Source organism: Xenopus tropicalis, chromosome 2 (assembly GCF_000004195.4).
Source record: "Xenopus tropicalis strain Nigerian chromosome 2, UCB_Xtro_10.0, whole genome shotgun sequence".
NCBI classification, from domain to species: Eukaryota; Metazoa; Chordata; class Amphibia; order Anura; family Pipidae; genus Xenopus; species Xenopus tropicalis.
This window is the reverse complement of record NC_030678.2, coordinates 34,322,491-34,394,579: the sequence shown is the minus strand read 5'-3', so window position 1 is coordinate 34,394,579 and position 72,089 is coordinate 34,322,491. Positions and strand designations below refer to the sequence as shown.

At 41.7% G+C, this 72,089-nt stretch overlaps 3 protein-coding genes across 5 annotated transcripts; 2 read left to right on the top strand and 1 right to left on the bottom strand.

Annotated features, from left to right (window-relative positions):
- Nucleotides 1-12,788: 12,788 nt before the first annotated feature.
- Nucleotides 12,789-25,325, top strand: LOC100145149 (uncharacterized loc100145149). 3 transcript variants are annotated; one of them, XM_031895678.1, is made up of 6 exons: nt 12,789-13,158; nt 20,193-20,338; nt 21,217-21,310; nt 21,681-21,827; nt 22,760-22,855; nt 23,831-25,320. In XM_031895678.1, the coding sequence occupies exons 2-6, from the start codon at nt 20,270-20,272 to the stop codon at nt 23,989-23,991; spliced, it is 567 nt and encodes a 188-aa protein (XP_031751538.1). In that variant the 5' UTR covers nt 12,789-13,158; nt 20,193-20,269; the 3' UTR covers nt 23,992-25,320.
- Nucleotides 25,326-25,908: 583 nt separating this feature from the next.
- On the bottom strand, nt 25,909-47,725 carry rab34 (RAB34, member RAS oncogene family; the record flags this gene model as incomplete). Its single annotated transcript, NM_001006768.1, is given in 12 exon segments — nt 25,909-26,950; nt 28,308-28,707; nt 30,863-30,970; nt 31,546-31,636; nt 31,915-31,996; nt 33,052-33,103; nt 33,325-33,389; nt 35,374-35,475; nt 36,414-36,479; nt 38,486-38,577; nt 41,773-41,855; nt 47,557-47,725. Coding segments are annotated over 10 exon segments (780 nt in total). The 3' UTR covers nt 25,909-26,950; nt 28,308-28,639.
- A 17,323-nt stretch (nt 47,726-65,048) lies between these two features.
- Nucleotides 65,049-70,136, top strand: timm22 (translocase of inner mitochondrial membrane 22 homolog). The gene is made up of 4 exons (NM_001011397.1): nt 65,049-65,305; nt 66,276-66,472; nt 67,684-67,756; nt 69,526-70,136. The coding sequence occupies exons 1-4, from the start codon at nt 65,092-65,094 to the stop codon at nt 69,600-69,602; spliced, it is 561 nt and encodes a 186-aa protein (NP_001011397.1). The 5' UTR covers nt 65,049-65,091; the 3' UTR covers nt 69,603-70,136.
- Nucleotides 70,137-72,089: the final 1,953 nt, after the last annotated feature.

Genomic DNA, 72,089 nt, shown 5'->3' with positions numbered 1-72,089 from the left:
AACAAGCAATAACAATGTTCAATAATATTCTGATTGGTTACAGGCAACAGAATCACATTTCTATTGCATGATTGAGATTGCTATTAAAATAGGCTGTGACCTAGAAAGCATGTTCTTGTTGACAAACACAGAAAAGGCTTGGGAAGAAGGGAAAGGGTAAATCAGAGGAACATGACAGCATTACTCATTACAATCTCCTAATACCAGGATATGATAATGAAATAGAGTAGCTTTATGGTTTCTATAGGGCAGTGATCCCCAACCAGTGGCTCAGGGGCAACATGTTTCTCACCAATCCCTTGGATGTTGCTCTCAGTGCCCCCAAACCAGGTAGTTATATTTGAATTCCTGACTTTTGGTTGAATAAAAACAAGGTTTACTACGAAATAAAGCCTCCTGTAAGCTGATAATGTGCATAGAGGCTCCCTAATAGCCAATCTTAGCCCTTATTTGGCACCTCCATGAACTTCTATGGTGCTTGTGTTGCTCTCCAAGTCTTTTTACATTTGACTGTGGCTCATGAGTAAGAAAGGTTGGGGACCCCTGCAATAGGGTGTGGACTATGGTTAGTGAAAGAGAGCTCCAGTCAAGGTCTAGATGGGCTTGCTTGTTGAGAGAATGGCATTATATGTACTTTTGGGTTGATTGGAAAATGATCCAGGCTGACCAAACTTTTGTAAACATGTTTTGTGATGAAACAGTACATAAAAGTACTGAAGAAGCTTGTTGAACTGAAGAATGGATGAGTAGTGAAATGTCTTCAATGATTACTTAACCAATCCAGTTGCTTTAGATTTATTTATACTAGATAGTACATAAGAGTATTTCCTCCATCCCTCTTATCTGATTTAATTCTGTTGCCCAGTTGCCAATGGTGGGGACCATGGCGCTTTTCCAGTATTTGGGTATTACCCAAAAAAAGCGAGGTAACATTTTGTTTAACTGTTATTGACAATGCCAATATCGGATCTGGGGGGAGATGTATACACAACACTTTAGAGATAGTTTGGAATACTGCAAGCCAGAAAGGCTATAATTGGTTGCATTCCCACCATATATGTTTCATGTCTCCTTTCTGGGATTTGTCTGAGGTAGTGGGGAACATGGCATGTAAAGTAGAGGGAACTTTATACCATTTAGAAATTATTTTATAGTTGCTCATTTTAAATAAATACACAATATAGCAGTTCCACACATAAAACATTTATTTGGTGCATATAAATGAATCCAAAATTTAACATCATATATACCCTAGCAAACAGCAGGGGGTGTCTCAGATCTCAATGAGCTCTTAGCTTCCACCTTGTTATTAAGGGAAATTCTAGCTCTAATTTCTACCTAACCCCTATGATATGTTGGCATGACTGCATGTTACTTCTGCTTTAGCAATTTTAGACATAGATAATTTACAGTGTTGCAGACTATTCCTCTGTTAACTAGTTTTCTAGAATGTACTCAATTATTGTGTGCCTCTTTAAGACAGATATGTATTTAGGATTGCTACCCATCCTGCTGTCTGGTTCAAAGACTCCTGTCCTGTTTAGGGCTAAAAAACCTGGACAAAATTCCACCCAGTCATAGGCACTTAAAGTCATAGTCCCTTCTACAACATCACAGGCCTTGAACGTCATCAGCTCACCTACTAGTGTCATGGTCCTGTCCCCCAATGTTACCAGCCCGCCCCCCCCAATATCATCACCCCACCCTCCTTGCCTGTCTTTTGCTGCCAGCAATGGGGGCAGCTGTACATGTATGCATATAATTTGCATTGCCACAGATATTTTTGTGCATGCGATGGTATATACATATCTACATTTATACATAATTGTATAAATGTGTGTTGTTGTTGTTATTAGGTTTTTAGAATTTATTATTTGCACTGTACTTTACCTATGAAGTAGGGTATTATGTCAAGATATACATATATATATATATATATACATTTAACAATGATGGTTCTTAATACAGGTAAATACTGCAAGAGAACCTGTTTCTGGCTGCAGGAAACAGAAGATCAGGTGAATGTTCATGTTTCAGCTGCACAATGATCCCAAACACACGAGCAGCGTAACAATGGAGTGGCTCCAGAACAGAAAGGTGAATGTCCTATAATGGCCCAAGCACAGCCTTGATCTCAATCCTGCTGAGAATCTGTGGCGCTTTTAGAAAAGTGCACAAGCTTAGTCCAACAATCATAAATAATATATTTGGTGGTGTTTTGAAATAAAATTTATCGCAGAGAATATAATTTCAGTGTAGAAACTGTATTTTAGTAAAAACAGAGCACTGAGGAGGATGAAGGACTGGAATGTGCCTAGGGCGCAGTTAGGGGGCTACAGTTCCAGACAAGGTTGGAGCCCAGTAGACAGGGCAAATGACCAGAAGGGCAGTGAGGGAGTGTAGATTTGGAAGGGTGCAGGTTGGATATGAGCTGGCAGGGCCAGGCCAGCAAGTGCAGGCCAAGCAGTATTGCACATATTACAACTAAGCCCTGACTGCCTACATCAGGGATCCCCAACCTTTTATACCCGTGAGTGACATTCAAATGGAAAAAGTGTTGGGGAGCAACACAATCATGGAAAAAGTTCCTGGGGGTGCAAATAAGAGCTATAATTGGCTACTTGGTAGCCCCTATGTGTACTGGCAGCCTATAGGAGACTGTTTGGCTTTACACTGGGTTTTATGCAATCAAAACTTGCCTCCAAGCCAGGAATTCAAAAAATAAGCCCCTACTATGAGGCCACTGGGAGCAACATCCAAGGGGTTGGGGAGCAACATGTTGCTCACGGACCACTGGTTGGGGATCACTGGCCTACATCAACAGTCTTACGTTTTGCAGATAAGAGTACCATACCTGTCCCTGATTTTACCTTTCCTTCTCCTTTAAACGGGACTCCTGTATTTTGGACCTTTCTGGATAATGGGTTTCAGGATAACAGATCTGGGGTATTTCAATTTTGTTAACTTTTAGTATGTTATAGAATGGCCTGTTTTAGCAACTTTTCATTTGGTCTTTATTAAATATTTTGTATAGTTCATTATTTGCCTTCCTCCTCTGCCTATTTTCAGCTTTCAAATGGGGGTCACTGACCCCAGGCTATAATTTTATTGTTATTGTTATTAATTCTAATAAAATTATAGCCTTATTTTTCTATTCATACTTTCCTATTCAGGTCCTCTCATAGCGACCAGATAACTGCTGAAATTTCAAACTGCTGCTAAACAAAAAGTGAGATAATTAAATAAATACAAATAATAAAAAACAAATTGTCTTAGAAAATAACTTTCTACATCATAATAAAAGTTAGCTCATTTGTGAACAGTCGTTACCTTTTATTTTATGCCATAGAATACATATTATTTCCATGCTGGTTGCCCCTGATTTACAGACCTTGTGGTGCCATTTCAGGCTGTGTGCTGCAGATTTATAGCCATGAACATGCTCATATACTGCGCTGTTTTGTCTCTAAGACTTTACAACAGCATATTCAATTCAAAGCCTCTATACCCTGGTGAGAAAAAGCAGCCCGGAAATTGCCCTTTGCCTTGTGCAGCCATGGGAAGCTACAGAGATCTTGACCTTGGCAGTAAATAAAAGAAACTATGGAGCAGTGTCCATAGTGTTTCCCAAGGGTATGTGCCTTTATGTGTATATATATATACATACATTGATTATATATATGTGTATGTATTTTAAATGTATTTATAAAGATTATATATCATTTACTGCATCAGTCCCTGCCAATGGAGCTTCCAATCTAAGGTCCCTATCACATTCACACTGTAGTCCAGGGATCTCCAACCTTTTTTATCCGGGAGCCACATTCAAATGTAAAAAGAGTTGGGGAGCAACACAAGCATCATAAATGTGTCTGGGGGTTATTATTGGCTATTTGGTAGCCCTTGTGTGGACTGGCAGCCTATAGGAGGCTCTGTTTGGCAGTACACCTGGTTTTCATGCAACCAAAATGTACCACTAAGTCAGGAATACAAAAATAAGCACCTGCTTTGAGGCCACTGGGAGCAACATCCAAGGAGTTGGGGAGCAACATGTTGCCCCCGAGTCACAGGTTGGGGATCACTGCTGTAGTCAATGCAACATTTTTGTGATACTCACAATGCATGCACATAGAGGGTAGATGACAATATGCAAAGGAGGGTACACACCGGTTTATCCCACCTCTTGGTAGAGTCTGGGCAGGGTAAATGCACCTGTCAGCTGAAAACCCCTTTGGAGATAGGCTGGATAGATACCTTATTCCTCAGGTTGATAACCCCTAGCGTGAGAGTCCTCCGTGTGAGTAGGGATCAGGGTTTATTCTAACCTGTCTCCTATCTCTACTCCGTGGCCCTATTGCTCAGGCAACATTGCCGGATGGAAGGGTACTTCCAGAACACTAATTATCCTTTGATGGGGCTATTAGGCTGCCCTTGCTTGCTAGATGCTAACTATCTCACTTCTCCTAGAGAGTGCTATTACAAGAATCTACTATGTCCCCGACTTCTCCAGAGAGTATGGTGGTGTCTGGGGTAAAATGGCTTTACTGGGGCCTGTTTCTGTACCCAGGCTCAATGGAGCTGTTCTCAGGTAGTGGACAGGCAGCCTCCTGCTAGACGTTATATCAGTCTGCAGGGGGCGTGTTCAACCAGAATAACCAATAAGGTATAATGCATAGTGCAAACTAGATACATGGGACTAACAGTAATAGAAAGAACTTGTAGGGGATTAAAGCCATAGGAGTGCTAAATCCTATGGGTCCCTACATTACTTTTTTTTTCCATATCTTTCTATTCAGTCCCTCTCCTATTCATATGTCTCTCATTCAAACCATATCTGGTTGCTAAGGTAAACAAGGTCCTAGCAACTAGATAGCTGCAGAATAAAGAGCTAAATAACTAAAAAACCAAAAAAATAAAAAGTGAAAACCAATTGCAGATTATCTCAGAATATCAATGTCTATGTCATGCTAAAAGTTAATTTGAAGGTGAAAAGCATTGGAAAGCCAAAGTTGTCAGATTATGCAATTTGTTGTCTTAATGATTCCATAGATGGTAATTATGCAATTCTAACATTTAACAATAAGACAATAATAATCAGCTCTCCAGTCAAAATTCCAGATCCCACAGTTCCTTGAAGGCAGGACCCACTTCTCCTACCCCTGTTGCAACTCCCCTCCCCCCCCAGGTATGCCCAGCCACCCAATGCATCACCCACCCGCCCAATGTACTGTCCGTACCTTGGACTTTTCCCTTTATTCTAAAAACTTGGTCTTGGTGAGGAGTTAGTCTGGGTAGGACTCACTGGGGCCCGTCGGGAATAGAAAGAGACGGACAGAAACTGTTTTCAGTAGCCCCCCCCCCCCTGCCAGTAAAGATGACTTTCCTTGTCCTCGTATATTGGAAAGTTGCTGAGAATTACCTTGTTCAATTATTATGCAAAAATTTGTCAATTTTCATTCATTTGGTTGGACATCCCCTTTAGGCTCTCTGGGAGGGAAAAAAGCAAAATAACCTTTTTCTTGCTGTATGCTGAGAGGGTCCTGCCCCAATGTGGAGGTTAAATGTCTCAGAATCCAATTTGCCAGAGGTCTTTCCAGTTCATTCACCTTCTGTGCTGGTCCCACACAATCTCCTTTTGGGCAGGATAATTGCTATTCTGTGCGGCAGCTCAGCAGAGAATGAACCTTTGTGTTATGGGATGTGGAGGCAAGAAATGTGGCGTGAGACTGCAGGGGAAAGCCCCATCTCGCAGGGAATCTGAGCCAAAGGCTTATTAGCATTTTACACATGCTCTGGCTGCTCCCCCATTAAACAGTGTTTACACCGATCGGATATGAATATTAAAAACGAAATATCTTGTAACGTTGCTCTTGCTACATGGGCTCTCCCATCTCTGACATTCTGCGTTCAGGCAAGGCGCCCATTCCCCTACTTCTTGATGACAGTTTGACTACAGTCCTCTGGAATTTATGGGTGGACTATAAAGGGAGAAATTCCACATATACTCCTATTAGTGATTTGTGCCCATATTCAGTTTTATTGGATAAGGTAGAATAAAAATCAAATGCTACCAGCTGGTTAGTTGTTGTGGGTTACTAGGCCAGGTTCAAACTTTACTCTTTTGTTACATTACTCAATTACTGCCAAACAATGCAGTGGCTGATATTTCTGGTCCCGCTATCGGTTAAAAAACACAATGAAGCATTAGTGCTAATATATTTTACCAAACATTTATAGGAATGTGAAATTAATTGAAATTTATAACCAGGGCATGTTTCCTTTTCCAGGTCATTAGATTTTTTTTTTAAGTAAGTGTAGTGGTTTTCAGATTATTTGGCCAATATTCTCATGGTCATGCCCCCCCTTACCCCGTAAGTAGGTCACAACTAGGACTTCCTTCATTCTTTATGTTTAATACCAGCCTTGGGGTTGAGGGGCGGCAGTGACATCACTTGGGGGTGGGGTGATGATGGGTAATGGGAAGTGGGTGGGATAGGTGGGGGAATGGGTGGATGGGGCAGAGAAATAGACACATTGGGCAGGGGAGAGGCAGGGGAGGGGTCTACTGAAAAGGGGGTGATCTGCCGCGAAGAGGGTGAGGGAAAGATTTATAGGGCAGCAGCACCAGCCCTGGAGTTTTGCCGGCTAGGCTAGCCAAGTACTGGCTGGGTGGTAATTATAGCCACAAATACATGAAGCCATTATTTCATAGCACAGTTGTGTTTATTGCAGACGTATCTGGGGCAGCAAATAAACTCACATTTCTAACTGTCCTTTTTCTGCACCAGTTTGGGCCCCTTAAGAGGGACGAGCCCCACAGTTTTGGAAGCTTAACTGGTTAATAATCTCTCTTTGTATTTTTGAGGCATTTTTAGCATTTGCTTAAATCTACTTATGTTAATCCTGCGCAAGGCTAACTGCATGGTGCAAATGAATTCAGAGCTACTGCAGCACATCCAGCCCTTAACTTGCATCTATTTTACTATTTTCAAACTACTGTAAAATACTTTTGCTTCTGCTTCAAATCCCATTTGTTTGCTGATTTATTTCACACAGATGAAATGTAATATACTGGGGCAAAACAGGTTTTTGTCCTCCTATTTTAAAAGAAATTATTGGAAAATCTGTTACAGAGGCAGTGAGCCTGTTACCTTTTGTAGACAGTGATATTCTGAGGCAATTTGATGTTAGTTTTCATTTTTTTTATTTTTGCTGTTTTTTTTTTTAAATTACTCAGCATTTTGTTCTCATTCACAACACGTCCATTTATCAGTCTAAGACATTCTGATGAAATGATGTGATGATCACAGTAGCGCATGATAAATGGTTCAGTTTGTTAATGATATAAAACTGCCCATTTCTATATTTTATAAATCTGCTTCTTTGCTTTTGGAAGTGCCAATGCCAAGGCCATGTGCACCATGTGCCCTACCAGTCAAAAGCAACACCTACACTTAGATACAATTGTAACTAATAATCTAAACAGGTCTCTTGGGGGAACTGAGACTTGAATCTTAAAGGGCAATTTCACCTTTTTTAGTAAAACTGTAATAACACATAAAACAAGACCCCAAACCCCACAGAGATGTGTTTAAACTTTAAATAACCTGCAAAATTTTGTAAAAATGGGAATGGTATTTAGTGGGTGTGGTTGCAAAAATGGCCGTGGTCAAACATTTTCCATTCTGCATTTCTTTTTGCCCCTCTTTACACTTTTCAAACGTTGGGATGTATGCCCACACCCCCTCCAGTGCCCCCCACACCCCACCCAGGGTCCCCATGCCTCCCCCTGATCATGCATATCTCATACTAACTAGGCGTGATCAGGGGAAGGAGCTCAGCGGGGGAGCGCCATCAGGAATTGGGTCTGGATCAGCAGGGCCACAAGGGACAGGCCCACTGTTTTTTTTCCGGTGTCCCACTGGCTCAGTGTGACCCTGATTACTGCACATATAAACAAATGCACGAGACCCCTGTTGCACAGTTTCATATCTTAGAGACTCTGTAAAATTTGTATAGAACCAGAGAAACTCTGGATTCTAATAGCCAGGGGCGGGCCGAGCCGACCAGGCGCCATAGGCAACCTGGTTGGCCACCTCGCCCCTGTTCTATTGCACCCCCTGTGTTTTTTGTCGCGCGTGCGCAGTTCGCACGTGGGGGGTGCGATAGCGCAGATACAGAGGCCATATCGATAGTTATAACAGAGCACAGACTAGGGGTAGAGGCTCCTGCCTGGTGCCCCCCAATCGTTGCGCCCCAGGCAGCTGCCTCTTCTGCATGCCCCTAGTTCCGGCCCTGCTAATAGCTACAGTGAAACAGTACAAATGAAATGAGCAAATACAAATGAGCCTTTGTAAAGTCTACTCTGTTATATGGACTGCTGACTTTTCATATATAACTGTAGAAATCTACAATATGCATATGCAAGTGGTGCTATATAATATTGTCCACCTCTTTTGATTTCTCCGATTTGTTTTACAATTATACTGCATACAAACGTTGCTGCAGATCTTGTGCTATACTGCCATCATGTGGTTCAGTTTGGCATTTTTATGGACTCTAATAAAATATAGGAAGCAACAAAGGGCAAGTCAATAGGTCGCTAAATACATGTAGCCAGCTATAAATAGGTTTAGGTGTTTCCTCAGGAAATAGCCTGGATTAGAATATGTATTTGATGTGGTTTATGCTATAGAAACAATGAAACACAGTCTTAGTGCTGATGATACTCATATAAATATTCCACTTTTAACTGTGTTTTTATTTTTTGTTAGTCAGCCATTTCTATGTTGATGCCCCGGTGGTATTGTCCTTGCTACACGGGTGAACTGGTACTCACTTAGTTGCCTAGGTACCTACCTAAGCATTTAACATATTGATTGTGATTCCTATTTCTAAGATAAAGACATCAAAGTTGGGTTAAAATATCACTCAGATTCATGCAAACTCTAAGTCTTTGGGTCATGCAGCTCGGACTAACTTTTCATGCAGGATAACCCCATCACTGAGTGCAAATACAGCACAATATTAATGGGTTTATTACCCCCCAAACACTGTACATGCTGCAATGGTGAAATAAACCAGTGAATCAATAGAGTGCATCTCTTTTCATACATATTGTGTGGTAGTTGTTACTTGCATATTTATTATAGTGTCTAAGCCAACATTGCCTGTTATGTTGCTCATAGCAACCAAAAAGCAATTGGATTTTAATGGTCACTTACAAGTTAGAGAACAAAAGCAGAAATCCGGTGATGTTGGCTTACATACTATAATAAATATGCCCTTCGTAACTGGAAAAGGAGCGCAGAAGGGAGTTAGAGGAGAGTGCAGAATCTGCTCCTTGGGAACGCATCTAATATCTCTTTATATACCAGTTACATATAATTCCCAAGTGGGAACAGAGGGCCCTGGTCACACCTCCTAACTGTCCTGATTTTAACAGCTCAGCCCACAGTTCAGGATTCTTATTGTAAAGTCTCTCATTTCCCTTTAATCTCCTGCACTGAAAGCCAAAAATACAAAGTTTCTCAAACTTTGTAGCTTTTGACAGAGAGCGCAGAATACTCAACACATGCACTGAGATACACATAGTAACTAATAAGCTAAACAGGTCTCTTGGGGGAACTGACACTTGCATTAAAGGGCAATTTCACCTTCATTAGCATAACAGTAATAAGACATAAAACAAGCCCCGAAAACCCCCAGAAACATGTCCAAACTTTACACAACCTGCCAAATTTTGTAAAATGGCAGCGGTATTTAGGAGGTGTGTTCACAAAAATGGGCTTGGTCAAAAAGTTGGCGCACTACACTCTGCATTTCTTCCCGCTTTGCTTTTTTCAAGTGTTGGGAGGTGGGCTAAATAGAACTTACACATATAAAGCTGTATATAGACACACACACAACTGCTTTATCTTGCTGTTGCCCAGAGTTATATTTCGGCCAATATTACAAAAGAAGATTTTAAAAATTCATAAAGTGCCAGTAAAGTTTATTTTGCTCAACTAGCTCAATAAAACGGGATTTAAAATGATGGTCTCAAAGGTTAAACTTCTCTACACTGTACTTTGGACTGAATTGGTCAGCTAATGTTGGTTTTGTATAAAACGCATTAAAATCTTCCCTTAGAAAAAAACCAAAACCAAAACAAAAAGCCTACATTTATACAAACCAATAGTCTGAATGCACGCTGGCCTGCCAATCCCCAGGTCCCAGTTGGCATAACTATAAAGGAAGCAGACCCTGCAGTTGCTGTGCGGGGGGCTGGAGGGGGGCTGGGGGGCCCACGGATTCTGCTTCCTTTATAGTTCAAAAGAAGTGCTCCCCCAAGCTGCCCTTCTACCTACTAGTGGGGAGGGGGAAGCAGGTGGGCTGGAGATATGAGTGGGTGGGTGGGTGGACAGGTGGCAGCAGATCAGGTTTGGATATCTGTGCTCTGGTCCCTCTGAAGATTTTTTTGCAGCGCACACTAGTTATACCACTTCCAGGTCCTGGATTTTGGTTGGTCAGTTCCTCTTTACTTCATACTGGCACAGTTGTTCATGCACGCTTCAAGAGAGGGTTCACTGTTTCTTTATTCAGTGCCTAGTCATAAGTTGATTCTTTTCCCACTTTTGTGATATATTATTGCATGTTTCCAGCTATTGCCTTTTACATCATATTTTACTGGTAGCCGTAGGATAGGCTTCCTGCCTTCCAAAGCTGGGCTAACGCTTTAAGGCAACTAAGGAAAGCCTCTCTCCCTCTTCAGCAACTCTCCTCCCAGCCTCTCCACTGAAGCAACTTTTTTCCCTGCTGCTCGGCACACATAACCCACCCTTTTCTGCTTGCTGCCTCTGTCACTTTCACTTCCCCTGTTAACCCTAAACTCAGAGCAGGGCCCACCCAGGTACTGGCTCTTCTCCATCTAATTCAGCCCTGCTCTCAATGGCACAATGGTACCCCTGAACCATTGTGCCCTAGGCACATGTCTCTTCTGCCTACCCTAGTTCTAACCCTGCTTCCCTCCAGGGAAGTTCCAGTGAGTCCCACATTACAGAAGTGACATCACATTAGAGCGCCACCTCTGTTGGCTTCTTTCTCCGGGCAGGAGACAGGTGGTGACCTCACAAGGAGCGGGGAGGGGTGCCCAGTGAGGGCAGGGAGGAGAAGGGCTGCGTCGTGATGTCACAGGACAGGACTATGATGTGGTGATCGCCAATTGACCACTCGCCAAGTCAATCATAGCCCTGGTTTTCCAAAACGGGACAGTTGGGAGGTATGAAGATGTATATTAGACAAGTTTTCTCTGCCAACAATCTGTCCTGTGTTCTGTGAGCATTGACAGGTTTTGCATCTGCCTGTCAGGGAGAGGCTACAGCCACACCAGGCTGATTATAGACTTGTGAATAAATGCAGGCCGAGAATCACCCCCTACGCTCCAATCAGCCTTCCCCTGTGTCTGCACCCTGAGCCACAGTGTTGGTATAGGCACATGGAGCTGGTTTTGATGCTGAAATGCATACTCGCACCCTACCGCCAAAATCCACTCAATGTGCGGCTCCATGGGCCAACGCAGTGGCTCCACTATGAGTAGGCGGATCGGAGAGTAGGGGCTGATTCTCGACCTGTGTTTTATATATTAACCTCTGACAGTGACCATAATGTTTAATTAATTACAATTAACTTTAAAGGAGAAGAAAAAGCTGATAACTTGGGGTGCCAATTTGTTAGGCACACCCCATAGACACTAATAGCTTATCCAGACCCCAGTTGGTGTTTCTCTGTTGAAAATTGTGCCAGCCCAGGGAACTATTCTAATAGGTGCCATGCTGCCATCTTCTTGCCTTTTCTTTGGATTCCTTGCAGCCACTACTGCTCATGTACACTGCCCATGGCCAGAGAGATCCGAGGACAAGAAAGAATATGGAGGCACGGTGCTCACTTAGGGTTGTCACTTCATCCCTTTAAGTGCCTTTACACAAGGGAATTTCACCTCACGTTCCCCAGTGGTGGATCTCTTGTGTAAGGAAAGCAGAAGAAAATGCACCCAATGCTCCCCTGAGCGGGTTTTCAAGCACCGAATGCAGAATGAGCTGCATTTGACCTTTTGTTCCCCCCGTGGTGGAATGCAGGAGATTTCCACTACAGGAGAATGCAGGGGAAACTGCCTGTGTGTAAGGCTAATGCCACACGTATTCTCGGCAAGCCTAAAAGCTCTTGCCGTGAATACGCCCCTAAGCTTGAAAAAACTTCTACTTGTGCCTGTACCGGGAAGCATTGAATACGCTTGGGTGCAGGCAAATGTTGCCGATATACACCAATAAACTCAAGACTTTGCATTTTTGGCGGATATTGGCTACATGTGCCTGCACTCGAGCATATTCAGTGCTTCTGGGTGCAGGCACAGGTAGGAGGATTTTACAGTAGCAGGGCGTATTCTCAGCAAGCATTTTTGACTTGCTGAGAATATTATTATTAACATTTATTTATAAAGCGCATATTCCTTATTATTTATAAAGAACAAATTCCGCAGCGCTGTACAATAAGTGGGTTTCATACATTGGACATACAGAGTAACATATAAAGCAACCAATAACCGATACAAGAGGTGAAGAGGGCCCTGCCCAAAAGAGCTTACAATCTACAAGGAATACACCACGTCTGACATTAGCCTAAGAGCCCTTATACCAGCCACATATTGAATCCACATCCTGTGTGGCTAATTAGCAATCAATTTAGAATCAAGGCTGCACATTAATCAGTGCAGAATGCATCTTTGGCCAATTTTTTTAGTAAAAAGGAGCATCAGCCCAGTGTTTGAAAAATGCAATTCTTATCTCTATGGGGTGCTTAACAAATTGGCACCCGTTTCCTTCTATAAATCAGTGCAGCTTGCTCCAATGTTATTGTTCCCTCCCACCAGCAATGATATGATAATTCTCCAGCTGTGGGATGTACTAAGCAAAGTCCAGTGTAGATAAGAATTTCTGGGCTCCTCTAGCAGTGTGTGCAGCTTTGCTTGCTTTCTCTTCTATGGATCTCAACGTTGGTACTGAAATCATCCCGTGCCCCACATTATTACCAGATGTCACTGCTGTGATGGAATTGTCGGAAGATTTACCAAATGGCAAGTTCCCATACAGAAAGTCGATTGGACTTTGGGGCACAGATGAGGTTTTCACTTTGCACTATTCTCATTATTTTAGATGGGTTGGATAGAGGAATGTGTATTCTTCTAGTAAGATTAGGAACATGTGCATTTGGTGCTAAAATTCAATATGAATATTTGGGTTCAGAGGGGATGCTGATTGCTGCAGTTTGGGAAGCCCTGATTTATTTTCTAAAAAAATTGGAAACAGCTTTGTACTTCTATCTATGTGTTTCCCCAACAGGCCCCTCAGACTTGGGAGCTCTTGGAATTTATCCTCCCTGTCCTACCCTAACCTAAACAGTCCTCTTGTCTGCTAGTTGGGTTTTTATGTGCCATGCAGCTATATGATGTGATTGTAACCCTACCTCAACCTGATATAGTGCCCAGGCATTTGTGTATAGGTAATAATATAAGAGTAGGTCAGAGTCTGTGTATACAGTACCAGATACATTCTGCATTGCCCAAATCAACTCCATTGTGTGCAACCTAAGAGCTGGGAATGTGGCTGTGCCCCACACCCTTGTCTCTCTGAGCTGCTAAAGAAAATATGGCTTTTACTGGGGACTCCCTTAAAGGGGTGGTTCACCTATTGAATGTCATATTCCTAGCAACTTTGCAAGTGGTCTTCATTATTTATTTTTTATAGCTTTTGAATATTTGCCTTCCACCCTGAGGGGGGGGGTGGCTAGGGAAAATGAATGTTAATGTTTGTGCAGGGACATAAAGCTACTTTGGGATTTAGGTTAAAATATACATGATACGTCTAGAGATGGTAAATGTTATGATTGGAAACGTTGGTAATGTTATGAAGTAACCTGCTGGGATAATTTAAAATGCACCATTCAGGAAAGGAGAAATATACGGAAGAGCAATAGGGCCATCAAAAAAAAAAAAATTCCGGTGAATTATGACTTTTTAAAGTCATAATTATGACTTTTAATCTCATAATTATGACTTTAAAAAGTCGAAATTCACTGGAATTTTTTTTTTGGTGGCCCTACTGCTCTTCTGTAGAAATCACTAGGGGGCACCACTGAGCGATCCTCTTCTTCCCACTTTCTCTTTCTTTGCAGCGCTGGGGCTAGTATATGTGCAGTAAGGTGAAAAGAAACAACTTTTTTGTTAAAGTTCAGCTTCTCACTTACTGCACAAAGAAAGAAGAGGCAAGATGTCGCTGGCTGCTCCTGCTAGCAGAATTCGGCCCTGGCCCTGGTATCAGCTAAGTGAATACAATAACGGGTGGTACATTTAGTGAGTTCAACATTTCCTTCTCCATTAAGACTGAGGACTTGTGGAAACAATGATATGTAGGATTGGATATAAAGAAAACCGAGTGGATATAAAGAAACCCGAGCTGTGTTTATAGGGGAAGCAGGGGCTCTGCTTCAGAGTTCTGACTTACTGTATCAAGGAGGTCCTGGGTTTTAGCCTTGGGTTGAAGTCCTTGCTCCAATGGAGCTGACAGTCTAATAGGGATCCTGGATTGAGTTTAGAATTTGTTTTAGCAAGATTCAAATTTGTCTAAATCCAATAACATGATTAAGCAAATGCCAAAATCTTGTTTCATGCGCTAAGCTTGTGAATTCCCCCCCTTAACTTTAATTTGCACATGCAGGCCCGGATTTGTGGAGAGGCCACAAAGGCCCGGGCCTAGGGCGGCAGAAATGTACGGAGCAGTGGGAACTTCTCCCCACTGCTCCGTATGGGGCTTTAAATGTGTGCGCATGCGCACTCGCGGGCGCGCAGGGGGGGCGGGGTAGGGAGGCGAGCGGTTGTTCGCTCATTCGCGCATGCGCATTGGGGGGGGCCTAGGGGCGCGCCGAAAACAAATCCGGCCCTGTGCACATGCAAATGAGGATTCTGATTTGGTTTGGGATTCGGATGAATTCCAAAAAAGTGGACTAGGTGCTCCCCTAAACTCTAAGGGCCCTATCACACATATTAAGGATCATTTTTTTAGGAGCCAGTTAACCTGCCTGTCATCAGGAAAAAAATGGAATAGGGTTGCCATCTTTGCTGACTTATAGGAGTTTTTGTTTTAAAATTAATCTTGTTGCTTCATTAGTGTCTTCATTTTCATCCTAAATTAAAATCCCCACATAGTTGGGTTATGTGCAGTGTATGTTCTAAAACCTCTTACTGAAGGTAATTTTGTTCATTTTGCACCAACAATGTAAGCCAGGCCACTGGGCCCCAACTCCTTCCTTCCCATGAGGGACACTGTACCTTCTTATATGCAGAGCCGTCAACCCCCCCCATCTCTTCGGAAGGCACCCAGAGGCCGCCCCCCCCCCCTACACCCCCCCTATTATTGCGCACGCGAAGCACTGGGGACAGGACGCGCTGATGTTTTTTGACCTGCCAACTGCATCTATACCCACAGTCAAAAATCCCACCCGCAAACTGAAGGGTACCCGCTTTTTTTGCCAGTACCCGACCCACTGCAGGACTCTATTCTGAAAAGTAAACCAAGTAAAATAGTAATTATTATTTAAATTCCACAAATGCTATTATTGGTAATGCAGAAATGTGTCCCCTGTCTTAGAAGTGGAATAGTATTTTGTAAAAACTAATAATAAATGTTGCTGGGAAAAAAATGTATTGTGCTAAAATTGTAAAAACAATTATTTACATGTAGAAGTCTACACTGTCTGCTTTGTGGCTTTTGCATAAGGCAAACTCTAGAAATGCTATAAGGCTGTATTTAAAACCTAAGTTATCTTTTAGGATATCGGTGCTTTTAGCTAGAGAAAGTTGCACTACAATTTATTTTATTCTTTATTAGCTCTTATTGGGTCCCTGCGGTCCAAGGCCCTGGTTAATAAGCTTTGTAGCCCCGTAGTAACACCCTTTATGCATTTGTATATAAATTTTCAAAGTTGGGAATGGAAAGGCACAGGCATATTATTGGAACTGTGCCATTTGTAATAATGCGCCAGCAGTCATGTAACAATAGAGAAAGCAGACCCCCTGGGGTCCCAGACTGCTGGGTCTGCTTCCTCCAATTTGCCTGTTAATCTGCCCTCCATGCTGGCTCTTGTGTAGGAAATTGGGCGGGGATTTCCAGGTTAATTTAGGGCAGTGACACAGGACGATTAGTCGCCACATGACAAATCTCCCTTGTCGCGGGCAACTAATCTCCCGAAATGCCATCCCACTGGCTAAAATGTAAATCGCTGGTGGGGTGGCATACGCAGCGTGGCAATTTGGTGAAATTGCCGAAGTTGCCTCGAGGATGGCATTTTGCGGAGATTAGTCGCCCGCGATGAGAGATTTGTTGCGCGGCGACTAATCCCTGTTTTCCACAGCCCTTAGCAGGGCGACCTGTCAGGGTGAGAGGCCAGGTAAGTATACTACTCTGCCCCTCTGAAGATTTTTTTGCAGGGGGCCAGGCACGCAGTAATTACACCACTGTGCACCAGTCAGCTCCTGCCTCTCCTGCCTGTTCCGTCCCTGCTTGTGTAAAAAGTAGCTTGAAGCCACTGGTATATAACATTTTTTACATGGGTTTTTAAGAATCTTACTCTTGTCTACACATACAGAGATTTTGTGAAAATTAGTTATGAGGCATCTGTTTGGGTGCATCTTTATATCAATGCCAGTTCCCTTTTCAATTGAATATTAGCTTTCTGGGAGGCACAGAAAACTCAGCATTCATTTAGGTTTAAACATTCATTTTTATTGTAGATGATTAAGGGCCACACATTCCTTTCTGAAACCTTTTGCACTGTTGCACACAGGCCACTGCTTCTTTTCCCAATCACTCCCTGTATAATAGTTCATTTATTTTCAGAGTTGGCCACCAGGTTGAGGTATAGAGTATCCATTTTATTTTGTGTTTTGTCCAAGTACCAGGTTTTCCCTTAAAGGCTACAGCAAGGGCTAGAAATCTTTAAAGTAGGGGTCATTCACAACTGCAGATGCAAACACAGTCACGCTAAAATGGACGCTAATGTTTTGCTTATTGAAGCCAATCACTGTCCTTAGAAAACTGGGTTACACGACTATTCTGTGATTTATCCTTATGATACAATACAGGCAAGAAAATTCAACTTTGGTCATAGATTTACCTGTGCAGGTATGGGATCTGTTATCCATTATTCAGGAAGTTCCGAATTACGAGAAGGCCATCTCCCATAGACTCCCTTAATTAATTTGTTTTTTTTCAATGATTTCTTTTTTTCTTTAATAATAAAACCGTGCCTTGTACATGATCCCAACAAAGATTAATCCTTATTGGAGGCAAAGCAATCCTATTGGGTTTATTTGATTTTTTAGTAGACTTAAGGTAAGGAGATTCAAATTATGGAAAGACCCTTTTTCCTGGAAAACCACAGGTCCCAAGTATTCTGGATATCAAGTCCCATACCTGTACATCAATATATGGAGTACATTTTATCAGTTGTCCCTGTGGTTTATTACTAGTCCATGTGGTCTATATGATGTTGGCAAGATCACCACTATCGTACAGTATCACATTGTATTAGCTGCTCTGTAACTGACTTTAGAATAAATCTGCATGCTCCCAAAAACTTTATTAAACTACTGTAGATCTTAATAATGTTTATAACTCGGGTTTCTATTAAGGCTTTCTCCTACTTATTGTCCAATCTTTAATTCAGACCCTTGATACAAGTTGAATTCAATACTGGTAACATACAGAGCAGATCTTAAGTAATTCAAACATAAATATATACACATATATATTATTTAGGTCTCCTTTAAATGCATTTACAGTGTACCAGTATTATGTTATACAATTACGTGAGCTTAATTGATAAAAGGCTACTTTTTATTTCTCACATTCTTTTCTGTTCTGTTTGAGTTGCCATAGTTGGGCTGCATTATTTGCAATGCCAGCAACCCCTGGAAGCTGGAACTTAAGCTCGTCATGCCCCTCTTTCTTTGGCAAGTCAACAACATGCGGAGTAGAATTTGTGCCTCCCATTATAGTGCAGGATAGATTTAGCCTCAGATTGGGTTACTTATACAGGAGAGCAGTAGGCAAACAGCTAGCGAGTGGAGACTTTATCTGGGTGTTTTGTGTAAATTCTGCAGCGGTCATAATGCCAGGTAAGGTGCAAACTGGTGTTTCCCTGTCGGACTGTGCACTATTTCTGGTGTTTGAATAATCTGTGCAGTACAAAGGCAGCGCAGAGATTACAGTGGTATGTTAGTTGTAGACGCACGCAGTCGCAGCATGCTGTTACACTGCACTCACTCTCTTATAACAGCCTGCTCATATCTCCAACAAGTAATTCAGTTTGCAGAGTCTGGCAAAGGCAATTATTTTAACCCCATCTAGCAAACCCAATTAATTTAAAAATTATGTACAATAAATCTAAGCAAAAAAGCATGTGTTGCCCATTGCCATTAATTCCCTGCATGTTATTAGCGTGTAACATACAGACTATCTGTTGACATCTCTGAATAATCAGGAAGCATTTTATGAAGATACCCATGAAATACTGTGTGTCCTCCAATACAATCTGATTGTTTACCTTCTGGTTTGATAAATGAGTCGCCAAGAATTTTTATTAAAAAACAGCCCATGGATAAAATCTCTATCCAAACTGTACTTTGGGGATGTTCTTTGGCTGTGTGTAGTGTAAAGGATTTAGTACACAACTATAATGGTAATTGTAATTTCTGCCATTGTGTCAACATTTTGACAGTCTTTTCAAACCTATCTGTCTTTTCTTTATATTGGAACCAAGGTGCTCAAACAACATGATCTATAAAGCTGGCCACAAATCATCTGATTCTATAGCATGGACACAGAATTGGTCAGTCAGTGAACCAAACCATTAGCTCACATGGAAGGTATCTGTCCGTTAATATCAGCCATTAACATCCCGTGTGAATTGACTGGGGGAATTTCCAAGAAACCTACTGGCTGTCAGTTGAGTGGATATCAGTTACTTGGAATCAGGCCCAGACTGGCAACCTCTGCATTCAAACGGCAGAGGGGCCGCTGTAAGATGACATAGACAATCACTATATCATACCCCCCAACAATTGAAAAATTCAAAGAGGGACAAAAACAAATGGCATGGGTAGCATGGCAATTTTGACCACTCCCACTTTTGTGACCACACCCTCTAAATACCACTCCCATTTTACAACATTTGGCAGGTTATGTAAAGTTTGAACACATATAGGTGGGATTTGGGGTCTTGTTTTATGTGTTACTACAGTTTTGCTATTGAAGGTGAAATTGCCCTTTAAGATGCACGTCTCAATTCCCTAAGAGACCTGTTTATCTTATTAGTTACAATTGTATATAAGTACAGGTGTTAAGTATTCTGGGCTCTTTGCCAAAAGTCCATTTATCTACTTAAATTTGAGAAGTTTTTTGTTTTTTTTGGCATTCAGTGCAGGAGATCAAAGGGAAATGGGGGACTTTTCAATAAGGATCAGGGACTGAGCTGTATGTTATATAGTGGCCTTGTGGGGGGCTGTTTAGGCCTCTGTGTACTTGAAATGCCAGAGTCTATTTTGAATCGCAGTCCAAGCCTGCTTAGAATATTTAAAGACTCCAAATTGTGGCAGATAGCCTAAATACGGTGTGAAGTTTGAAGGCTACTACATTGGTGGAATGGTCACAAATGCAGAAACCCTATGCAGTAACTTTGCCTACTCACTTAACATAACCAAAATGATGCCAGGAAGAGGACAGAAACATTTTGGGCAAGGGTATATACTCTCCTGGCCAATATCTGATTAAGACTAAATATTTTCATGTTGACAAACCAAGCTGTTGACTAATAGTTATTTTTATACATGCATGAGCATGAGCCAAACTTGCTTCATCAATGGAGAAAGATTATAAGCTCTGGGCTCATCAGTCAATTGGCTGCACCAAGGAAATAACTGGTGGATGCAGGGAACATAATGAAAACTACAGTAACTAGAACAAAATAATGCAAGTGGTTAAGAAACAGATTAAATAGGCTCTATAGAGAGGTTCCATTATAATAAAATCCCAGATGTAACATTTAGTCATGGAGAAACTTTTCAGCTCATAGATATTATGTTCTATTTCTGTTGAATACAGGACATGACTCCATTGTTGCCCATTTTGATATCCGCAAGAGTCCAGAAAAGAGAGACCCAGGCTGGTACTTGGCTCTGATGGCTCCTAATGAAAAAGGCTCTGACTATGCCTGGCTCGATCCTTCCAGGCTGTATTGCAATCAACAGGTAAGAGAAAGTTGATAAGCCTCATTTATTATCCCAAATGCTAAAATGGTTGCAAAACTGAAAGGTCACAAAATTTGTACCAACTCTAGTTACCCATAGCAACCAATCAAATTAGTCACAAAATGACTAATAAATTCTGCTTCCTGATTGGCTACTGTGGTTTTCTCAAACTGGTGCAAATGTTCCACTTTTTTTTAAGCTACAGTACCACTACATTTACAAATGCAACTTGGGAAATGTGTGTATAAACATAATTATATAAGGACATTTATATGAGCAAAATGCATATAGATGGGAGAAGTATGTCAAGCCATGCACAGGCTTAAGGTCACAAATGGCAATATATGTGTAGCCCACCCTTGGATATGCTATAGTAATAACGTGTGTGTGCTGCAGGCAAAGTAACTTGAGCACTGATTAGTTAGGGCGACAACTCCTGGCAGGCTGTAAAATTAATATATTATCCCTCTTGTGGGTAGTTGTCAGAGGGTTAAATGATGGATCACCTGAAATATCTGTCACTGTCACCAACAGATTGAATAGATGAATTATGATAGGGCATCCGATAGTATCAATACACAAATCACGTTTCAATAGTATATCAAGCACAGGCTGAATCTGGGGTTTGCATAACGCAGGGGGAAGGTATATCTCAGTATTGATACCATTTAAGTTACACAAAGGTAAGCAGTCAGAGCAGCCAGACAGATGGCGTGCCAAACAAGGGGTGGGGGGGCCCTGTGCTAGATGCGGCCCGCGGGCCGCCAGTTGGGGAGCACTGCGCTAAAGCAACAACCTTAGATCTATCTGTAGCTACATGGAAGCAGGGTCATTCTTGCATGAAGCAGATCCCTTATACTCTATTGCTTTCCACATAGGCCCTGCAGGACTGCATTGAAGATCTGCTGCTACCCTTTACTGATGATCACATTGACCTTGTTGCTGGAATAGATGCCATGGGTTTTATACTTGGTAAGTCCCACAGTCTTAATGTCAGTTATTTAGATGGCTTTATATTAGGTTTCATGAAAGGATGCTCAGCAAGGCCAAGTAAGAATTAGTTACTGTACTAATACATAGATGTGTGTATTTAGTAACCCCTAGTGCTGGAATGTTTTTAAAACATTTTATTTATATTATTATTTTTAAAGGACAGGCATTTTTCTGTGGACCCTAGGAGTCAGTGGGTTTAGACAGGAGAGGTAGAGAGGTGTTCAGCACATTTTACAATCTGGCAACCCAGGGTTTTTGGTGACCCAAAGGCAGGTGTATTGAAAGTGTATTGAAAATGGCAGAATTTTAGTTTACCCTCATTTCAAACAATGGCTTTTTCTTCCAATAGGCGCTGCAATAGCTGCCCATCTGGGAAAAGGATTTTTGGCCATTAGGAAAGCAGGTCATCTGTGTGTGAAGACACGTAGTACGAACTATGCCGACTACTCCGGAAAAGAAAAGGTTATGGAGGTCCGAACTGATGTCATTAAAACAGGTAACTGGTAAACGCTGCAGCCACCTTCTCCCTCTAGATTTATTCAATATTCAGATACCACCTGAGAGCTGCTACACTAGACCTACCACTATTGTATTAACTAATCACTAATGCCAAAGAGAGTGAATTTATTGCAGACTTCTATAGCACAACATGTTTAAGGCCAAGGCTCCACCTTCTGGGGACTGATGCACCAAGCCTGAAAGCTTTAAAGCCGGCCATACACGCACCGATGATATTGTACAAAACCTTGTTTTCATATGATATTCAGTGAGTGTATGGCGGATCAATGAGACAACCGATATCACAAAGGCTGCAGATATCGGTCGTCTGTGTTCAGGGCTGAATCGTCAGATGTGGAGGTATAAACAATAGGAATTCTACCCCTTCTGCCGATTCAGTAATAGAATGCTTAATATATAAAATTTTGATGTGCAGGGTTTTTTTAGATGACCAAAAACATGGCATGAAAGATCTTGAAACAACCCTCTAGCCAAACACTGAAATTGCCTAACAATTGCTTGTGTCATTACTTGTTACTTGCCATTACTAGTGAGAAATAAACACTTGTTTTCTGCCTGGGCTGGAGTACCTCTTCCATAAAAAAAAATGGCGCTAGGGAACACTGCCACCAATTATATTTCATACCCCAGGTATTCCTTGCACATTTTTGGGGTGGGTGCATGCCCAGTATAGCCCAGTTAAAGACAGTATACTGGCCCTTAGAGTTCTAGCCTCTCGGACATGAAAACATCCACTGCCCCAATTGTTTCCTTCCTATTCTCCTGTGTGAGTAAACTGTGCCCGATAGTCGCAGGCTAACATTACAATGCACAGTCTTGGGGGTGTTTGAGGGTGTTTGGTCTCTCAAAATCTCCAATATTGTTTTTGAGAATCAGCAAAGGAGAAAGTTTTATTACAGTTCTTTATAGGTTTGCGGATATTGCTGGTGGATCAGTGGATTGAAACTGGTGGAACAATGAAGGCCGCTATTAAACTGGTGGAAGAACAAGGTGGGATCGTTGCAGGTGAGTCTGAGGCCAGGGTCTCCAAACGTTTTTATTACTCGTGAGCCAGATTTAAATGTAAAATGAATTGGAGAATAACACAAGCATGCAAAAGATTTGCTATTGGTAGCCCCTATGTGAACTGGTAGCCTACATCCAAGTCCCATGGAGACTGGTTCCTGTGTCAGAGTCACCAGAGTGTGCTATACCTTAGAGCAGTGATCCCCAACCAGTGGCTCGGGGGCAACATACTGAATCAACCACTTGGATGTTGCTCCCAGTTATTTTTGAATTCCTGCCTAGAAGGTAAGCTTTAGTTGCATCCATCAAAACCATGTGCATTTCCAAACAGATCATCCAGAAGGCAACAGGAATTCATGATTTTCTATTGCCTAGTTCACACAGTCAATCTGTTCTGCTAAGGGATAAGACACACAGAGCTACTAGTATCAGCTACTTGTTGTGACTACTAAACAAGACAATGCTGATGATTTACTAATAACAGTCTCTACATGTGTTTTAGCAGAGGCAATGCTCAGTATTGTCTATGGCAGGGTATTTTCTGGAGTTTAGTAGCCATAAAAAAGTAGCTGCTACTAGTAGCTCTGTGTGTCTTCATCCTAAGGGCAGTGGCAGACGGGGAGATTAGTCGCCCCGCGACAAATCTTCGTTGCAATGGGTGACTAATCTCCCCACAATGCCATCCCACTGGCAAGAATGTAAATCGCCGGTGGGATGGCATACGCGTCGGCCGAAGCTGCCTTGAGAGGAAACAAAGGGGCGACTAATCTCCTCGTCTACCACTGCCCTAAAGTTAACTAGCAGCACCTATGAGTCAATTATAACACTATAAAGTTGAGTATAGATAAGTAAGACTTTTATACTATATAATACATTTAATAAACCATTGTTTTTGTTGTTGCATCTTTTTTTTTTTTAAATAAATGCACAGGCTATGCTTAATTGGTTAATTTGTATATATTCTCTTCAATTAAGGTGTGGCTACAATCTGCATTGAGGACAGTGAGGGCGGTAAGTGGGTGAAAAAACATTACAAATGCTCAGACTGTGTTCCGGAATATCTGAGAAGCCACTTCAACAACCATGTTCTGGAGAATGTCCAGCTCTATTACAATCAGCAGAATAGTTGTGAATGAACTGTGTTCTGTGTCAACAGCATGTAATGCAAAAGCTTCTGGTGCAATTCCTGCCTAGGTACTGCTTCAAAGAAAGCCTTCAAGCAACATAGTAGTACAATGAATTTGGTCAGAATTTAGCAATGAAATTTATTTTGCCCTTTTTTCAATCACCAAGATTTTCCTGAATTGTAGGTAGGGTTAAATAAGGAATGGAGGACAAAATTCTCTAGCTGTATAATATATAAATACACATAAAGTATAATTCTCCACTGTTTTTTTTTTATAATTATAAAGTACTTTCTACAGCTTTTGAAATAAAGTTTTTAAAGGGGAAGTTCACATTATAAATAACTTTTAGTTTGATGTAGACAGCTATATTCTAATGCAATATATATTTTTTTATATTTTGTGGTCTTTGAAACATGTATATTTTTAGTCTGCAACTCTCCGCCTTGGAATTGTTATTGCTTTGAGTTGGAGTGAGAGAGCAAGAAAGCAAAGATAAACAATATAAATTAGAATTATCAAGGTCTAGAATATGTCTATCTATACCATACTAAAAGTTAATTGGAAAAGTGGCTGCAGAGATAAATTAAGGGGTGAAGCAGATGCAAAATGTATTAGGATATGGCCCAGGGTTGACAGAGATGCTTAGGGCATAGGCTGAGAAAGATTTAGTGGGCAAATATGGTAGAGGCAGAGAAGGGTTTAATAGCATAAACAGACTACACAGAGATTTATAGGGACAAAAAGAGTAGAGACAGAACAGGTAGTTAAAACAGATGGTAAGAAGCACAGACAACTGGGTGTTTAGAGAAGAAGCAGAGCAGGAGTTGATATGGGGCAGAAGGGGTAGACCAGGTGTTAACTGAAAGACTGACAACTAAAGCAAGGATTTATTTGGACATGGGCAGGGGAAGGGATTAACATGAAGTGGGATAAAGTAGTGGGGTTAAGAAGGGAGAAGCAATGAAAAATTGAATAAAAGTTATGGAGACAGGAGAGAGGTTTAGTAAACAGAACAGAGGAGCTGCTGGGGCTAGTGGGCTAGTGGGGCACAAGTAGCAGTTACTCAGCATCTTTGTGAGTCCCACTCTGTGCCCCTCTGTGCCCCCATGGCAGCTGGTATCTACACACAAAGCAGAGTTTTTCTTTCTTTTACATAAATATCTACATTTGATTGGTCTTCTTTTAAATAATGCAATGCATAAAATGTGATTTTTAGATATGAAATGCTTGTGAATAATGCTTCTTATTGTACTTTAAAATGCCTGTGATTTTAAGTCCCCTTATCTATTGATCTGGGGCGAGCTGAAATTGTAAAAATAAACTTTTTATCAAATTTCATACCATTGCCAGTATTTTTACTGTTTATTATAATTGCACTTTCATTTCAGTTTTAAAGTTAAGATAAAACCTTATATCAACATGAACCTTTAGAAAGCAGTTAAATAAAAACAAACTGATTTGCTGTTGATAAAAGCTAATATCAAGGTCAGTTTTTGTGCTCTGTTTCCTGCTTGTGGGCTAAACCCAACCGACTATTAGGTCAGAGGAAGAGACTAGTCAGTGACAGGCATGCCTTCCTTTCTTTTTGTAAGATGTGCATGTAATGCATTGACTCCAGCAGTAACAGCCCAGTGATAGGACATTGTAGCCACAAGCAAATCGACACCCCGTGTATCTACATTTCTTGGAGGTGGAACTAGTCGCTGCCCCACCCACCCCCAAAGCAGGGAGGTTCCAATGGAGGGCAGGCATGACCTCAGCCACTTTGTTTGCCCTATTATACCCCTGAAGTCACACATAGGCCTGATTACATTAAATGCTTTAGTTTTTTTGCCTATTTCAACAAAAATCATCAAAAGACTTTTCTTATAATAAACTCTGATTAAAGGACTGTAGTACAAGAAAAATTCACACAAAACTCTGAGCTTTATGAAATATTTCAGAATTTTATTTAAGATCAATGCATCTTTTAACATTTAGTATATAAAAGTTCAACCCCTTTATTGCCAGAGGGACCAGCCCCTGTAGCAGGCAAAGGGTTAAACAGATGGGGAGTACCAATGAGGAGATGATATACTCCATGTAAACAATATATATAACTTAAGGCTGTGGATAATCTTGCATAGTTTACATTTTTAATTACTATCCTCAGGAATCAGTCAGCCAATTGGAATATACTTTCAAGAGTAACTGAACACATGGGCAGTGTGAGTCCAATTAAGTTGCTTTGCAGTTGAATATATTAATACTAGACACAAGGCCTGGGTGCATTATTATTAACAAGAGAAGATGGCTAATGAAGGTGGATGGTGAATGGCATGAAAAATTGTTGACAATGCGTCTGGCAGAGGTACTAAGTCATATTGCAGCTAGCCACCAGTTACTTTTATGAGTAGCCACAAGGCCTTAGGCTGAAGCCACATGGGGCAGATTCTTGGCCTTCAGATAAACTCCGGCTGAGTATCCATCCCCTGTGCACGCAGGCTTTTTCCTCATGCGTTTGCATGGTAAATCCTGAAAAATGTGGGTGAGTTAAAATGTCTGCGTTTAACATGAGTTTGATACAGGCATGAGCACATGTAAGCACATCGGCTAACCAATTCTAATCTATTCAAATGCTATCGACTCCACTTTTGGGCCTTTGATGTAACAGCAGTGGAAAAACACACACTAAACTCTGAAAACCCACTTTTTTAATTAAAAAAAAAAAAAGTCTTATTGCCAAAGTTTTGGGGCCCTAAAATGATTTTATAAGAGTCCTTAGAGCAAAGACACACAAAGCTACTTAGCAGCAGCTACTTGTCATGGCTACTAAACTCCAGAAAATCCCCTGCCATAGACAATACTGAGAATTGCCTCTGCTAAAACACACGTAGAGACAATAATCAGTAAATGATCAGCATTGTCTATTTTCGTAGCCATGACAAGTAGCTGCTACTAGTAGCTCTGTGTTTCTTCACCCTTAGGGCTCTGGCACACGGGGGAGATTAGTCGCCCGCGATTAACTCCCTGTTCGCGGGCGACTAATCTCCCCGAGTTGCCTACCCCTGCCATCCCACCGGCGAACATGTAAGTCGCCGGCGGGATGGCAGACGCGGCGGCGCGATTTCGCGCAAATCGCCAAAGAGACTCGCGAGTCTTTTTCGGCAATTTCCGGAAATCGCCCCGCCGCGTCTGCCATCCCGCCGGCGACTTACATGTTCGCCGGTGGGATGGCAGGGGTAGGCAACTCGGGGAGATTAGTCGCCCGCGAACAGGGAGTTAATCGCGGGCGACTAATCTCCCCCGTGTGCCAGAGCCCTTACACAAACATTCAGTTTTATCGAGTTCCCTTGCCCTGTATGTTTTTGGAGTGTGGAAGAAAACCAGACGATCCAATCAATAGAGTTCACCATTTGATAAATACGCTTCTAAAAATTTCATAGGAATGAATAGAGAATAAGCCTGCCTGGCTGATATCTGGCCGAAAAATTGAGCAGGTTTGAAAATACAGTCCGATGTTCATGTGGTCCTTGTCCGATGGGTCTCTGTAGGCCCCAATGGATAATTCGATTTTTGGCTCTGGGGCCAAAGCATGGTGGTGGCCAAATTGGACCCAGATCCACTCGTCTGATGACCTCACATTTGATGATGTAAACCCACATTTAGCTTGCAGCTTTAGTGATCGTTGTCTTTCTGTAAGGCTGGCCACATGGTTTCTTTTCACTTCCCTTAGGCCCACTCTTGTGTTGCAATCCCATTACAAGATGATAGAAGGGGTATGGCCCAGCAGTCCAGGAATGTCGCAGTGTGTGGTATTGTTTTATTGTCAGCATGGACAGCTATATGGGACCAATAAACTGCTCTATCCTTAGCAGAGACATCTCTCATTTCAAGTGTCCTACTTTGTAAGCATTGGTATTCCCCTGTAGTAGGTTATTATTGCCTTTGAGGCCTATGAAACATGCCCACAGACTGCTGGATTATTACAGCTGGCAGAAAAATGCCCAATACCCCTCAATACATTCTACCAATTTGAATGAAAGCTGCCTATCACTGCTTGTGAAGGCAGCATGCAGCCCAAATATGTACATGGACCAAAAACCAAATGCTACGGTAACAGGGGGTATCCATTTACATACAGGGAGACTGTAATAAAGCTTCTACTTGCTACAAAACAAATCAGCCTTCTGTGTATTGTAATGATTCCCATACATACTGTACAGAGAGCATATTTTATATTCCTTGCATGCAGCAACTAGGAATAATAATAATTCGCTTAAAGTTCTGTTCAAAGTAATTCTGGAAGTACAGGTATTCAGAGAGAAAATATTCAGAAACTTTAACTCTGGCAAAAAATAAAGTATGTCATTTTGAATGTCAAAGTGTGAATGTGTTAAAATATATGATAATATACAATGATGAATTATAAGCATAACTTTATGATCACTGCAGTCCATTGTGGCTCTTTGTCCAGCAATGTGCTGCAGTCCTCTTTGACTGTACCGGTATTAGTATATATCCATTAGAAAATCCTTGGCCATCTCCTAGAACAGAGCAGAGCTGCAGGGCGCTGGATTGATTGCTTCTCTCCCCCCCCCCCCCCCCCCAAAAGTCTATAAAATACTTTGGTCTTCAGATGCGGAGTGCAAATATCAGATATGGCAGCAGAAAGGATTCACTGGCAGCAGTTGGTCTTGTTTTTCTTGCTGCATTGGTACAGGTTTCTGTCATTGCTGTTTATGCCTGAAATGAGAAAAAATCATATATAGGAGTTTATGGAATATTGGAAAATTTGGGGCACGGCAGGATTTTTTAAGAAATGCTACTTAAAACACGGTGACAGCTTTTGGGATTCCCTGGGGTGGCATTCCCTGTTCTAGACTGTTCTATTTGGGGATTACATGTGGCACTTTTTGGGGAAGATCTCCAGGTAAATATTAACTGGAAAATAGCTGAATAAGATCTATTATTTATTGTGCAGAAAATGGCCCATGAAAATTGAACTGTTTTCCTTGGAAGCAATGCACCTTGGACCAGGAATAATCAACATTTACAAACATAGCAAAGTGCAACAGAAAAATGTGTCTATTGAGCTTTTGTTGCCTAAAACAATACAAAAGACAGCAGGACATCCACTGAAAGAAACGATGTGTCAACATCAGCACAGGATGATTATGGCATTCCTTTCTAAGGGGAGTGGTAATGAGTGATTTGTTGGCAGGGGCTCAAAATAGGGTTGGGTGACTTTTTGGCAAGAAGGGCCCTGGTGCTCATACTTATATGAGCCAGGAAACTAAGTTTAAACCAAGAATAAACCAAGTTTAATCTCTTGATCTAATGAACTGGCAACTGGTTTTATGACATTCTTGTTTGCTGACTGTACCTGTTAAACAATTAACATATACATACTTTACATATATGCACATTCAGTCATTGTATGAACAAATTTTTGTGTGTGTGTGAATGTATGGGTAAGGTACTGGTCATTCAGATGTACAATCTGGTAATGCATGTCAGCTATCCTAGAATAGCTTTTCAGCTACACGCCATGTTCTTTTCCTTCCCATTCATGTACAGTGTATGCGTGCTTCTTCCACTCAGCTTCTGGCAACTTCTCCTTATGTTACAAATCCTAATCCTCCTACACTTATGTGTCTGCTTTAAAACATACAGCCAGATGGACTTTATGAGTAGCCTACAGCAATACCGCTCCTTTACTACTTACTTAATACTTGACCATTATAGAGCTAAGAATGTTATTGTAAATGTGCTTCCCTCCTGGAGATAACACCCTGGGCTTGCTGGATAATATAATTCTCATCTTACATAGTTGGGTAAAATGACCCAACTGTCATCTCTGTACCATGTAAGTATGGTCACTGCATTTCTACCCTCACGTGCAGCTGTTCTGTAAGCATTTTTTGTAACCCTTAGCAGCAAACCCATACCCAAGTGCCCATGCCAAGACATATGTTGTTATGTAAGATTTCAGACTTTATGAAAGTGAGTGAATAAAAAACTAATTGCAAAAATTAGTGTAAAAAGCTTTAAAATGGTATTAAGCAGAGTTCAATGCTTGACCTTGTTATTATGTAAACATTCCTGCTGAGTCTGACATTTTTCCAAACTACCAAGCCGTAAGGGGTGGTTTAACTTTAAGTTAATTTTTAATATGTCATAGAATGTCCTATTCCTAGCAACTTTGCAACTGGTCTTAATTACAGTTTCTGAATTATTTCCCTTTCTCTTTTACCTCTTTCCAGCTTTCAAATTGGGGTCACTGACCTTGGCAGCTAAAAAATGGCTGCGTTGTGAGCTTATACATTTATTTTTATTGTTACTTTTTATTCCTTGTCTTTCTATTTGGGCCCTCTCCTATTCATATTTCAGTTTCTCTCTCAAACTGCTGCATGGTTGCTAAGATAAACAAGACCCCAGTAACCGTAAATTCCAAACTGGAGAGCTGCTAAACAAAAAACTAAATAACTACAAAAAACACAAATAATACAAAATGAAAACCAACAGCAAATAGTCTCAGAATATCACTGTCTACATTTTACTAAGAGTTAAGTTAAAGGTGAACAACCCTTTTAAGCATATACAAAGCCACACTGCAGGCAGGCACCGTAACAATCACAGGCTTTCTGTATGTTATGGCTGATCTTGTGAAATATGCTGCGCAGAAGGTCCAGAGTCAAGGTAACACCAAAACATTAAGTTCATTAAATAATGAAAAGATATGACAATAAATCCTTAGCAGAATTATTAATAACAAAAAGGCAGAGGGATGTACCATAAACATAAAAATGACACACAAATGCCGACTTATAGAAGCGGTAAAGAGGACCCTGCTTATTAACGCGTAGAACCAACAAGTCCTGCTCGCCAAACTACTTACGCACAACTTCCCCAATCCTTCTAGCATTAGTCTTCTCAAGCTCTGCCAGCACACTGGACTCAAAGGTTAAGGAAGCCACACGGAAGAAGAATTCCTTCACATTTTCCCCTGAAAAAAGAAGATGTTTTTATGCAGCTGTACATGTGTGGCTACCCAACATTACAGTTTATGATGAATGCCTGAGAATAGCCTAGTAATACAGCAGACCTTCAAATATGCAAAAATGAATGTTTTGTAAACACTGTGCTACATGTATTTTCCCTGTGTCATTATAGCCAAAGGGAATCAGGTTTTTATTATTAGCCAACCGCACTATGTGCAAGTAATATTTTGTTTCCTCATATTTTTAAGGGGGCCATATATTATAAGATTCGCTTGTTTGGCGAGATCACCAAACAAGTCGATCTTCCCCCGATATGCCCACCTAAGGTAAGGAATATCAGGCTAATTTGATCGTTTGGCCCTAGGGCCAACCAACTGACTTACAACAACTGAGCGAGGACCAAATATGAATGAGCCAATATGGCCCCCAATCTGACTTAAAAAAATCAAACCCGACACCTGGCCGATTTTCAAGCAGATATCGGTCAGGTAGTGATGTCGGGGCTCCCCCATACAAACCAAATCGAAATTGCAGTTTAAATCTGCCTGTGTTTGGCCACATTACTCCTCTTACTTCTTACCAGTTAGTGAGGACACAGACCAGTACTCGGCCTGCATTTCCTTTGCAACCTTTATGGCATCTTTTTCCATAAGTGCATACTGAGCTGGGGGCTAGACAGAAGAAAATAGACAATTAACTACATTAAGTAAATAGTTTTTTCAGTACATCTACTCATACTCTATAGTTTAAAAGAAAATTGTAAAATCTGTCTAGTTACACATAATTAAAATGTGCTCATATCTCTGCTATTTATGTCCAGAAGCAAAAACAATACTTAAACTGTCCAGGTACATAGGTGAATATTTCTGTAAGCCTGTTTAATAGATACAGTGCCATGTTACTATGCTGTATTATTGACTTCAGAGAACAGAAAAGAACCAAAACTTACACTGAGGTCCTTTTTCGATCCAACTAGGAAAAGGAGTGCAGACGAAGGGTCATTTTCCTTTAGTGCATCTTGCAGCCACTGCCTGCCAATCAGGTAGAGTTACTTAGGTATGGTTACTGTGATCATGCCACATGTCATAAAAGTATTTACCATCAGAGTTTGGCACACTGGTTATCGCCCATTCTGGCCAGCACTAGGCTGATTAATCGCTTGAGATACATTTTATGAATTTTATAGCAAGTTACAGAGTATACCAGTTGCAAACCACAAACAAACTCATCATAGAGCTTAGACTGTGTAGCCAAAACTGTCGGCTTTTTCAGTGCTGACACAGCAGCCTTTTCTAGCATACTTTCTATCTAGACCAGGGATTCTTAACCTCTGTTCTGGAGGATCAAGATTAAGCCTGGTAATCAGCTATGTGACATAAGTATTTATTTAGAATCATCTACTGTAGGATTAAATATCCCTTTTTTAAGGGATAAGGGTGGGGGGGCATTCAGGCACACTTTAAACAGCATGGGGACCCAATTTAAGCCCTGACCTACATTTTAGAATACCTATACTAGACCAGTTAAACATATGAGCCTATGAGCAACAGCTAGAATGTCAAGAATTTGAATTCTGACAACATTTAAAGGAACAATAACACCAAAAAATGATTTGTTTTAAAATAATCAGAATTTAATGTAATGTTGCCCAGCACTGGTAAAACTGGTGTGTTTGCTTCAGAAACCCTACTATAGTTTATATAAAAAAGCTGCTGTGTAGCCACAGGGGCAATCATTCAAACAAAAAAGGCTCAGGTTACATAGCAGATAAGCTCTATAGAATATAATGGTGTTCTACAGAACTTATCTGTTATCTGCTATTTATTATTTGCAGCAGTTTGTTTTATACACAATAGTAGTCCTTTTGAAGCAAACAGGTCTGTTTTACCAGTGCAGGGCACTTTAAAAAACTTTTATTTTTTGGGTGTTACTGTTGCTTTAAGATTTGACTAAAAAAGCTCTCAACCCATATACTTTCTTTATTGCACTGGGTGTTATCGTCCCTTTATAGTTTACCTACCAACATTAACAACATTATGTAATATGTTGGTACTATAGAACAGATAAGAAACATAAGGAAACTTACTTGGTGTGTTCTAAAGAGGAAACATCAGTCAGATCGAAGGCAATGATTATAGCTGGAACAGAGGTAGAGATCAGAGATAAATGAAATAGTGCATTTATCCACAGTAGGTATCTGCAGTAGTGAAGGCATTAACTCAAAAGATTGTGCTCCCAACCACCTACCACTAACAATTCTCTTTCTCTTGCTAATACTGCTATTTCCTCTTACTTTCTGTATTTACAGCTTGGTGACTTCTTTATAGTAAACCATTTTGAACAAAGAATAAAAACTTACCTTGGGCCCCTCTGTAATACGTAGAAGCAATGCATTTAAATCTCTCTTGTCCTGCTGTGTCCCACCTGCAAAACATAAAGTTTTCACATTGTGTTGAACAGACACAAATCAGTCCTCAGCCAGAAATGCTTGGCTACCCTCACTACTCTCCCATAACTGTTGGATAAATGGGTTATTTTCTGGATTTGAGGATGTGACACTGATATGTGCTCCTTAGAACATGTGAGGACATTCCTTTGTTTCCTTGCAGTATTTGCCAATCCCTGCATTTTGCTAACAGAAGGTGAGATGCTAACCGGAGCTCAAGTCAGGGCAATAGTTATTCAGTTTTTAAAGATGCTTTAAAATGATTTAATAAAGTATCGGGACTGAAACAGTCCTCACTACTCAGTAGCTGATATACAGTGGCTTGCAAAGTATTCTGCCCCCTTGAACTTTTACACATTTTGTCACATTACAGCCACAAACATGAATCAATTTCACGTGAAAGACCAATACAAAGTGGTGTACACGTGAGAAGTGGAACGAAAATCATACATGATTCCAAACATTTTTTACAAATAAATAACTGCAAAGTGGGGTGTGCGTAATTATTCAGCCCCCTGAGTCAATACTTTGCAGAACCACCTTTTGCTGCAATTACAGCTGCCAGTCTTTTAGGGTCTGTCTCTACCAGCTTTGCACATCTACAGACTGAAATCCTTGCCCATTCTTCTTTGCAAAACAGCTCCAGCTCAGTCAGATTAGATGGACAGCGTTTGGGAACAGCAGTTTTAAGATCTTGCCACAGATTCTCCATTGGATTTAGATCTGGACTGTGACTGGGCCATTCTAACACGTGGATATGTTTTGTTTTAAACCATTCCATTGTTGCCCTGGCTTTATGTTTAGGGTCGTTGTCCTGCTGGAAGGTGAACCTCCGCCCCAGTCTCAAGTCTTTTGCAGACTCCAAGAGGTTTTCTTCCAAGATTGTCCTGTATTTGGCTCCATCCATCTTCCAATCAACTCTGACCAGCTTCCCTGTCCCTGCTGAAGAGAAGCCCCCCCAGAGCATGATGCTGCTGCCACCACCATATTTGACAGTGGGGATGGTGTGTTCAGAGTGATGTGCAGTGTTAGTTTTCCGCCACACATAGCGTTTTGCATTTTGGCCAAAAAGTTCCATTTTGGTCTCATCTGACCAGAGCACCTTCTTCCACATGTTTGCTGTGTCCCCCACATGGCTTGTGGCAAACTGCAAACGGGGCTTCTTATGGTTTTCTGTTAACAATGGCTTTCTTCTTGCCACTCTTCCATAAAGGCCAACTTTGTGCAGTGCACGACTAATAGTTGTCCTATGGACAGATTCCCCCACCTGAGCTGTAGATCTCTGCAGCTCCCCCAGAGTCACCATGGGCCTCTTGGCTGCATTTCTGATCAGCGCTCTCCTTGTTCGGCCTGTGAGTTTAGGTGGACGGCCTTGTCTTGGTAGGGTTAGTTGTGCCATACTCCTTCTATTTCTGAATGATCGCTTGAACAGTGCTCCGTGGGATGTTCAAGGCTTTGGAAATCTTTTTGTAGCCTAAGTAGTCTATGGGCAACTGATTGCACTCAGACCAAAGGGGGCTGAATAATTACGCACACCCCACTTTGCAGTTATTTATTTGTAAAAAATGTTTGGAATCATGTATGATTTTCATTCCACTTCTCACGTGTACACCACTTTGTATTGGTCTTTCACGTGGAATTCCAATAAAATTGATTCATGTTTGTGGCTGTAATGTGACAAAATGTGTAAAAGTTCAAGGGGGCCGAATACTTTTGCAAGCCACTGTAAGTAGAACTGGAAAAATATAAGCATGGATTGACAGAACAGAGACAGGAAAGTGAAACCTGGAAATAAAAACAACTATATCCGATAGTGACACTGAGCCACCAAATGCAGGGGAATGCTGCTTATTGCATCTCACCTGCATTCAGCGGTTCATTGGGTCAATAAATTAAGTGTCACTGAACTGTTGTAAACATAAAGTACTACAGCAGTCCTCTGCATCCAAAATAGTTACTTACAGCTGCAAGCTGAATGGCACCCCTAAAATTTCAAATCGCTCCATCTCAAAGTCCACTCCAATTGTTGCTTTATAATTCTTATCAAATGTGTCTTTACAAAACCTTAGGTAAAGAAAAAAAAATCAGTTAGCAAATTATTACAAATCTGTATTCAGTGAATGAATATATATAATGGGACAAAAAGGCAGCAGAACAAGGCAGGGAGTCTGGGCCTCTAGGGGAAGGAGCTAATAGGTTCAAAGACCAGTGTCAGACTTGCCCATAGGAATGCCAGGTAAACTCCCAGTGGGCCCAGTGTCTTCTAGTGCTTCTAATTATTTGGCCCATTTCATTGCATGTCCCTATTTCTGTATAGGAATAAGTAGGTTGGAAACATAGGTTTTCATTTGTAAAGAAAAAAGGATTAGGAAAATAAACAGGTTGAATGAGAAGAGGAGGAAAAATCGTTTAGAGAGTGAGCCTATGGTCAAAAGTTTTCGGTGGGCCCCTGGCATCCACACCCGACATGGACAAAGACTGCCCTAAATTCATTAAAGGAGACATATCCTATAAAAATGATGAATGTACCAGTGAATTATACTCCTCTAGATATAGAAGGAATGTGCTTTAAAAAGTTGGGTTTCGGACTGATTTATTGAGAAATTCCACAAAAATTCCACTAGTCCCGCCCATCTGTTACACTTCCCGCTGGCTGAATTCTCTGGATGTGTAGGGGAGCCGGTGGCCCTCCGTACCCTGCACTGTAGGATAGGAACCAATCAGCAGCTAGGCTGACCTGATAGGGAACTGAAGCCTGTCTTTGCTTGTTTGAGTGCAGGGCTGTGATTGGCTCTCCCCCTCCTTCTGTGCCTCTGGCAGGGACCGTTAGGACATGCCCACTCTCCATTTTAAACTCGGACAGAGAAGTGATAGGATCTATAGGGAGCCCAAAGGGAAACCAGCACCCTATATTATTCATAATTGCCTACAAAATTAGGGTTTTTCCCATTTATCCAATATGTCCCCTTTAAAACAACAGAAAAGAACAAACCTCCTCTTACCTATTTATCAAACATGTCTTTCCTACTGACAGGTCACCAACCACAATCACTTTGGAGATCTTATATCTGCTGGGAGATGAATGAGATTAGCTGTTATACAAAGGGGATAACAGCATGTGAAAAAAATGCAATAACATATAATGATGTCACCAGCTTTGCCTTTTTTATTGTGCCTATATGGGCATGGAACTGTGATTCACACAACTGGGAACCTTTAAACTTCTAGTGTTTCCTTTTAAAAGTTTTGTGACCTGATACAGGAATTTAACCTTAGCGCCCCCCCCCCATAAAAAACAGGGCTATGGCATAAAAATGGAACTTCTTTTCTCAAATCATATCACATATTAGTATAATTTGATGGTTTCATATTATTTACATCCTCTACCTCAGAGATCCCCAACCAGTGGCTCGTGAGTAACATGTTGCTCACCTATCCTTTGGATGTTGCTCCCAGTGGCCACAAAGTTGGTGCCCATTTTTGAATTTCTGGCTTGGAGGCAAGTTTTAGTTGCATAAAGACCATGTGTATTGCCAAGCAGAGCCTTCTATAGGCTGCCAGTCCACATAGGGACTACCAATTAGTCAATTATAGCTCTTATTTGGCACCCCCAGGAACTTTTTCCATGCTTGCGTTGCTCCCCGACACTATTTCCATTTGAAAGTGGCTCACGGGTTGGGGATCCCTGCTCTACTTCAACAGCTCTCTAACTTCCAAGAGCAAATCCTTAGAAAGAAAACCAGTTTCACTATTCCATTTTCATGGAATATGCTATAGAGTTTTCCATGAAAGAGGACATTTAGGAGCATTTCTGGAACTTCTACCCGGGCCTGGATAAGTTTTTGAACAAGCAGAATATCCAAGGCTATTGTGATACTAATATCTACAGTTAGTATTAGTGGTTGTATATATAGTTTATGTATGTGTATAGATTGGTAGGTGTGGGTTGTGTGTGCTGGGTTTACTTGGATGGGTTGAACTTGATGGACTCTGGTCTTTTTTCAACCCTATGTAACTATGATTTCCTCTCCTTTACCTTAAGGGCAGTGGCACACAGGGATATAAGTCACCTGTGATAAATCTTTGCTATTGCGGGCGACTAATCTCCCCGACATGCCATCCCACCGGCAAGAATGTAAATCGCTGGTGGAATGGCATATGCTTAACTTCGGTTTCCTGAAATCGCCCCAAATTTGCCTTGCAAGGATGGCATGTCAGGGATACCTGTGCAATGAAGAGGTATTTTTTTGAGAAACTGTCTCTCCCACAAGTGACAACATTTCCCATGTGCCATAATCCACATTCCAAAATGAATCCTCAGACTATTATTATTGACATCAAATATAAAGCACCAAAATATTCCTCATTGCTGTACAACCCTTATCTCTGTTCTCCCCTAAAAAATATGCTGTGGTAAGAGAAATGGCCAGAGGTACAGGTTCCCACAGGCACTGAATGAGTTAAAGTGCAAAGTCCAATTGCTACAGAACAAGCAGGTTCCAAAGATGTCAGGAGAGCGGTCACCATAACAACCATGATGCTCCCATATCCTTATATTAATAAACAAGGCAAGCTGCTACAGAGAGAGCTTCAGCTCTGATCAACACTGAAAGAAACACAATGCTAAACCGCCAGTTTGCCTGGATGAGGCAGAGCCTGGGTGGGAGGTAAATAAACCCACCCTGGGAGCAATTCATGTATGCATAAAAATCTAAACCTAGGCCAGATGTTGTCCTTTCTATGAACTAAACATTCCATCAGCATTTTTTAAAATGCACATACTCAGGCAACCACAAATGCACAATAGGATATATAGGGATTAGAGTTGCAAACTTTAAAAAAAAAAAAAAAAAAATACAAGGCTTCCTATATTTTGACTTTTCCCCTATTAATAACATCAATAGTGGCATCAAACATTCTTACTGACCAGGCCAGTAAAATACCACCAAGTGGCAAGCCTATCTGTGATTTTGTATACAGCCCAATGGTCACAAATATTATCCAGAGCCACCAGTGTGCAGTGGCTATATGGTCAATGAAACAGCGGAATGTGTAGTGCCTGTATCACACTTACCCCACGGTCCCTGTACGTTGCTGCTTGCAGGCACTGGTGACTTTAGAATGAAAGGACTCTCGGGTGTGCAGACATGCCTCTTTTCTGAAGCACTATAAGGGGAAGCAAAATATTAGCTTGTGTTATTGACAACTATAAACAAAGCACTTGAGTATACAAGGAATGCACAGTATTATCCCAGCTTAGCCTTAGCCAAAATAAACACCTTTTGCTATACCAGCCGCATTTTAGGGGTAATTTATTAGCAAAGTACAAGTGTGACTGCAACAGCCATGTTTTTTTCTACAATGCAATGCTTTCAACATACACAACCGGTGCAGTCACCAGGGGGGAGAAGCACCTCATGCAGTTGCAGCCTGTAGAATATCATGTATTTATTATAACATTTGTGTAAATACTATGGTCAAAGTACCATCATATGTGATATGTGCATAAGTTTCATATATATGTGTGTGCGTGCCTGGATGTGTGCCCATCTCTCAGGAAGAGAGATCTGTTTGTCCCTCCAGGGAAGAGAGAGAGAACAACCTTGTGTCCCAGAGTATATGCCTCACTTCAGTATGCCCCTACCTCCCAAGTATCTACAAAAGGCAAGAGCATATGCTAAAAGGCGTGCTCAGTCCTTTCCCAAAGTATGTATGTCAGGTATATATTTAATATGCTGTGGAGAATTATAATTCTGTGTGAACATATTCTATACAGCCAATGCATTTAAATTAGTACAATTCACACAAATGGGATACAATTCCACTGAAAATTCTGGCTGACACATTTGGTATGTTACATAGTTACATAGGGTTGAAAAAAGACCAGTGTCCATCAAGTTCAACCCATCCAAGTAAACCCAGCACACCTAACCCATACCTACCAATCTATGTGAGCCACATGCACACCCTACTCTTTTGTCACAGCTGTGCTGCAGCAATTGACACAGGCCTTTGTGGGAAACCTAAAGCTACTGCCAGAATTGGTGGGAGCGCCAGGGTTCCCCTGCATCAATAGGCCCAACTGCACTGAATCTGGAACAGGAGGCAGGGGAGACCAATCATCCCCACCACCCACCACAAGCATGGACTGCCATGTTTTCAAACTGCAATGACCACAAGCATGGACTGCCCTGTTTTCAAACTGCAATGACCACAAGCATGGACTGCCCTGTTTTCAACAGGGATTGCACTCCTATGCACAGATGACTGCCAAAGCAATTTTGAGGGTTTTATTGTCACCTCCTTAGCACCTGCTGGAGACAGCAATGCTCCCACAGTAAACTGTAAATTTGTTTTCCAAAAAAAAAGTACTGGTTTGGTACATATCTAAAATGTCCTCTCTTGTTACCTTAAACTTCTTACACCTATTAACCCTTTGTGTGCTGATACTGGTGCTTTTCGCAAATAATGCTTGCTATGCCTGTGCTCCCGGGCACAGCTAATCTAGGCAGAAACTGGGGGGAGGTAACTGTTACATCCTGTCTGGAATTAGATTGCTTGCTTAAATTTGCTTGCATGGACACGTAGGCTGCACCCTTGAGCCAGAAATCTGGGACCACACAGGCAGAACAAGGATACAGGCTGAGTAACACAACTGGCAATGGAAGATCCAAAATCATAACTTCTCTCCAATAACTGAATATAGTACAAAAGTAAAAAGGTCCAGCACAAATACCCTTATTGTACTGCCTGTTAAAATACTCCTATTTTTAATGCTGTCTTTCTGGCCTGTTTACTGCCGATTCAACATACAGGGGAATAAGTTAAAGGCAAACTGACAGCAAAATAAAAAAGCCATTTTTTCTTGTATACAAAGTGTAAGGTTGTGTAACAGGCTAGGGTTATGTAGATCCATGAAAAGGTTAAACCAAGAGACATGAAGACATGAAATACGAAGCCTTGGCTGCAGATTACCAAACCAATGGAACGTCTATTCATATAAGTAAATGAAAGGTGAAACTCTAATGTAGCAAAAAATAGAACTGGACAATTTTAGCTTATGTAAAATAATTAAATGCATAAGAAAACATGAATTATAGTATCATTTTGAAGAGACTCTAACCCCAAAGAAGAATGGCTTATAAGTTTTATGACATGGGGTTGCTGAACATCTTGCCATAACTAGCAGCCCTTTGTTACTTAGATAAAGCACCCAGAGCAGGTCATATAGACCTGCACCTTATGCAAAAAATGCAATGACCTGCAACCTACAAAAATAAAAAAGTGATGTCTTAAAACACTGACTTGACATAAAATGAATGATGGGAGGAAGGCAGAGAACCTCATTTGTATGATAAGAGAGTAAGATTCCCCACTACCGTCAACCTGCACGGCAAATAAACATGCACCCGCATCTACCTGCCCAAAATGTGCACTGCATTGCAGGTATTAATACCCTTTACCTTTACCTGAAGCATGCACATAGGGTGCAGGTTTCAGTTCACATTAACTGAAGAAGCTATAAACTATAATTTTTGTAGTCAAGTATATTTGGGGTGTTAGAGGCCCTAATATTATTTATCCACAGTAGGGTTGCCACCTGTCTGGTTTTGACACGGACAGCCCAGTTTTCGGAAGGCTGCCCGGGTCAAAACTGTCTGCCCTGTGTTCCCCAATTTAGAAAACTGGGCAGAACTCTTTGAGACTGCCGTGGCATTTGGCCAAATGCCGGTTGGCATGTCATAGCTTTGCCCCTGTGACATCATGTTCCTGCCCACATGACATCACTGCCCTGCCCAGTGATGGCACGCCCCCCCCCCCCCAGCCCAGAGTTAGCCACAGCAAAAGGTGGCAACCTTAATCCACAATCATCCCAAGATCCATATTAACTAGGATGTAGGTAGCATTGAATGGTTTGCTGTTTGAAACCAAATATCTGATTGGTTGCTATGGGTTATTAAAAAGTTGCACTACCTATTATACTGCACTTACAACTGGGGATGTTGCCTGCAACTGATGGACATGAATGTTTCAACATAGGGTCATGTTCATCAGCCTCAGGCCCTGTTAATGTTGCAGCCATAATCTGTCCCCTATTACATCTATATCATAGTCCTCTGCTCACTACAGAGCCTTGCATGGGTCTATGTACCAAATGACAGCACAGACAAATATGAGCCCTAATAGAGTAAAAAAAAGGAAAACTGAACTATAATGTGTTGCTATTAGAAAGAATGAAGCAACATAAATATAATTTCATAAAAATATATATATAAGAAATGTCCAGCTCTATGGAAAAATGTTGTACATAAATTTGTATTGTTTATAGGACAAGCATAGAGAAAAAGGATGGATTCTTACCTGAGGTAACTCTGCCACAATCCTGTCCCTACGCACTGGAGGAAGGACGCTCATTATTAGATGTTAATGCTCACAGTGACTTCCTGTGGGAAAGAAAGAGCGCAATTAGTCACCAATGCAAATGAATGAATTAGCATTTAAATATGTTAAGGACAAGTAATTCAAAATGTTAATGTGACCTGCTCCTGCATGTACCAAAATGCATCCCCTGGGGCTGGGGGCTTGTGTGCCAACATTAAACACTGTTTGTCTTGGTTCATTTATGTTAGAAAAGGTTCCTGACATTCCTCATATCTCTACGAAATATCCACATCTACCAATCATAAAAAAAGCATGACCCCCCCCTCCCCATATAGGAACGTATAAAATTGTCCTAATACTGTGCTCCCCCCTGGAACAAATTGGGAGACATCCAAAGCACCACAGAGAAGTTTGTGGCCGCCATGTCTGGTCAACTCACTTCTGGTCTGTATATTACTGACGCTGATTGCATACCAGAACTATGTGCACTGGAAACCAGGGCCCTATCACCTTCCAATGTGCATGCTCCTTCATCTTTGTCAATGACTGGGAACCTGATAAGGAAGCATAGGGTGTGGCTTGGGAACATAGAGGGGGCCCATTTAAAAAAAAAGGTTTGTTCTCCTTTAGAATGAACTTTTAACCACTGTAAAATGCCTTCTCCTCCTATTGGTAGCGGTGGAAAGGCCTACACATTGCTTTGGCTTTCTGAAGTCGCGCAAAGTTTCCTCCTGCTGGCAACTTTGGAAAGCCGAAGCGATGTGTAGGCCAGTGGAATGGTGTTTCAGAACGGTTAGTCGCCCACAGTAGCAGAGATATATTGCACGCAACTATGGCTCCATTGGACATTAGCCTTAAGCTGGCCACACACGTGGCGATTTTTGATCTTTCCTGCGACCATCGGTCACACAAAAGATCGTTCCCACCCTCCACAGACGTTCAGGGCTGAAACATCAGATATGGAGGTAGATTTCTACCTCATTCTGCCGATTCAGCCCTGAAGGTAGATTTTGCAAAGTCGACCGATATTCGCAGCCTTTTGCGATATCAGTCACCTCGCCGGGTCACCATACACGCACCAAATATCGTACGAAACAAGGTTTCGTACAACATCATTGGTGCGTGTATAGCAAGCTTTAGTATGGACAGGAGATTTCTAAGACAATCAGCAGTTGCCCTTTATTTTTATGGCTTTTTAATTATTTTCATTGTTTGTTCTGCAGGTGAACAGAAAGTCATGGAATTACCCTCTGGCTATTTGTGGCATGCTTTATTTGAACTGCTCATAAATACATCTCCTGGAATTTAAACTGTTTTTGCTAGGGTTAATTCAACTAGAAAGCAACTCTAGCAACTAGAAAGCAGCCTTGACGTCAAATAGAAAATAAACAGTAAAAGGATCAGTAAAGCATTAGAATAACGGTAAAGCTAAAGCCTTGCAGTCAATTTTTTATTTTGTAGTTGGGGTCGACCAGACCGTATTATTAGAACAATACCAGACCATATTTTTTTAAATGTAGAAAATCTAGATCCATTCTTAACTGTGCCATATATTGCAGCTGCATTCTTTGCCTATATGTTGCCTTAAGTTCAGGTAAAGTTTCCCATTTGGCCGGAAAGCAAAGTGCAAAGTACTTGTTAATGCAATGGTGAAAGTCACATTTGACAAAGCTCAGGAGACTGAGAATCTGTTTGTACCATTTATTACCCTGATGTATTATCCTGTTTTGACACTATAGAAACAGTTACAGAATAACCCCTGCTCTATCACCTTCTGGGTGGCAAATATAAGTGGATTAAAGAGAAAAATATACCCCCTTTTCAACACAAGCTTATTCAGTTGGGTTTATATAAAAAAGTGCATAAACATATGTGATTCCACAGACTGAAAGGAAACCATGATAGACTGCATCTAACTTGTACAAACCATTTACATGCCCCCTTAGGCTCACAAAGACAACCCCTCCCTCAAATTTTTCCATTGCAAAGTAGTGGATTCTGGGACTTAATGTCCCTCTTTTTTCCACCCATTACAAAAAGCAGAGGGACTTCAAGTCCCAGAATCCCTCACCTTTTGGAGCAGGTGAAGCAGGTACAGGTGCAAAGTGAAATGCTTTTCACATGTTAGTGAATCAGTCCCTGGGTGTCTTATAGTTCATTAAATACAAGTATATGCAGAAATATGATCCTGATATTTAATAATAAACAAGAATAAATTATTAATTACCAGATTGTGGTTACTAAGAAACACAGCAACAGGATACACACAACAAGTGTCACAACAGGACAATAGGTTGGTCAGTGGCAGTTATGGTAAAGTAAGTATAGCATCGTGCAACTGAATAGTGCATTTCTTCATCTGTTAATTAAACTGAAGTAAATATGTCATAATCACATTAAATCAATACCCCAACCCCAAATATTGACACACATGTAGTTATGTCCTTGCAGAATACTACTCTACTAAGTAAAGTACATATTATTAATTTCAGTAGCCCTAGAAACCATGCAACTGTTAAGCTGTAACTGAATAAAAACTCCCAGCACTGCCTAATCTCTGTTTTTCTTCTGTCTACCTTGCCCTCTAACTTCAACTGCTGCCATGAAGACTGGGGCCCACCCCAGCTAGCATCCTCATAAAGACAGCTCTTGGCAGGCTGGGCCACAGACACCCCATTATATAAAAAGATGCAACTAAATGGTGTGCAGAGATGTAAAGGGGGTTCAATTAAGGAACTGGTGATGACTGGGGGCAAGGTGGGGCAGACTCAAAAGTTGCACTACATAGTAACATAGTAACATAGTAAGTTGGGTTGAAAAAAGACATACGTCCATCAAGTTCAACCATAATGCCTATATATAACCTGCCTAACTACTAGTTGATCCAGAGGAAGGCAAAAAACCCCATCTGAAGCCTCTCTAATTTGCCACAGAGGGGAAAAAATTCCTTCCTGACTCCAAGATGGCAATCGGACCAGTCCCTGGATCAACTAGTACTAAGAGCTATCTCCCATAACCCTGTATTCCCTCACTTGCTAAGAATCCATCCAGCCCCTTCTTAAAGCTATATAATGTATCAGCCAGCACGACTGATTCGGGGAGGGAATTCCAGAACCTCACAGCTCTCACTGTAAAAAATCCTTTCCGAATGTTTAAATGGAACCTCCCTTCTTCTAAACGGAGTGGGTGCCCTCGTGTCCGTTGGAAGGACCTACCTCAGTAATCCCCAACCAGGGGCTCATAAGCAACATGATGCTCACCAGTTCCTTTTATGTTGCTCCAAGTGGCCAAGTAGGTGCCCATTTTTACAAGAGACAAGTTTTGGAAGCACAGAGACAGTCTAGCAGTCCTCATGGAGCTACCAAATAGCCAATCACAGCCCTTATTTGGCATCCCCAAAGACTTTTTTCATGCCTGTGTGGTTCACCAACTCTTTTTTTTTTGTGGCTCTGGAGTAAAAAAGGTTGGGGATTCTGCACTAGCTTATGTCCCGCTAGTTATGCCACTGTGTAAATCTGGCACTGGGTCTCCAGACGGACAGTCCTTCCCCAAATAAGGATGGACATGCAGAAAAATCCTTGTTAATAAGCTTATTTATTAGGGGAAATTTAGCACAAAATCACAGGGACTCCAAAAACATACAGATACTGAAATTAACCATAGTGTTTGTTCGTGTGTGACAGGCCTGACAATCCTGACCGATATCTTTGTACTATGGATATTGGTTGGTTTATCAATCAGGCGGGTTTAAAAAATATCATTTGCGGATGAACCGTGTCAGCCATTGCACTGTGCTTCAGCAGATGAAAAGAAAAGAGGAGCCCCTGCTACTCTTTACTTTGTACTATTCTGAATGTTTGGGCTTTTGGCCCAAAAAATAGAATAATAAGGAGGTATCCATACTGTGTATGGCCACTTCTATCAAGGCTGTCTGCTCCATCTGTCAGGGGAGCCCAGACCCTGAAAGTTACAGCACTGGTTTGTTTTACCTACTAGTTGAAATGTTAGATATCACATAGGATTGGCCCATCTGTGGCTGGCATTAAAGGGATGTTATAGAATGGACGATTTTTAGCAATTTTGATCTTATAGACTTTTAATTATTTGCCTTTTTCTTCTTCCTTTCTTCAGGGTCTTTGCCGGGGTCACTGACCCCAACAGCCAAGAAACTAATGCTCCGTGAGGCTACAGTTTTATTATAATTGTTAGGAAAAAAGCTTCAGCAGGTTTGCTGCAAAACATTTATTATGGGTAGTAGTGGATCTTTCTATCCAACCCCTCTCTTTGTCATATTGCAGCCTCTTGTTCAAACCACTGCCTGGTTGTTATGGTAATTTGGACCCTAGCAACCACATACTTTCTGAAATTTCAAGCTGGAGAGCTGCTGAATAAAAAGCTAAATAACTGAAAAATAAATTGTCTCAGAAAATAATATAAGTTCTAACTCATACTGAAAGTAAATTTACATTTTAAAGTAATTAACATTTTTCTCTGTATCTTGCATTAGTTTTACTTTCCAGCTAAGCACATAGGTTTATATATACAGCGTCCATATTAGGAACAAAGTATAATATTTATATCCTTTATTTAAACAGCACTGACCTGTTTGGTAGCACTTTAGAGATCAAATATCATTTACTGTCCCATGGAGCTTACACTCTAAGGTCCCTATTACACCCACAAATTATGATCACAATTATCAGGAGACAATTATACTGCCTGTATGTTGTTGGAGTGTGGGAGGAAACCCACAAAGTCCTTGCAGACAGTACCCCTGCCGGAATCAAACCTAAGGCCCAGCACTGGAAGAGCAATGCCAGGCACTATGCTGCCCAGGTCATTCCTTTCATAAGAAAAATAAAGGGCCAAAACAAGGCAGAAGGAAGAATCTCATGTTCCCTTACAGCTCCCGCTGCTTGAGTTGTATAACTCCATCTCCATCATGAGGGCCAGTGAGTGGAACAAATAGAAGGAAAGCAGCCAGACTGGGTCAGAACTCCTTATGCACAAGAGACAGAATAGCGCGCATCTTACCTCACCAACAGCGCCAGATGCATCACAGGGAGGGAGAGCCAGCTGGGATGTAGAAAAGCCACAGACTGATCGTGCGCAATAATAATAATAAGTAGGAGGCACAGGCTGCTGCACTGGGGGGAATGTACTTGGATTTGTTGGGAGTAATTTGAGAGCAGGAAATTCCAAGGGATCTGAAGCGCAACTAAAGCGCAGACACACAGCCCCTAGTCAGCCCGAAAGAAGCAGCATGGCAACCGCTGGGGGCAACGCACAACAATCCCGCTCAGCACTGTTACTCACCGAATCTGAACTGGGACTGAAGTTAAAGGGACAGCCGGGAATGTGTTAGGGTTGGGGGGGGGATCGGGTGTAAATTGAAAAAGCCCGGAACTGTGCAGCAGCTGAACTACACTTCCCAGCATCCTCTGTCTTCCAGTTGAAGTCCAACTGCCGTTACAGTCTCGGAAACCACTTGTTAATACAAGGGGGTTCCCAACAGACAAAACACATGACAGATGCAGCCTGTAAATGTGATGGCACCCAGGCGCCAGCTGTCACCATGCCCAGCCCACCCCATGCCATCTTACTTCATGGCCAGCTAATCCCATGCCCAGCTTACCCCATACCCAGCTTACCCCATGCCCAGCTTACTTCATGCCCTGCTTACCCCATGCCCAGCTCACCCCATGCCCAGCTCACCCCATGCCCAGCTTACCCCATGCCCAGCTAACCCCATGCCCAGCTTACCTCTGCACGGACTGTGGGCTCAGGCGCCACGCAGCAGGGCGAGGGGAGTCGGTGCCAGGACTGGGCAGAAGTCTGTGAATCAGAGCCGGGGAGATGGAGGAGGCGATTGAATCAGAGCCGGGGAGATGGAGGAGGCGATTGAATCAGAGCCGGGGAGATGGAGGAGGCGGACCGATCGCTTCTGGTGACTGTGACTCAGACGCGGGGTCTGGATAGTGTTGTGTGTCCTGCGTGCAGTTAGCAGAGTAGGGGGAAGGGGAGACCGGCAGCCCCAGGAAGTGCTGGTAACCCCATGCTGAGAGGGCAAGGGACACACTAGGATTGGCCACGGATTTGCCCACATCCCCCACCAACAGCTGCACCAAGCTGTGAAGGTGCCACGAAATCAGTCTTTAGTTACTAATGGTTACCAAACTAAGCAAGTCATTTCCCACTGCAAATTCTACCCCACAACCTCTGTACTGTTGCATCTACTTCTGGCTTTCTTTCCTTTTTATAAGTGGAAATCTACCCAGATCTAAATTATAAAAGAAAATGTCATTCTAAACAACGTTAATTTATTTTTTTCCTAGTTTTAAAGTTATTTGTAGTTGCTATTGAAATCAGTGCAATTTTCTGTTCTCTGAACTGCTGGTTCTGAATTAAAAACCAATGTAGCAGAAGCCAGTTGACTTTCAGACCTACAAAAAAGCATGCAAGGTACTGTGGGAATTCTACACTGGAGAAGGGCTTGCTTCTGCTACATTGTTTAGTCAGAACCAGCAGTGCAAAAAGGGAAAGTACTGCTTTCAGTTGCAAAATATATTGCAAAATCTGTTGCAAATACAGTACAGTTGAAATTACTGTAAAAGATAGGAAAAAATAGCATTTTACTACATGTACCATTTCTAGCTGGCCATACTATATAGTGTGCTACCATAGGTGCACCGGAAGTTTTGGGGTGAATACCATGTCAGTATGTGGTAAAGCTGAATAATTTTTTTTTCTGCCAAAGTTTTTGCTTAGGGTGTGGAATGGGAAGTAATTTACACTATGTAAAGATATGGTTTTTAGGGCTCTCTGGGGGGAATTTGGCACTTTTTTTTATACACGATGCAGCAGTTTTATTCAGTATTCCATTATAATTGCAGTCATGAAAGTGCTGGATTCTTTAATAAGGAGCCAAACTGTGAGCGTGCCAGAGAATGCTGCATCACTAAAGTTGTTTTTATTTCAATTTAGATCTATATCCTGGGTTGTCATCAGGGTGGTACTTATAGCAGGGGCTCCATGGCAGAGGGGCCCCAAGTAGTGTTGCCACCTATCCTGGAAAAACTTGGCAGCTTTCTTATATTTTTATGTTTTTTCCTCCTATTAATAATGTTTGCATCCAGCAATATACCAGCCAGGTGGCAACCCTAGCTGGGCAGGGCATTGGGTGGAGTGGTGTGGGATTCTCCAAAATGAGACTGGATCAGGGAAGGTGCCATGTATGCATAGTAGATTTTATCCCTATTATGGCCATATTATACTTGTTGGCACGACCCTTTGCCCAGCAGTCCAAGGTGACTGGTGGGCTAATAATTGGTGAACTAATAATTGGGGGGGAAGGACCTGTTAACATATTACCGTATATACATAGTAACATAGTAAGTTGGGTTGAAAAAAGACATATGTCCATCAAGTTCAACCATAATGCCTATATATAACCTGCCTAACTACTAGTTGATACAGAGGAAGGCAAAACAACCCCATCTGATGCCTCTCTAATTTGCCGCAGAGGGGAAAAAATTCCTTCCTGACTCCAAGATGGCAATCGGACCAGTCCCTGGATCAACTTGTACTAAGAGTTATCTCCCATAACCCTGTATTCCCTCACTTGCTAAGAATCCATCCAGCCCCTTCTTAAAGCTATATAATGTATCAGCCAGCACGACTGATTCGGGGAGGGAATTCCAGAACTTCACAGCTCTCACTGTAAAAAATCCTTTCCGAATATTTAAATGGAACCTCCCTTCTTCTAAACGGAGTGGGTGCCCTCGTGTCCGTTGGAAGGACCTACTGGTAAATAAAGCATTAGAGAGGTTATTATATGATCCCCTTATATATTTATACATAGTTATCATGTCACCTCTTAAGCGCCTCTTCTCCAGTGTAAACAGACCCAACTTGGCCAGTCTTTCTTCATAACTGAGACTTTCCATACCCTTTACCAGCTTAGTTGCCCTTCTCTGGACCCTCTCTAACTCAATAATGTCCCGTTTGAGCACTGGAGACCAAAACTGAACAGCATATTCTAGATGGGGCCTTACCAGCGCTCTGTAAAGGGGAAGAATAACCCCCTCCTCCCGTGAATCTATACCCCTTTTAATACAGCTCACGGGTATAAGCTGTAAGCTCGAGTATAAGCTGATCCGAATATAAGCCGAGGTACCTAATTTTACCTAAGAAAACTGGAAAAACTTATTGACTCGAGTATAAGCCTAGGGTGGGAAAAGTTTCAATAGTCAAAATAAATACCAATAAAATTACATTAAATGAGGCATCAGTGGGGTATATGTTTTTAAATATTTATTTAAAAGAAATACAGTAAACTAGCTCAATCAGCAACCAAGCTAAAACACAAAGAGTTAAAATCCTTCAAAACTATGTATAGTTTATATAGAATATAAAGTGCAATGTCTTGTGCACAATGGGACAGGTGAGGATGGTAGATAAAGATGAATTTGGGAGCGGGCCGGGGCACTGGAGGGTCTGGTTGCAGGTGGCCTAATTTGCACACAAAGGACAGAGGGTGCTAGTCTGGAGGGACACATGGCACCCGACTCGAGTATAAGCTGAGGGTGACTTTTTCAGCACATTTTTGGTGCTGAAAAACTAGGCTTATACAGTAATATGGGACCCCGTGATTATTGATGGCATCCAGAGGCCTAAAATGGCCTTCAGCTGCTTGCCATTCTCCTTACATCACAGACCCAATCGCAGCCTGAATCTATTGGTCAAAAGGTGGCAACACTAGCAGAGAATGTTGGCCATTGTGAAAAACCATGGTCAGGAAGAAAATGGCATATACATTGCATCAGTGTTGCCTTTTCTTGCTCAGATCAGTTTTCATTTCTAATATGCCTTTTTGACAGAACATATGAACATTTCCTAATATTTAAGTATTTATTCTCACTGTTTAATTTCTAATAATATCCATTATTAGTCTGAGTTCACCTCACTGCTTCTGTAAATCCTAGTTTAACATAACTCCTGAAAAAAAGATACAGAATCTTATCTATTTTTTTTATTCTAAGCAATTTAGCATCATTATTATTACTGAACCTGTTGCCCACTTTCAGAGAAGTGGATTTCAGAGGAATATATAAAAAAGATTCAGGTCTTGAAACTGTTTTAGTTTTGAACAAATTATCAGGAGGTACAAGAGAAATGGTAAGTGGCGCATTATTGTGTTATTAGCCAGAAAATAATGTAGGGAAATGAAGCATATCTGTAACAACCCTTTCTGTCACTCTCTGTCTCTTAGGAAACTGCTCCAGAAATTAAAATGATAGACCTCAATGTAAAGAAAAATATTCCAGGCCGACTAAAGAAGGTTCCAGAAAACAAAACAGTAGAAAAACAAATGGATACAAAAGTGAAGGCAGAAGAAGAACAACTGGTAAAACCAAAGAGCCAAACATAGTATCCAAAGAGTCTGCATATGTCCCTATAAATGCAGAACTGCCCCCAAAAAACCAAACCTCCAGCAAACAAAGCTGCTAAGGAGCTGTCCTATAACAAACAGCTGATTAACCTGATGATTATGTGCTATTACCTGGATAGCAACACATTCAGGCAATTTTTGGGGCCTGAGAAGATCTCAGAGGCTGAAGTGCAATACAATTGCAAGGAGACAAAACTCAAAATTTTAAAGAAATATGGGCAAGAGTACATAGACAGAGCCATGGACCTTGCCATGTCTCCAGCATAGCTTCTATCATCTTTGTATTTATTGTTGCTCATTAACAGTGAACTCCCTCTGCTGGCTGTTTGCTGTAAATGCAGGTATTCATTTTCTGTGGAGCCTCTGATCCTCTGGAACCACCATACTCCTAACATTTGACTTATTACAGTGCATTGTGAGAGTACAGACTCCATTTTGTAGCCCATGCTGTGGAAGAAGCACACATCCATCTTCTCCCCCATGGTAGCATCGCTGGTAAGCATCATGGACATAAACCTGCACTGAGCCACCATTAAGCTGCTAGCACCTCAGAGACACTGTGGCATATCATTTCATACAGCATTGATATGTATGTTGCAGCTGTTTTCTCTGTTAGTATATTTTACCATATACTCATTGTGTTTATTTCATTTGTGTTACAGTTTCACCACTCATTTTCCATAATCATCCAGTAAAGTTCAACAGATTTCACCCTTGGTCTCTTTATTGGAGTGTGGGAAGGTTTAGCTGTATGTCAAGCTACTCACTACCTCAGGGGAACACGTGGTGAGGACAGAACAGTGAAACAGCGGCTATCCAGCGGGTAGAGCAGTTCGGAAGCTTCATTGCAGGCTATAAAGCAAGCCCAGCAAGAAAGCAGCTACATAAGTGTAGTATACACCCACTAAGCTGCAATAAGATATAGAGAATACACTGAGGCCTGCTACCTTGTCAACACAGCTACCTGTATTCAACGCTACAGCTGTCCCTGCAAGGGCTAATACTTCACAACAGCATAATGTCCCAGAAACGGACACCTTCACTTATAACCAGGTCCCAAGTTTCTGGTTCCTCCCAGCGTTCATCTGTTATTAATGCTGCCGCCATTGCCCGCGCAAAAGCAGAAGCGGCCAAGGCCCGCGTCCCCTTTGCAGAAAAGGAGATGAAGGAAAAAATGGAATGGGAACGCCAGGAAGCAGAGCGGAAAATAGAAAGTAGTCGCCTAGAAGCATTTCTAGAGAAACTCAACATAGAGAAGGAAGCTGCAGCAGCCATAGCTGAAGCAGAAGCTCTAGAGGCAATCATATACCCTGATAGTGAAAGACACAGCAGGATGCCATATCTGGAGACTGAGGCCCAAGACCTGCTGCGGTGCACTTATGAATATGTCCACCAGCACTCCAAACAGGACATAGATTCTCTTTCAGCGCAAAAACCAGATCCACCCGCTACCCGGGACCCAGGCCAAGATTGCTACACGACTCAACAAGTCAGCAGCAAGTCGCAAGTCCACCAAAGAGACAACACTGAGCAAAGTGATCCTGCTTATGGCACCCACATCAGCCAGGTACCCAAGCTTACCCTACAAGCACTTCCTCTGCTATGTTAAAGTGGTATGTCACAAATCAGCCTAAAGGAGAACCTCTAGACAGGTATGATTACACAACACCTTCTCACTATTAGACTGGTCCACCTACCTACCCTGGTGCCAACCAGGCCACAATGGACTTTGCAAAGTTCTTTGCCCGGCGTGAGCTAATCACCAAAGGACTTGTTAAGTTTAATGACCGCCCAGAAGGCTTCAGAGCCTGGCATTCCTCCTTTCAAAACCCTATCAGAGACTTAGACCTATCATACAGTGAGGAGATAGACATCCTAATTAAATACGTAGGTACTGAGTCTGCAGAGCATGCCAAAAGGATCAGGGTGATCAACATAAACCACCCAGAGACTGGTTTTAAAATGATCTGGCACAGAGTTAACGAGTGTTATGGCTCAGCTGAGGTAATTGAGAATGCACTTTTCAAGAGAATTGACGATTTCCCTAAAATATCTAATAAAGGTTACCAAAAACTTAGAGAACTAGGTGACTTGTTAATGGAACTTCAAGTAGCCAAATCAAATGTTCCACTGTTTTCTTGTAAGAGAGAAAGACAGAAATTTCCAAAGACATTACAGAGAACCGAATGAGGGTACACATCTTTGGCAATAGTCCTTCCCCTGCAGTTGCAATCTATGGGCTCAGGAGTTCTGCTCAGGAAAGTGAGGTGGAGTATGGGTCAGATGTCAAGCAATTAGTTGAAAAAGACTTCTATGTAGATGACTGCTTAAAATCCTTACCCTCAAGGAAAGCTGCAATCAGTCTTCTCAAAAGGGCACAGGAAGATCTTGCTTGCTCAAACCATAGGCTTCACAAAATAGCTTCCAACAGCAAAGATGTGATGCAAGCCTTCCCTTCTCAAGACCATTCAAATGATCTAAGAGACTTAGACTTAGGAGCTGACTCTTTACCTGTTCAATGGAGCCTTGGACTTCAGCACTCCAAACAGGACACAGATTCTCTTTCAGCGCAAAAACCATATCAACGCGCTACCCGAAAGCCAGGCCAAGATTGCTACACGACTCAACAAGTCAGCAGCAAGTGGCAAGTTCACCAAAGAGACAACACTGAGCAAAGTGATCCTGCTTACGGCACCAACATCAGCCAGGTACCCAAGCTTACGGGTTACCCTACAAGCATTTCCTCTGCTATGTTAAAGCCAAACATGACTTACCAACATCCCGGCCAGCCTGTATGGCTGAAAACGCTCAGGCCGCCAATGAAGTATTAGAATTGAACATAACCACCCTTGCCAGAAGGCCAGGTGGATTTAACTAAAACTAGATATAGATTTGTATCCATTTCTGAACCCTCCAACAAGCTGCGACAAAATATATATAAATATATATATATTTTTTTTAAATATGCCTTTTGGGTGGGTGGGCAGGGCCGACAGCTCTCTTTCTACCACCACCTCAAAGAACTCCACCATCTTCAGGGGATTCCGCAAGTAAAATCTCCCCTGACATCTGCTTTTATACACCCAGATGTTGCCCATCTGACCTAAATGTCTGCCAAGCACCCAATCTCTAAGGATTATTATAACTTTCCCCTGGTAACTACTGTCAGCTCTTCAACCAATCACTGTCCATCTTGTGTAAACCTGCCTAGCACCAGTGCTCTCATCTGTCGTTACTAAGCAACCTATACACATCTAGGAGCTTCCCACTGTGACCTGAAGTAACCTATAGGAGTATATTTATCATGCTATGTAAAAAGTGGCGTAAAGCATTTCCGGTGATGTTGCTCATACCAGCCAATCAGATACTTTGCTTTGGTTTTCTAACTGTTGAAATATAATTGCTGATTGGTTGCCCTGGGCAACATCACTGGTAATGCTGTACACCGCTTTTTACACAGTGTGATAAATATATTCCTTAGTATACAGCTGGCCACAACCCTGTGAATTTCCAGAGGCCTAAAATGGCCTTCAGCTGCTTGCCATTCTCCTTACATCACAGACCCAATCGCAACATAAATCTATTGGTCAAAAGGTGGCAACACTAGCAGAGAATGTTGGCCATTGTGAAAAACCATGGTCAGGAAGAAAATGGCATATACATTGCATCAGTGTTGCCTTTTCTTGCTCAGATCAGTTTTCATTTCTAATATGCCCTTTTGACAGAACATATGAACATTTCCTAACACTTAAGTATTTATTCTCACTGTTTAATTTTTAATAATATCCATTATTAGTCTGAGTTCACCTCACTGCTTCTGTAAATCCTAGTTTAACATGACTTCTGAAAAAAAGATACAGAATCTTATCTATTTTTTAATTCTGAGCAATTTAGCATCATTATTATTAATGAACCTGTTGCCCACTTTCAAAGAAGTGGATTTCAGAGGAATATATAAAAATGATTCAGGTCTTGAAACTGTTTTGGTTTTTAACAAATCAGGAGGTACAAGAGAAATGGTAAGTGGCGCATTATTGTGTTATTAGCCAGAAAATAATGTAGGGAAATAAAGCATATCTGTAACAACTCTTTCTGTCACTCTCTGTCTCTTAGGAAACTGTTTCAGAAATTAAAATGATAGACCTCAATGTAAAGAAAAATATTCCAGGCCAACTAAAGAAGGTTCCAGAAAACAAAACAGTAGAAAAACAAATGGATACAAAAGTGAAGGCAGAGGAAGAACAACTGGTAAAACCAAAGAGCCAAACATAGTATCCAAAGAGTCTGCATATGTCCCTATAAATGCAGAGCTGCCCCAAATAAACAAACCTCCAGCAAACAAAGCTGCTAAGGAGCTGTCCTATAACAAACAGCTGATTGAAAATTATAAAAATCTCATATACATGACAAAGAGTTTCAATATTATTCCACATATTGATCAGAGCTCATTAGGTGGTAAGGAAAAATATTTGTATCTTTTATTTATAGAGTGCTGACAGGTTACATATACTGTGTGTGTGTGTAACCTAAATTTAGAGTCAGTCAAATTCTGTTATAGTCACTCCAGGATTAGAACTCTATGGTGTAAAGGAAGCTTAGGGATTCAAGTGGCTCAGATCAGGGACATAGTGTGTGAGATTCCTACAGCAAGGGACTACTTAGGGGAGCTGCTGCAATGAGGCGAGTTGAAAAACTTGCCTAAGGAGGCAGCACCTCACACCCCCCCGATGCAAAAAAGCAGGTGGCATGAACTTGACTGGCTCAGGCAGGGTCGGACTGGGGGGTGCAGGGCCCACTGGGGCTCCCGCCCCAGGGGCCCTGCAGGTGCCCCAGCTAGCCACGTCCCCTAACCCCCCCCAGGGGCCCTCCTAACACCCCCCCCGCAGGGTCCCCGCCTGACGTCCTCCCCGAGCGCGTATAAATTGAACGCGTCGGGGAGGAACAGTCAGTAGGGGGAGTGCCGGCAAAGGTCGGACTGGGCCGCTGGGGCCCACTGGGATTTTTCCCGGTGTCCCGGCGGCCCAGTCCAACCCTGGCCTCAGGTGGTCAGGACCCTTGAGGTGGCACTGGGACTACTGTGAATCCAGACTACGCTGGGGATTTGCACTGAGGCAGGGGACATCACCTCTGAAGGTATCGATCACATGTGTGAGTTTATTCTGATATACACTGCCTGTGATGGTGTTCAATATTGTGCTTGATACACTGGTTAAAATGAGATTCCTATATTGATAATATTGGATACCCTATGCCTGGAGTGAATACACATTCATTGTTTGAAATCCTTGTTGTTTCATGCATCTACTTAAGTTATTACTGACAGATATTCCAGTTAACCCTCTGGCTACTACCCACAAGAGGGAGAATAATTAAAGGTAACATTCGTTTTCAGCCTGCTGGGAGTTGTTGGGGGTTATCACCCTAACCAGTCAGTGCTCAAGATACATTGTACGCAGTACACATTTCTATGGTTACTAGTACAGCACACCCAAGGGTGGGCTACAAGTTTAAATGAAGGCGGATGTTGCCCTCCTTACCATGAATTTTAATGTATTTATAAATACATATATGTATGTTGATTCGGCACATTGTTTGGGGGTGATCTTTGACTCCTGTTTCTCCTTCTCTGACCATATTAACACCACTGTCAAAACCTGTCACTTTTTCCAGCGCAATATTGCCAAAATCCATCCCTTTCTTTCTACTGCAACAGCTAGGCTGCTCATGCATGCCCTTATCCTATCCTGACTTGACTACTGTAACCTGCTACTAACCGGCCTCCCTAACTCCCATCTTTACCCCCTACAGTCTATATTAAATACTGCTGCCAGAATTCTCCTCCTCTCATCCAGGAGAGTTCAGGCCCTTCCCCTGCTAAAGTCCTTATCGTGGTTTCCTATTAAACAAAGAATATCTTACAAACTCCTTCTCTTAACCTTCAAAGCCCTCCATTCCTCTGCTCCTCACTACATCTCTTCCCTTGTGTCTCCGTACGTTCCTGGCCGAATCCTTCGTTCCTCGCAGAGCAATCGCTTGGTTGCGCCCCCCACTACAACTGCTGTTTCCCGCCTTAAACCTTTTTTGCCTTGCTGTCCCTTACATTTGGAATGCCCTCCCTGATTTCCTCTGGAGAAAATCCTCCCTCAGTCTTTTTAAAACTAAACTTAAAGACTACCTTTTGGAGCACTCGCCCAGCACCTGATCTGGGAATCAGCACTTATATTGTAGTGTCACCAACTGTGACCTACAGCACTTATACTGCATTTACCTATTTGTGTCTGTAAGTTACCCTCCCATATAGATTGTAAGCTCTACGGGGCAGGGACCTCGATCCTCTTGTGTCTTTGACTCTTAACTTTTACAACTGTATCTTGTATTTATCTGTATTTATTGTTATACTTTGTAGTTATCTATTATTATCATCTTAATAACCTCCTGTTTGTATTAATGTATTCTACTGTACAGTGCTGCGTACATAAGTAGCGCTTTATAAATATACATACATACATATGTACCATAAATATGTTTGTATAAATGTATTTCATTTTTAGATTTTTTTTAAATTCTATATTTACATCAAAATATAATTATTATATGATGTACCATATTTCATTTGTAAGTCATAAATAAAGCTGATTTTATTCAACAAAACCTCATGTCCCTGTTGTGCCATACACAAAGCCTTTGCTATAGGGACTTTAAAACCTGCATTGGCCCTGATCTATTATACAAATTATTGTACAAACATTAATGCAGATATTGAGAAGCCATATTCTAAGGGCATTCAAACAAGGAAGTAGTATAGTAATAGTTAATAGAGGCAGAGCCAGGCATGCAGCCTTCCATTAGGAAATTATAACAGGTAGGGTTTCCTCAGGTTTGGTCTTGCCTGCCAGAGAATCTGGTGGTGGACCAAGCTCAGGATGTTCTTATTTCCATCATAGGTCTATATGACACTTATTACATTTAGCACTGTCTGCATCTAATTGTTCTAAGAGCACACCCTCAATATTTGCTTCCTTGGTGGGCCTGATAAGCCAAGTCCGACACTGAGTTTCATTAGCAAGAATTGGGAAAACACCCACTGTCATAGACATTCCGATGACCATGCCCTGTTACTAGGGTTGGCAACTTTTCTGGAAAATAATACTGGCCTTCCTATATTTTTACCGCTTTTCCCTATTAATAACTGTTACCAACTGTAATAAAAGGGAAGCCCATTTTCACCAACGCCCTTTTGGGGCCCCAGACTTTTTAAATGCTTCTTAACTTTTAAACCCTTCCAAGGTTAAATTAACGGGGAACAAAATGGGTCAGGCAGAGGCAACATCAAAGTCAAGCAAAGGGTTGAGGGCAGGCAGCGAAAATTCAGCGTCAAAAAACCAGGTAAGGTAAGGTAAAGCCAGCTAAGGTCTGGATTCACAGAGCCTGCTTCGGCAATGAAAACAAGCAAAGCCACTTTATTTAATTTTGAGTTTGGCTCCAAATTGATATCAGCATGTCTGCTGACGTCACTACACTGCACCAAACATTAATGTGCATGTGTGTGCCACATCAGGACACGCACTGATGTGCACTGCCCAAAATGAGTCCGGGGGACTCTGCACTTGTAACAATAACATTGGCATTAAGCATAATTTTTGCCGGCCAGGCTGGTAACATGCTGGCTAGGTGGCAACCCTACCTGTTACACCCAGCTTCCCTTAATTATACCCATGTCAATGACTGCCTGAAGTTCCAGGAGGTTTGACAAACTAGGTAGCCATTGTAATCATAGTTAAGCAACATCAAGAATGGATTCAGACTTTAATAATAAAGGATGACATTGTGTGGCACACACAGGATACCACAGGTTAGGTGGCAGATCCTGGAAAAAATATGTGTAAGACAGGGCCAGGACAAAAAGAAGCTATTATCTCAGAGAGAATGTTATTGGATTTGGCTTTTACAATCTCGCCACCCTAAGGGGTTAAATGATGAATTTAACATGGCTTGTTTTTTATAATATATTTTCCTAATTTTGTTTTTATAGATAAAGTCTTCCTGAGTGCACATCAGGGATAGATATTCTTTTCCTTCATTTTGGGGTAAGATATTCTGTTCCTTTGATCTGTACTTGCATGGATATGTTTTTATTTTGAGATATAGTTGATGTTTGTTTTTTGATACTTTGTATTTTAGGGTCCCAAGGGCTTCATACGGTGATATATTGTTGCTACTCGGTTATAACACTGGATTTGAGCAGAGAAAAAATGATATAATGTGCTCATTTTTTTCAGTGTAAGAAAACATGGTTTTAATATACACTTTTGCACTTTTATTCAACTATTGTTGAATGTACATTATATATGATGTATTTCACTTTTATTTGCTGCTGTTTATTATACCACGCTTTTATACTATTGTTGTCAATTAAGTATTTATTCAATTTACCAATTAACTTGGGGAAGTGGTCACTGCATATGTATAAATTTCACTTGCCTTCACATTTCTGTATGCTTGATAAAGGGGTCACGTTGCCCCGAAACGTTGCACTTCCGCAATAAAAATTTTTTTAAGGGTTTTTCCCTTGTTTACAGCCCTGAGTGCCATTTGCTTTTTTGTGGTTGGACACACAGGATACCCTACAGAACATAAGAAATTTCCATTGTGTGAGTACTGTTTGTACCAACCTCTGCTTGTTTAACTAAGACCCCAGACATTCACTATACAGCCAAAGGGCTGGATAAAAGTCCACAGTAATAACACCCATGTAACCTTTTGGAGGGTGGGAGGAAAATGGTGTACCCAGAAAAGTACAATAGCATCACACTGAACCCATACAGCAGTGATCCCCATCCAGTGGCTTGGGAGTAACGTGTTGCTCGCCAACCCTTTGAATGTTGCTCCCAGTGGCCTCAAAGCTTTGATTGCATAGAAACCCAGTGTAATTGCCAAACAGAGCCTTCTGTAGGCTTACAGTCAAAATAGGGGCTGTTAGATATCCAATTATAGCTGTCATTGGCACCTCCAGGAACTTTTTGTATGCTTGTGTTGCTCTCCAAAACTTTTTTCATTTAAATGTGGCTCATGGGTATAAAAGATTGGGGATCCCTGCCATACAGTATATAGCTCTATGCTAGTTAGTTTAGTTTTTGCTTTTGAATCTGACCTGCATGCTCACAAACTAACTGCACAGTTATGTCCCATGTGGCCCCCCATTAAAGTCACTAACTAAGAGGTTAGAGAGCTGGAAGCAAGAAGTACTGTTCTGGCTATTATGTTACATATCTGATCACTCCAGCCTTTATTTTTGCCTAACTATAATATAAATATTTTTTATTTTGTGCAGTCTATCCATTTTACCCAGTTTTATTTTTACATTGAACTGTTCCTTTAAAGTAATAATAACTGTAATTTCCTTCTTCACTTACCATGAACTAACAACTAATCAAAAAAACAACCCACTATTTATTCACACATAGAAAGCATGGCACACAATCAGACACAAACATTAAACCACACAAACCAACCCTGGACAGGAAACAAGAATTTCCCTAGTGGCCTAATGACCAATACTTTTATAAAATGGAAACAAGAAGGACTCCACTGCATTAGAGACATACTTAACAGAAAATTCTCCCTCATGACATTCACAGAAGCGACTGCTAAATTCCCCTTCCTTCAAACCCAACACTTCTACTTTATGCAAGCCACCCACTATGCGAGAGAAATTTTGCGGCAACTAACAGACCTCTCTAGCCCTCTGAACCATATATGGAAAGGAATCAACACCCACCACTCTACAGCATCCATTCACAAACTTATCAGACTAGATCTAGACCATACACACAAAGACACATTTTTGAGGAAATGGACAGACGCTATCCCAAATACTGACTGTCAATACATCCTCAAACTTCACTCATTTGCCATGAGACCCCTATGGTCACAGGTGTATGACTACTGGCACCAATTGACAAAACAAACTTTCACACCAGACATGGAATAGGCCCTCTTCAGCAAAATAAAAGGGGGGCAACAAGTAACCAAAACCAATAGAGCATTAGCAGGGAAACTGGCCACGGCAACCAGGAAAGCCATACTCCAGTAGTGGTTATCTGCTACACCGCCACCCATAAATCTCATTAAAAACAAACTACATTTCCACATGGATTGGCTTGAGGCGTCAATCAACAGAGCAACCCAAACACATAGATTCTTTGACATGTGGTCAACTTACATCTTGAACCTCTCGCCAGACATCAGACAACTGACAGTTGACACATTTAAACACAACCTGGTATGATCAAGAGAGTCTCAGAGGTACCAACCCTTTACTACACGCTACAATGGCTCCAGGATGAAACAAACCATCGCTGCCTCCCAGGATCTATAATACAACAGAAAACAGGTATCCCCTTAGTCCAGAACCGGTGAACTCAAATGTAAATAGTTTATGCTGGTTTTATTCAAAGCCTTGTATCATATTCTTTGTTTGTTTTGATTTAATTATAAATCGTATTTCCACCACAACATACTTATGGTAATTTGGCACACCCAAGCATGTCTGCTAACTTTCAAGAAGCCTACTAATTCAACTGTTTTGAATATTGAGACAACCAGATATAAGACAACTTGTGCACATTATTATACTCTGTACTGATATCGTATATACCAAATTCTATGTCACTCGGTTTTCCTTTGCAATGGATACTATTTTGCACATGTGGAATCCGATTGTTACAAAAAATAAAAACAATTAAAAAAAAATAAATTAAGGTACATAGCACACAAACATTAATGCAGATATTGAGAATGACCATGCCCTGTTCCTAGCGTTGACATATTTTCTGGAAGAAAATACCGGCCCTCCTATATTTTTGCCGGCCAGGCCAGTAATACACTGGCTGGGTGGCAACCCTACCTGTTATACCCAGTCTCTCTTGTTATACCCCTACTGGGGATATAAATATGGATGACTGCCAAAAATTCCTAGGTAACCATTGTAATTATAGTTAAGCAACATCAAGAACGGATTAAAACGTAAGTAAGAAAGTTTCATGACGTTGCGTGGCGGATACCCTCCAGCACAGAAGAAATTTCCATTGTGTGAGTACTGTTTGTACCAACCTCTGCTTGTTTAACTAAAGCCCCAAGCATTAATCTGAATAAAAGTCCACTGTGATAACCTCCGTGTAAGTTTTTGGAGGGTGGGAGGAAAGTGGTGTACCCAGGAAAGTACAATAGCATCATATTGAACCCATACAGTATATAGCTCTATGTAGGGACATCACTTTTGATCCAAGTTTATTTCTCGGTGTTTTCCTGGGAAAACCAGATGCCAGTTTAGTTTCTGATGCAAGTCTGATTCTGACCTTAGTACAGACAAATCACTTGCTCATAGGCCTAGCCTGGGGAACGTCTACATGGGTTTAGTAACCCTTTACCATATCCCTGCTTCGAATCACCCCTCTATTAACATGAATGATAATCACCTGGATGCTGTTAGTGAACACATGGGTCAGGAAAATATTTTTTTAGAGGTGTGCCACTCACTACAGCCCCCCACAAGTTCACTGACAAGTACCATTCAAGTTATTGGAGGAGCAATGCCCAGTGTCTTATGGACTGCACCCAAGCTGCAAATCAAGCAGGTGCCAAAATGTTGACAACTGACCCATGTGCCATTAACCATAGGATTTTTTAGGAGTGAATGGAGATCTAAACCCTCCATAAAAATGATCTCAGGCATCCAAAAGAGCTGTCTAGGACCAGTTCATGCACAATACAGTAAAGGTGGAAATGTAACAATACTAGGAGCTAGCACTTCTGCCTTGCAGTGTGGGGTCCTGAGTTTAATCCTGGCCAGGACACCCTGTGCAAGGAGTTTGTATGTTCTCCCCATGTCTGAGTGGGTTTCTTCTGGGTACTCTGGTTTCCTCCCAAACTCCAAAAACATACAGGCAGGTTAATTGGCTCCTGACTAAATTGCCCATAGTATGTGTGATAGTAAGATCTTTAGATAGTAAGCCCTCTGGGGCAGGGACTAATGTGAGCGATGAATATCTGTAAAGTGCTATGAAAATGGTGCTTTTTAAATAACAGGAAATAAATAAAATAACCCTGGATATACACAATGGATCCTTGGGAGAGAAGTCAACATGGTGCTAAGGCGCTCAGAGGTACAGTACCCTTGGCTGGTGTGTATTTATAAAACAGGAGTGCCGACCTGGGGTAAAAAGTAAATTGTGTTCATTTGAGAATGCCTAACAAATTAGACACCCCCAGTGAATTTCACCTTTAAATAGGTGAAGCATAGACGTCTGCATTCCGCAGGCTCCAGTTCTAATGCTGCTCAGCACAGGTTGCTGAACAATCAGTTTCGACAAGAAGTACTTGGTTGTTACAGAGTAGAGAGCTGTGCTTAATGCCTACAGTATTCTGCTCTGCCCTGTCAATAATACAGAACATTCACAGGGCTCCATGGAATTATCAAGACTCCACATTGGTCAGCTGTCAGCATTTTCCAGCTTGGGGGCAGTCAAGATACTGGAAATTGCCCCTCCATTAACTTGAATAAGACTTGTCTGGATCCTGCAAGTGCACTTGTGGGGCGGTAGTGGCTCACTTCTCAAAATTATTTACCCAACCCTTGTGTGCACTGTCCAGGTAATAAGCATTCAGGTTAATGCAGGGGTGATTCCAAGCAGAGATATGGGAAAGGGTCAGGGTCCAGACTGAAATTCAAAATAGGCCCTGCAATTTCAAGTACATGGGGACCCAAACAGCTCCTCACCAGCCCAATAAATAGTGACTGTCTCCAGGGTTGCCACCTTTCTAAAAGGAGAAGGAAAGGCTAATAAAGAGTTAATCTCAAGCTGCAGGCATACCTTCAGTTCTCTCAATAGTGCCCTTAAGTCTCCCCATATTTCTCCTATTCAGATAATCATAAGCCTCATGGGGAAAAAAATGCTGAGCTCTGTAAAGAAAGTTCCCATAATGCCTCGCTCCTGCACCAAGACCAAGACCTTGTACATGCTCAGTTACTATGACTATGAGGAAGCTTTCTGCTGATTGGCTCAGATCACACATTCCTAAGGGGGGAGGGAGTTCTTAGCATTCTTGAGGGAGGGGGGAGCAGGAGAGAGCTGCATGTCTCTGGCACAGGAAAACAAAGAGACAACAAATCCTGTTTCTTTTCTTTGTATCATTTCTTAGTTTTTACCTTTCATTCTCCTTTAAACAATACCGGCTGAGAATAGGGGAGATGCAGCTAGGGTTATGACATAAAAGGGCCAGGGTAACAGCGTGACTGGGCTAGGCCAGTAAAATACAGGCAGGTAGCAAACCTAAAAGTCTGTCTCTGGCATCTTACAGAAACCCCTCTGGCATTTGCCAGAATCCACAGATTGCCAGTCCGGGCCTGGCCCTACAAGACGCAAATGTGCAAAGTCACAGCAAATCATTCTAATCCCCCTAAATATGTAGGGTATGAGGAAAATGAACGTCCTTCAGTTGTCACCGGGAAGCAGAGAGCTGCAGTGCAAGCCCTACTGGGGGACAAGGATTACAGCGCCCAGTCTCAGCCATAGTTACACCCTTTCTTCCCTTACTCTCTCAAGTCTAAAGAAATGACTAATAGGAATGATTGTGCCAGCAGTAATCAGAGCAGATCATGGCACACACACAACAAAAAGCGGTAGAACTGCAGACTGAGGGCAGCTAGAGGACACCGCCAGCTAAGGCTCCCAGCAATCACTGCGCCTGGCGGGGAACGGTCAGTGCGCACTGCGCAGGCGTGCCAGAGTCACGTGTGTGTCATGGCGGCGCCCGGTGCAGCAGACAGCTCGCTTCTGACCCCAGGTATGGGGGGCAGCGTTTCTCCGCCGGGGACCGGGGAGGGTACGTTACAGTACAGCCTGATCATGGAGCACTTGGTAGGGGACAAGAGGCGGCCGAAGGAGGTGATTCCGGGAGGGCTGGGCGGTATTCCCACTCCAATTAAATCGGAAGAACAGAAGATGATGGAAAGGGTCATGGAGAGCTGTGGGTTCAAGGCGGCCCTGGCTTGTGTGGGAGGTAAGTATGAAAGGTGGCATAGGACTTGCTGCTAAAACCTCTCGATCTGTCTATGCTGCGCGTTGTCTGCAGAGAATGCTGGGTGTTGTAGTTCAGTCAGTGAGCCCTAGGTTCCAAATACCACTGTGGACAGCATGTAAATTCAGTGGGCATTATGGGAAAGCTTGAGCTGTACAGACTGTCACCTGGTTTGCGCAGACTATCATACACTGGGGGGTTATAATGTCACTTGGCTGGTTCCTGTTCCAGGGGCAGCTATACATGGCAGCCAGTGCTTGAAACTAAGGGTTGCACTTCTTAACACTGGAGAAAAACATCACTGGTGTTGTTGCCCATAGCAACCAATCATATCCTTGCTTTTATTTTCTAACTTGTAGGTGGCCTTTCAAATCTAAGTTAATCTTCACCTCTTGTATCAGTTATTGGTTGCATTATATTTTACTCTGTATGTCTAATGTATGAAACCCACTTATTGTATAGCGCTGTGGATGTGTATGTTGGCACTTTATAAACACATGTTAATAATATTAATAATATTAATAATTACTGATTGGTTGCTGTGAGCAACATCACCAGCGATGTTTGTCTCCAATGTTAATAAATACACCACTATGTTGTCCCTAGTAATAAGGTGACCAATGGCTTCCCCTTTTAATTCCTCTTAGCTGGTGATTAGTCCCCAGTAATGCTGCACAGAGGCAATGTCTCACTGGGTGCGTCACACAACTGCATTGTATTAAATGGGGCAGTACAGTGGCACAGTTGGTTGTATTGCAAGTAGTTTGTCTGTGTGGGTTTCCTGTCTTGTGGGTACGTGGCACCTGATGTAACTGCCTATAGTGTGTGAATGTGATTGTAGATTGTAAGTTCCACTGGGGCAGGGAGTGATGTGAATGATTTATAATTGGTGTCAGTGCTGCAGAATATGTTGGCACTTAAAATAATCATTTTTATTCTCCTTCTGTGTCAGGGTTTGTGCTTGGAGGAGCATTTGGTGTATTCACAGCTGGCATAGATACCAATGTTGGTTTTGATCCCAAGGACCCGTACCGCACTCCTACTGCCAAGGAAGTGCTGAAAGATATGGGCCAGCGAGGAATGTCTTATGCCAAAAACTTTGCTATTGTGGGCGCCATGTTCTCCTGCACCGAGTGCCTGGTAGAATCAGTAAGTGGGATATTTTTATTAATACTTTCTGTTGTACTACTTTGTCACATCCTGTTATGTTTATGTTTCCTTCAATTCTGCTTCTTGCCATTCTACAATCTATTTTTCTATGGTTTTTAAAGGTCTCATGGATTCCAGCATGTATCTGCATATTTGTATTTATATAACTGGGGGCAGCCATTATGGCTCTGTTGAAGGAACAAGCCTTGTTGAGTAACTCTGTAAACCTAGTACATAGAACAGGCAGTACAGTCTGTATAGTCAGGTGAGGCATTTGCCTGTAGTGTTAGGATGAAGCACAATGCTTGACATTATTCCAGAAGAAGCAAAGTTTGCAAAGCTCCGGTAGGAGGGGCTTGTATCATATCAGCAGACTGTGGCGTTGTACTGACTCACACAGATCCTACTGTGGTTAGAGTTTGGTGCAGGGTCAAATATACCCATGGTTTGAAGTTACAGACAGTACAGCTTAGCTGAGGGTTGGGCAAAGCAAGGGTACACCAGATGCTCCCAGCATCCCTACGTTGGTTGGGCAGATGGAGGAATGCTGGGAAATATGATTCTGATCACCATTTCCTACCACTGGCTTAGTTTTGGCAGGGTGGAACATGTCCCACAAAACCAGCCAGTTAGTTCTAGCATTAATGATTTAAAGTGGAATTTTGCCATTCTCACTCACCCTAGTTACCAGAGTTCAATTCCTATGATGAAGTTACCCAACTCATGTGGTGGGCCAATTTGGGCTTATACAGGCACTAACTAGAAGTTAGTGAAATGTAAGATCCCAGGTAGCTCACAGTTAAGTGGCAGGTGCTACACTCTAATTGTGAGTAATTGTGAGCTTTTCATTGCAAGCTGCATCCCCACACTGTGTGCCACATCGCCTCACCTTGCCTTGGCCAACTTAATGCAGCCCACTGTGCTGCCTGCAACTGGGGAACAGATTCTTGGTTTAGTTGGAAACCTCAGGTAGTGACAGCTAATTTTTCCTTTGGTGGAGGCTCATGCTTTGAATCTGAATGTAAATAGAATTCAGGTACTTATTCTGTGCTCTATTGCTTTGGTTCAGTGAATGCCATCTCTTTTATTGTTTGATATATTAAAATAGGGCACAGGCATGAATGTGCCTCAAGCTGTGATCCTGTAAAAGTATACGGTCGCTATTCACACACTTTCTAACATTGATTTTTTGTATTCTTTCTGTCCCCAAGTATCGAGGAAAATCCGACTGGAAAAACAGTGTGATAAGTGGGTGCATCACCGGCGGAGCCATTGGCTTTCGAGGTAAGTGCGTACCTATCTCTGACACAGCAGTGTATTGAGTACAGGATGCCTTCATTGCACCCCTCCCTTTACCATAAAAGGATTTTTATTTCTAATTATTGTGCTTTATTTATATAGCAGATTAAACAGCAGAGATTATAAATTATTGTTTTATCAGTACCTGCCCTAGTGGAGCTTACAGTTTATGGTTCCAATCACATTCATACACACTAGCATCAGATTAATTGGGGCAAATTGAATGTATGTATTTGGAGTGTAGGATGGAAACAGGGTACCTCAAGGAAAAACACAGATTCTTTGCAGATAGTACCCTGATCAAAAGCAGGCTCTCGCCACTTTGCTGTTAAAGGAGAACTAAACCCTAAAAATGAATGGCTAAAATATTAACTGCAATATTTTACTCTATTTACTGTGTCAGCCTTAAGTTTCAGCTTATCAATAACAGCAATGATTCAGGACTTCAGACTCATCACAGAGCTCCCCATCTTGGAAAGTGTCTGCGACACTCACATCGGTGTGCTCTGAGCAGATGTTGAGAAGCTAAGCTTAGGGGTTGTTGCAAATTATCAAGCAGAAAATGAGGTCACCTTGTAATATAAGCTGATGCTACAGGCCTGATTATTAAACGCAGAAGCTAATTGCACTGGTTTCTGAGCTGCCATGTAGTAATTATCTGTATTCATTACTAGTTAGCCTTATGTTGTGACATTTATATTCTATATATACAGTATATTGTGAGTGGGCCCCTAAGCTCAGTAAGTGACAGCAGCACAGAGCATGTGCAGAGAATCTACAGAAAAGAAGATGGTGGGGGGGGGGGGGGGCTACTGGGGCACATTTGGAGGCACAGATCTTCACTGCTAAATGCCAGTGATTGTCTGCTTCTTTAGTTAGGCTTTAGTTCTCCTTTAAGGATTAATAGAAGCTAGCCAATTCACTGGTGAATAATTTGCTTGGAGCATGTGTCATTTTGAGTATCAAAATTGCCCTTTGTGGTTGCAACTGTGAGGCCACTTTCACTTGTAATGAGGCTTTTCTCACAGGTGAGACACAAACACCTACTGTCCTGCTTAGTACTGAGCCAACACATATCCTATTCCTTGATATAATGCTCAATACATGGTATCTTCTCTGACAAATCATCCCCTCACTTGGGTTACAAGTAATGTAAAAGGTCCTGATGGTCATGTGACCCTACTTGTTCCTGTGGGCAGGCACTGGTTCAGTTTTTGCTTGAAACTGGCTGCTTGGATATAGGCAAACCTTGCACAATAGAACCCTAGGCAGGACAGTAGTCCGGCTGCTACAGTATTATTGAGGCCCGCATTTTAATTGCAGAGTTTATATCACTATATCTTCCACAGGACAGGAAAATACTTACCTCTTCAGATTTATTTGAATTGGTGCATGTAAAACATTTTACATGCTGAAGAAAGTATTTTTGTGCAAATCACTGAGATTGCTGCATGTAAAATGTTTTGCATTCAGCAATTCTATTCAGGTGCAGTTATTTTTGTGCGCTATTTCGTGTCACCTAGTGCTTAGGGGTGATTGTTAATTTACTTAAGGGAAATCACAAAAAAAAAAGAAATTAAAACCAATTGCAGAGTTGCTTAGATTACTCTTGTCTGCAATATACTAGTTGTAATCTCCCCTTTAATAACATAGAGGACTGTTGATTTATTTGTGTTCCATAGTCACACTGTAAATAATGTTGTGTGTGCCTAAATGTTAGATGTATAATGTTTTACCCTCTTCTCCTCCCACAGCCGGCCTGAAAGCTGGAGCTCTTGGCTGCGGAGGGTTTGCTGCATTCTCTGCTGTCATAGATTATTATCTGCGATAACAATGATCAACCACTAGATGGCACTTCTGCATTCCCATTTACTGATTTTGGAACCTGATGGTCAGATCTCACTGAAGCCGCTTTCTCAGTTATGAGAGACAAAAGACTTGGGAATCAGTCTGCTTTGTTTGTTCTAAAATTCTCAGACCATCTTAAGGCTTCATTACAACTGGACAGACATTGTAGAAAGGGATATCTTTAAACTGGGGATGGTAAGGAAAAACAGACTGTGAAACCCATATTTTTGCTTGGCCACTGTCCAACTCACTGCCCTTCAGCTGCCAGTAACCTAAGGGTTGCAGCATGGCTTCACTCATATAAAGTGTTGCTGTGGCCATCCCAGCCTAATGTACCTGCTATGCCACAGTCCCTTCCAAGAGGATGTTATTATAGGATCTTCTGTACTACCTTACAAAGGCTAAGTATGGGGTGCATTGTTGCGCTTTCCCACATTTTACCCACCTAGATAACTGATGTTGTATTGGTCCCAGGGCAATGCACCTTTTGGACCAAATAAAGATACTCTGATGCCAACAAAAATGTTTATAATGCAGTCCAAATATCATGGCTCATCTGTTTAAACCTGTAGTAACGTGTTGTTGTTGTAAAGAGATATTTATTACCTTACCAAGTCCTATTGTATTTTGTAAATTATAAATAACTCCTAATTCTATGCTGAGCTTTAAGTTAATTTGGTTGATAACCATTCAGCTGTGCAGTTCCTTGTAGGCTCTTGCATTTTACAGGAGTCTGTAAGTTTGGGAGCATGATCGACAGAAAAGGGAAAGTAAGATTACTCCAACAAAGTTAGATTACTCCCAAGCCCCCTTAAAGGACAAGGAAAGGTTAATATAAATTAAAAGTAAGTCTAAAGGCATTCTTTTTAAGTACTTACTGCATATCTAAATTCCCAGATCCCTGCTTGCTTCTCTGAGATATGGCGCTGGCAGCCTACAGCAGTGTGAAGCCTACAGTGACATCACTGAAATCTCTCCCCTTCCTGTAGGTGCCAGCGGCAGCCTTCCTATTCTCTGAGCATGTGTGTAACTTGATCCTGTCTGCTGTTCTGCGCTACACATGCCCACCAGCCAATCAGAAGCGGATCTGGTAGAGGGGAGGGGAGGGGGGGGAGGAAATGAAACACTTGTGCAGTATGAAGCAAGGAAGGAAATGAAGGGAGAATACCTTTTTAGAGATGGCTGCCTGTTCTAGACAATGTGAAGTAAGTGTGACTGAGTAAATATTTGATTAGGTGAGCCAAAAGTATGGCGTTTTTACTAAACAATAGGAGGACTATTGGGCAGTATGCTTTTTAAATTTTGACTTGCATACTCCTTTTATGTAGAATATTTATATAAAGCCATCACCCCTTATACAAATGGCACAAGTAGGGTTTTTTATCAGCTACTGCTGCCCAATGAAATTACAGGAATTGTGTATGAAAATTCCCAATGCCATCAGTTAATTCTATGTGATCCTCATAGGCAGCGATTAGGGGCAAATGAAGTTGATGAAAAGCAACACCATTATCCTTAGACATCTCCACTGTAACACACAAACCTGCGCTGATTCTAAAAATAATCCTGAGGGGAGGTCCCACCATTGACCCCTCATAGCAAGATATGTTAGGTCACAAAACCAATATAGTTATATGTGAGTAACTGCCCCAAGAAACTCAGTGATGTTAGTATTTCATGTGATTGGGAGTTCCTTAAGACTCCCAGTGGGTTGCAAAAACACTACCAATAAATGTAAATACAAAACCATATTTGCACAGGTTATGGTTGTTTGGGTACCAACACTGACTCTTCACACTGCTGTTAAGCAGGGAATATTGCAATTTTGTATATTTTAGCAACTGCCCTTCAGAAGAGTAATGCTGTGGTTGACCATAACAAGGCATGTGGGTTTTCAATGGGATCAAAGCATGATTTCCCTGGTTAGAGGTCAGTATTGACTCCACCATCATGTATTACATTGTCCCTCACTATACAGTGTACTTTTCAGCACACTGGGGAAAAGAGGGATCAACGCATGATGCCTGCATTTACGTAGATCTTCCTACACCCATAATACATGGTTTGTTTGGGTCTATTGGACACACTTGTAATCAGAAAACACAACCTCTACCCCTGCTGTTCGTGAGTACTGCTACTCTGTTTCTCAGGAAGGCAAACCTATTACCCTGAAACATTGTGGTTGTAGACATGGCACCTTATATGCATTTTGCAAGCACTTGGTGTTTTGTTTTTTTAACCTGTGGCCCAGTTATACAGAGGAGTGTGAATGCCAGTTTAGCTATCATTGTCTGTTTTCACAAGCTTTATTTTATTCTTGATACCCCCTCATTACAAGTGTGTCCAATATACCTAAGCATTGCTATTCCTTGGTTCTGTTCTTGGTTCCAGGGGAATGAATGTGTTGCCTGATACTAGGTGGTTTTTAGAAAGAAAAACAGTGTCCTGCGAAAATTAATGAGTATAGTAA

Bases quoted from the DNA above. Each gene is read 5' to 3' on its own strand.
- timm22 (NM_001011397.1), top strand. From the start codon at position 65,092: ATGGGGGGCAGCGTTTCTCCGCCGGGGACCGGGGAGGGTACGTTACAG. The intron at 65,306-66,275 runs GTAAGTATGAAA...CTTCTGTGTCAG, and splicing joins GGCCCTGGCTTGTGTGGGAG to GGTTTGTGCTTGGAGGAGCA. The intron at 67,757-69,525 runs GTAAGTGCGTAC...CTCCTCCCACAG, and splicing joins CGGAGCCATTGGCTTTCGAG to CCGGCCTGAAAGCTGGAGCT.
- LOC100145149 (XM_031895677.1), top strand. The intron at 21,311-21,680 runs GTAAGTCCCACA...TTCTTCCAATAG, and splicing joins TGCCATGGGTTTTATACTTG to GCGCTGCAATAGCTGCCCAT. The intron at 22,856-23,830 runs GTGAGTCTGAGG...TCTTCAATTAAG, and splicing joins ACAAGGTGGGATCGTTGCAG to GTGTGGCTACAATCTGCATT.